The sequence below is a fragment of the Oncorhynchus masou genome, chromosome 23, assembly GCF_036934945.1.
Source record: "Oncorhynchus masou masou isolate Uvic2021 chromosome 23, UVic_Omas_1.1, whole genome shotgun sequence".
Lineage (NCBI taxonomy): Eukaryota > Metazoa > Chordata > Actinopteri > Salmoniformes > Salmonidae > Oncorhynchus > Oncorhynchus masou.
The window spans coordinates 4,467,171-4,539,259 of record NC_088234.1 but is presented as its reverse complement, the minus strand read 5'-3'; the positions used below and the strand labels follow the sequence as shown (position 1 = coordinate 4,539,259).

At 45.7% G+C, this 72,089-nt stretch overlaps 1 protein-coding gene and 1 long non-coding RNA gene across 3 annotated transcripts; one reads left to right on the top strand and one right to left on the bottom strand.

Annotated features, from left to right (window-relative positions):
• Positions 1-25,391: 25,391 nt before the first annotated feature.
• Positions 25,392-42,357, top strand: LOC135510195 (uncharacterized). 2 transcript variants are annotated; one of them, XR_010451087.1, is made up of 7 exons: positions 25,392-25,681; positions 26,305-26,715; positions 36,576-36,605; positions 38,210-38,289; positions 39,024-39,114; positions 40,116-41,540; positions 41,951-42,039. XR_010451087.1 is itself a non-coding variant. In XM_064930984.1 (7 exons), the coding sequence occupies exons 1-7, from the start codon at positions 25,648-25,650 to the stop codon at positions 42,100-42,102; spliced, it is 915 nt and encodes a 304-aa protein (XP_064787056.1). In that variant the 5' UTR covers positions 25,405-25,647; the 3' UTR covers positions 42,103-42,357. The 2 variants fall into 2 exon arrangements, 1 of the variants encoding a protein (XP_064787056.1); XM_064930984.1 differs by having other exon boundaries at positions 25,405-25,681; positions 40,116-40,232; positions 41,951-42,357.
• Positions 42,358-50,365: 8,008 nt separating this feature from the next.
• On the bottom strand, positions 50,366-63,718 carry LOC135510194 (uncharacterized). Its single transcript, XR_010451086.1, has 2 exons — positions 50,894-63,718; positions 50,366-50,731 (listed from the first exon to the last, which is right to left on the bottom strand). It is a non-coding gene; the product is annotated as an uncharacterized LOC135510194 (long non-coding RNA).
• Positions 63,719-72,089: the final 8,371 nt, after the last annotated feature.

Below are 72,089 nucleotides of genomic sequence, written 5' to 3'. Positions count from 1 at the left end.
CTATAGGTCTGCTATAGGTCTGCTATAGGTCTGCTTTTACTAGCTATAGGTCTGCTATAGGTCTGCTATAGGTCTGCTTTTACTAGCTATAGGTCTGCTATAGGTCTGCTTTTACTAGCTATAGGTCTGCTATAGGTCTACTATAGGTCTGCTTTTACTAGCTATAGGTCTGCTTCTACTAGCTATAGGTCTGCTATAGGTCTGCTATAGGTCTGCTATAGGTCTGCTATAGGTCTGCTTTTACTAGCTATAGGTCTGCTATAGGTCTGCTATAGGTCTGCTATAGGTCTGCTATAGGTCTGCTATAGGTCTGCTATAGGTCTGCTTTTACTAGCTATAGGTCTACTATAGGTCTGCTATAGGTCTGCTATAGGTCTGCTATAGGTCTGCTATAGGTCTGCTATAGGTCTGCTATAGGTCTGCTATAGGTCTGCTATAGGTCTACTATAGGTCTGCTATAGGTCTGCTATAGGACTGCTATAGGTCTGCTTTAGGTCTGCTATAGGTCTGCTTCTACTAGCTATAGGTCTGCTATAGGTCTGCTATAGGTCTGCTATAGGTCTGCTTTTACTAGCTATTGGTCTGCTATAGGTCTGCTATAGGTCTGCTATAGGTCTGCCATAGGTCTGCTTCTACTAGCTATAGGTCTGCTATAGGTCTGCTATAGGTCTGCTATAGGTCTGCTATAGGTCTGCTATAGGTCTGCTTGTACTAGCTATAGGTCTGCTATAGGTCTGCTATAGGTCTGCTATAGGTCTGCTATAGGTCTGCTTGTACTAGCTATAGGTCTGCTATAGGTCTGCTATAGGTCTGCCATAGGTCTGCTTCTTATAGCTATAGGTCTGCTATAGGTCTGCTATAGGTCTGCTATAGGTCTGCTATAGGTCTGCTATAGGTCTGCTTGTACTAGCTATAGGTCTGCTATAGGTCTGCTATAGGTCTGCTATAGGTCTGCTATAGGTCTGCTATAGGTCTGCTTTTACTAGCTATAGGTCTGCTATAGGTCTGCTATAGGTCTGCTTTTACTAGCTATAGGTCTGCTTTTACTAGCTATAGGTCTGCTATAGGTCTGCTGTAGGTCTGCTATAGGTCTGCCATAGGTCTGCTATAGGTCTGCTTTTACTAGCTATAGGTCTGCTTTTACTAGCTATAGGTCTGCTTTTACTAGCTATAGGTCTGCTATAGGTCTGCCATAGGTCTGCTATAGGTCTGCTTTTACTAGCTATAGGTCTGCTATAGTTCTGCTATAGGTCTGCTATAGGTCTGCTTTTACTAGCTATAGGTCTGCTTTTACTAGCTATAGGTCTGCTTTTACTAGCTATAGGTCTGCTATAGGTCTGCCATAGGTCTGCTATAGGTCTGCTTTTACTAGCTCTAGGTCTGCTATAGTTCTGCTATAGGTCTGCTATAGGTCTGCTTTTACTAGCTATAAGTCTGCTATAGGTCTGCCATAGGTCTGCTATAGGTCTGCCATAGGTCTGCTATAGGTCTGCTATAGGTCTGCTATAGGTCTGCTTTAGGTCTGCCATAGGTCTGCTATAGGTCTGCTTTAGGTCTGCCATAGGTCTGCTATAGGTCTGCTTTTACTAGCTATAGGTCTGCTATAGGTCTGCTATAGGTCTGCTATAGGTCTGCTTTTACTAGCTATAGGTCTGCTATAGGTCTGCTATAGGTCTGCTATAGGTCTGCTATAGGTCTGCTTTTACTAGCTATAGGTCTGCTATAGGTCTGCTATAGGTCTGCTATAGGTCTGCTATAGGTCTGCTTGTACTAGCTATTGGTCTGCTATAGGTCTGCTATAGGTCTGCTATAGGTCTGCTATAGGTCTGCTTCTACTAGCTATAGGTCTGCTATAGGTCTGCTATAGGTCTGCTATAGGTCTGCTATAGGTCTGCTTTTACTAGCTATAGGTCAGCTATAGGTCTGCTATAGGTCTGCTATAGGTCTGCTATAGGTCTGCTATAGGTCTGCTGTAGGTCTGCTGTAGGTCTGCTGTAGGTCTGCTATAGGTCTGCTATAGGTCTGCTATAGGTCTGCTATAGGTCTGCTATTACTAGCTATAGGTCAGCTATAGGTCTGCTATAGGTCTGCTATAGGTCTGCTTCTACTAGCTATAGGTCTGCTATAGGTCTGCCATAGGTCTGCTATAGGTCTGCTATAGGTCTGCTATAGGTCTGCTATAGGTCTGCTATAGGTCTGCTATAGGTCTGCTTTTACTAGCTATAGGTCTGCTATAGGTCTGCTATAGGTCTGCTATAGGTCTGCTATAGGTCTGCTATAGGTCTGCTTTTACTAGCTATAGGTCTGCTTTTACTAGCTATAGGTCTGCTATAGGTCTGCTTTTACTAGCTATAGGTCTGATTTTACTAGCTATAGGTCTGCTATAGGTCTGCTTTTACTAGCTATAGGTCTGCTATAGGTCTGCTTTTACTAGCTATAGGTCTGCTTTTACTAGCTATAGGTCTGCTATAGGTCTGCTGTAGGTCTGCTGTATGTCTGCTATAGGTCTGCCATAGGTCTGCTATAGGTCTACTATAGGTCTGCTATAGGTCTGCTATAAGTCTGCTTTTACTAGCTATAGGTCTGCTTTTACTAGCTATAGGTCTGCTTTTACTAGCTATAGGTCTGCTTCTACTAGCTATAGGTCTGCTGTAGGTCTGCCATAGGTCTGCTATAGGTCTGCTTTTACTAGCTATAGGTCTGCTTTTACTAGCTATAGGTCTGCTTTTACTAGCTATAGGTCTGCTATAGGTCTGCCATAGGTCTGCTATAGGTCTGCTTTTACTAGCTACAGGTCTGCTATAGTTCTGCTATAGGTCTGCTATAGGTCTGCTTTTACTAGCTATAGGTCTGCTTTTACTAGCTATAGGTCTGCCATAGGTCTGCCATAGGTCTGCTATAGGTCTGCTATAGGTCTGCTATAGGTCTGCTATAGGTCTGCTATAGGTCTGCTTTTACTAGCTATAGGTCTGCCATAGGTCTGCTATAGGTCTGCTATAGGTCTGCTATAGGTCTGCTATAGGTCTGCTATAGGTCTGCTATAGGTCTGCTATAGGTCTGCTACAGGTCTGCTATAGGTCTGCTATAGGTCTGCTATAGGTCTGCTATAGGTCTGCTATAGGTCTGCTATAGGTCTGCTATAGGTCTGCCATAGGTCTGCTATAGGTCTGCTATAGGTCTGCTATAGGTCTGCTATAGGTCTGCTTTTACTAGCTATAGGTCTGCTATAGGTCTGCTATTGGTCTGCTATAGGTCTGCTATAGGTCTGCTATAGGTCTGCTTTTACTAGCTATAGGTCTGCTATAGGTCTGCTATAGGTCTGCTATAGGTCTGCTTTTACTAGCTATAGGTCTGCTTTTACTAGCTATAGGTCTGCTATAGGTCTGCTATAGGTCTGCTATAGGTCTGCTATAGGTCTGCTGTAGGTCTGCTGTAGGTCTGCTATAGGTCTGCTATAGGTCTGCTATAGGTCTGCTATAGGTCTGCTATAGGTCTGCTATAGGTCTGCTTTTACTAGCTATAGGTCAGCTATAGGTCTGCTATAGGTCTGCTATAGGTCTGCTATAGGTCTGCTATAGGTCTACTATAGGTCTGCTTCTACTAGCTATAGGTCTGCTATAGGTCTGCCATAGGTCTGCTTTAGGTCTGCTATAGGTCTGCCATAGGTCTGCTATAGGTCTGCTATAGGTCTGCTATAGGTCTGCTATAGGTCTGCTTTTACTAGCTATAGGTCTGCTATAGGTCTGCTATAGGTCTGCTATAGGTCTGCTATAGGTCTGCTATAGGTCTGCTTTTACTAGCTATAGGTCTGCTATAGGTCTGCTTTTACTAGCTATAGGTCTGCTATAGGTCTGCTATAGGTCTGCTTTTACTAGCTATAGGTCTGCTTTTACTAGCTATAGGTCTGCTATAGGTCTGCTGTAGGTCTGCTGTAGGTCTGCTGTATGTCTGCTATAGGTCTGCTATAGGTCTGCCATAGGTCTACTATAGGTCTGCTATAGGTCTGCTGTAGGTCTGCTGTATGTCTGCTATAGGTCTGCTATAGGTCTGCTATAGGTCTGCCATAGGTCTACTATAGGTCTGCTATAGGTCTGCCATAGGTCTGCCATAGGTCTACTATAGGTCTGCTATAGGTCTGCTATAGGTCTGCTTTTACTAGCTATAGGTCTGCTTTTACTAGCTATAGGTCTGCTTTTACTAGCTATAGGTCTGCTTCTACTAGCTATAGGTCTGCTGTAGGTCTGCTATAGGTCTGCCATAGGTCTGCTATAGGTCTGCTTTTACTAGCTATAGGTCTGCTTTTACTAGCTATAGGTCTGCTTTTACTAGCTATAGGTCTGCTATAGGTCTGCCATAGGTCTGCTATAGGTCTGCTTTTACTAGCTACAGGTCTGCTATAGTTCTGCTATAGGTCTGCTATAGGTCTGCTTTTACTAGCTATAGGTCTGCTTTTACTAGCTATAGGTCTGCTTTTACTAGCTATAGGTCTGCCATAGGTCTGCCATAGGTCTGCTATAGGTCTGCTATAGGTCTGCTATAGGTCTGCTATAGGTCTGCTTTTACTAGCTATAGGTCTGCCATAGGTCTGCTATAGGTCTGCTATAGGTCTGCTTTTACTAGCTATAGGTCTGCTATAGGTCTGCTATAGGTCTGCTATAGGTCTGCTATAGGTCTGCTATAGGTCTGCTATAGGTCTGCTTTTACTAGCTATAGGTCTGCTATAGGTCTGCTATAGGTCTGCTATAGGTCTGCTATAGGTCTGCTATAGGTCTGCTTTTACTAGCTATAGGTCTGCTATAGGTCTGCTATAGGTCTGCTATAGGTCTGCTATAGGTCTGCTTTTACTAGCTATAGGTCTGCTATAGGTCTGCTATAGGTCTGCTATAGGTCTGCTATAGGTCTGCTATAGGTCAGCTATAGGTCAGCTATAGGTCTGCTATAGGTCTGCTATAGGTCTGCTTTGCTACTAGCTATAGGTCTGCTATAGGTCTGCTATAGGTCTGCTATAGGTCTGCTATAGGTCTGCTTTTACTAGCTATAGTCTGCTATAGGTCTGCTATAGTTCTGCTATAGGTCTGCTATAGGTCTGCTTTTACTAGCTATAGGTCTGCTATAGGTCTGCTATAGGTCTGCTATAGGTCTGCTTTTACTAGCTATAGGTCTGCTATAGGTCTGCTATAGGTCTGCTTTTACTAGCTATAGGTCTGCTTTTACTAGCTATAGGTCTGCTATAGGTCTGCTATAGGTCTGCTATAGGTCTGCTATAGGTCTGCTATAGGTCTGCTATAGGTCTGCTATAGGTCTGCTATAGGTCTGCTATAGGTCTGCTATAGGTCTGCTATAGGTCTGCTATAGGTCTGCTATAGGTCTGCTATAGGTCTGCTTTTACTAGCTATAGGTCTGCTATAGGTCTGTTATAGGTCTACTATAGGTCTGCTTTTACTAGCTATAGGTCTGCTATAGGTCTACTATAGGTCTGCTATAGGTCTGCTATAGGTCTGCTATAGGTCTGCTATAGGTCTGCTATAGGTCTGCTATAGGTCTGCTATAGGTCTGCTATAGGTCTGCTATAGGTCTGCTTTTACTAGCTATAGGTCTGCTTTTACTAGCTATAGGTCTGCTATAGGTCTGCTATAGGTCTGCTATAGGTCTGCTATAGGTCTGCTTTTACTAGCTATAGGTCTGCTATAGGTCTGCTATAGGTCTGCTATAGGTCTGCTATAGGTCTGCTTTTACTAGCTATAGGTCTGCTATAGGTCTGCTATAGGTCTGCTATAGGTCTGCTTTTACTAGCTATAGGTCTGCTATAGGTCTGCTATAGGTCTGCTTTTACTAGCTATAGGTCTGCTTTTACTAGCTATAGGTCTGCTATAGGTCTGCTATAGGTCTGCTACAGGTCTGCTACAGGTCTGCTACAGGTCTGCTACAGGTCTGCTATAGGTCTGCTATAGGTCTGCTATAGGTCTGCTATAGGTCTGCTATAGGTCTGCTATAGGTCTGCTATAGGTCTGCTTTTACTAGCTATAGGTCTGCTATAGGTCTGTTATAGGTCTACTATAGGTCTGCTTTTACTAGCTATAGGTCTGCTATAGGTCTACTATAGGTCTGCTATAGGTCTGCTATAGGTCTGCTATAGGTCTGCTATAGGTCTGCTATAGGTCTGCTATAGGTCTGCTATAGGTCTGCTGCTATAGGTCTGCTTTTACTAGCTATAGGTCTGCTATAGGTCTGTTATAGGTCTACTATAGGTCTGCTTTTACTAGCTATAGGTCTGCTATAGGTCTACTATAGGTCTGCTATAGGTCTGCTATAGGTCTGCTTTTACTAGCTATAGGTCTGCTATAGGTCTACTATAGGTCTGCTTTTACTAGCTATAGGTCTGCTATAGGTCTACTATAGGTCTGCTATAGGTCTGCCATAGGTCTGCTATAGGTCTGCTATAGGTCTGCTATAGGTCTGCTATAGGTCTGCTTTTACTAGCTATAGGTCTGCTTTTACTAGCTATAGGTCTGCTATAGGTCTGCTATAGGTCTGCTATAGGTCTGCTTTTACTAGCTATAGGTCTGCTATAGGTCTGCCATAGGTCTGCTATAGGTCTGCTTTTACTAGCTATAGGTCTGCTTTTACTAGCTATAGGTCTGCTATAGGTCTACTATAGGTCTGCTATAGGTCTGCTATAGGTCTGCTATAGGTCTGCTATAGGTCTGCTTTTACTAGCTATAGGTCTGCTATAGGTCTGCTATAGGTCTGCTATAGGTCTGCTTTTACTAGCTATAGGTCTGCTATAGGTCTGCCATAGGTCTGCTATAGGTCTGCTTTTACTAGCTATAGGTCTGCTTTTACTAGCTATAGGTCTGCTATAGGTCTACTATAGGTCTACTATAGGTCTGCTATAGGTCTGCTATAGGTCTGCTATAGGTCTGCTATAGGTCTGCTATAGGTCTGCTTTTACTAGCTATAGGTCTGCTATAGGTCTGCTATAGGTCTACTATAGGTCTGCTATAGGTCTGCTATAGGTCTGCTATAGGTCTGCTATAGGTCTGCTATAGGTCTGCTACAGGTCTGCTATAGGTCTGCTATAGGTCTGCTATTGGTCTGCTTCTACTAGCTATAGGTCTGCTATAGGTCTGCTATAGGTCTGCTATAGGTCTGCTTCTACTAGCTATAGGTCTGCTATAGGTCTGCTATAGGTCTGCTATAGGTCTGCTTTTACTAGCTATAGGTCTGCTATAGGTCTGCTATAGGTCTGCTATAGGTCTGCTTTTACTAGCTATAGGTCTGCTATAGGTCTGCTATAGGTCTGCTATAGGTCTGCTATAGGTCTGCTACAGGTCTGCTATAGGTCTGCTATAGGTCTGCTATAGGTCTGCTTGTACTAGCTACAGGTCTGCTACAGGTCTGCTATAGGTCTGCTATAGGTCTGCTATAGGTCTGCTATAGGTCTGCTATAGGTCAGCTATAGGTCTGCTATAGGTCTGCTATAGGTCTGCTATAGGTCTGCTATAGGTCTGCTATAGGTCTGCTATAGGTCTGCTATAGGTCTGCTATAGGTCTGCTATAGTTCTGCTATAGGTCTGCTATAGGTCTGCTTGTACTAGCTATAGGTCTACTATAGGTCTGCTATAGGTCTGCTATAGGTCTGCTATAGGTCTGCTTTTACTAGCTATAGGTCTGCTATAGGTCTGCTATAGGTCTGCTATAGGTCTGCTATAGGTCTGCTTGTACTAGCTATAGGTCTGCTATAGGTCTGCTTTTACTAGCTATAGGTCTGCTATAGGTCTGCTATAGGTCTGCTATAGGTCTGCTATAGGTCTGCTATAGGTCTGCCACTAGCTATAGGTCTGCTATAGGTCTGCTATAGGTCTGCTATAGGTCTGCTTCTACTAGCTATAGGTCTGCTATAGGTCTGCTATGGTCTGCTTTTACTAGCTATAGGTCTGCTATAGGTCTGCTATAGGTCTGCTAGCTATAGGTCTGCTTCTGCTATAGGTATAGGTCTGCTATAGGTCTGCTTTTACTAGGGTCTGCTATGGGTCTGCTATAGGTCTGCTATGGGTCTGCTATGGTCTGCTATAGGTCTGCTATAGGTTGCTATAGGTCTGCTATAGGTCTGCTATAGGTCTGCTATAGGTCTGCTATAGGTCTGCTTGTACTAGCTATAGGTCTGCTATAGGTCTGCTATAGGTCTGCTATAGGTCTGCTATAGGTCTGCTATAGGTCTGCCATAGGTCTGCTATAGGTCTGCTTTTACTAGCTATAGGTCTGCTTTTACTAGCTATAGGTCTGCTATAGGTCTGCTATAGGTCTGCTATAGGTCTGCTATAGGTCTGCTATAGGTCAGCTATAGGTCTGCTATAGGTCTGCTATAGGTCTGCTATAGGTCTGCTATAGGTCTGCTATAGGTCAGCTATAGGTCTGCTTGTACTAGCTATAGGTCTGCTATAGGTCTGCTTGTACTAGCTATAGGTCTGCTTTTACTAGCTATAGGTCTGCTTTTACTAGCTATAGGTCAGCTATAGGTCTGCTATAGGTCTGCTATAGGTCAGCTATAGGTCTGCTATAGGTCTGCTATAGGTCTGCTATAGGTCTGCTATAGGTCTGCTATAGGTCTGCTATAGGTCTGCTTTTACTAGCTATAGGTCTGCTTTTACTAGCTATAGGTCTGCTATAGGTCTGCTATAGGTCTGCTATAGGTCTGCTATAGGTCTGCTATAGGTCTGCTATAGGTCTGCTATAGGTCTGCTATCTGCTAGGTCTGCTATAGGTCTGCTTTTACTAGCTATAGGTCTGCTTTTACTAGCTATAGGTCTGCTATAGGTCTGCTATAGGTCTGCTATAGGTCTGCCATAGCTGGTCTGCTATAGGTCTGCTTTTACTAGCTTCTGCTATAGGTCTGCTATAGGTCTGCTTTTACTAGCTATAGGTCTGCTTTTACTAGCTATAGGTCTGCTATAGGTCTGCTATAGGTCTGCTATAGGTCTGCTATAGGTCTGCTATTACTCAGCTATAGGTCTGCTATAGGTCTGCTATAGGTCTGCTATAGGTCTGCTATAGGTCTGCTATAGGTCTGCTATAGGTCTGCTATAGGTCTACTATAGGTCTAGGTCTGCTATAGGTCTGCTATTACTAGCTATAGGTCTGCTATGGTCTGCTACTGCTATAGGTCTGCTATAGGTCTGCTTTTACTAGCTATAGGTCTGCTATAGGTCTGCTATAGGTCTGCTATAGGTCTGCTATAGGTCTGCTATAGGTCTGCTATAGGTCTGCTATAGGTCTGCTATAGGTCTGCTATAGGTCTGCTATAGGTCTGCTTTTACTAGCTATAGGTCTGCTATAGGTCTGCTATAGGTCTGCTATAGGTCTGCTATAGGTCTGCTATAGGTCTGCTATAGGTCTGCTATAGGTCTGCTATAGGTCTGCTTTTACTAGCTATAGGTCTGCTTTTACTAGCTATAGGTCTGCTATAGGTCTGCTATAGGTCTGCTATAGGTCTGCTATAGGTCTGCTATAGGTCTGCTATAGGTCTGCTATAGGTCTGCTATAGGTCTGCTTTTACTAGCTATAGGTCTGCTATCACTATAGGTCTGCTTTTACTATAGGTCTGCTATAGGTCTGCTTTTACTAGCTATAGGTCTGCTATAGGTCTGCTATAGGTCTGCTATAGGTCTGCTATAGGTCTGCTTTTACTAGCTATAGACATTTTTACTGCTATAGGTCTGCTATTTTACATTGCTAAGTCTGCTTTTAGCTGCTAGTCTGCTATAGGGTCTCTGCTACAAATAGGTCTGCTATAGTCTGCTATAGGTTCACCTTTTGACATCCCAGCTGCTTTAGGTCTGCCATGGGTCTGCTTTTACTAGCTATAGGTCTAAATAGGTCATTCTGCTATAGGTCTGGGTCTGCTTTTACTAGCTATAGGTCTGCTATAGAAGGTCTGCTTATCTGCTTTTACTATCTGCTAGCCTTGATAGGGTCTGCTATAGGTGCTACTAGCTATAGGTCTGCTATAGGTCTGCTATAGGTCTGATTCTGACTAGGTCTAGTGCTTTGTTCCACCATTGCTATAGGTCTGCCATACTGCTAGTTTTTTTTACTAGACTGGTTTGCTTTTACTAGCTATGGGTCTACTATAGGTCTACTAACTGTACTTCTGCTCAGGTCTAGGTCTGCTATAGCAGGTCTGCTATAGAGGTATGGTCTTGCTGCTATAGGTCTAGGTCTGCTGCTTTCAGAGCCTGGAGGAACTGCTATAGGTCCGTGCTATAGGTCTGGTCTTGTCTGCTATGGTCTGCTATAGGTCTGCTATAGGTCTGCTATGGATAGGTCTGCAGTGGAGATAGCTATAGGTCTGGAGGATAGGTCTATAGGTCGTGAGGTCTGCTATAGGTTGCTATAACCTGCTATAGGTCTGCTATGAGGTCTGGGTCTGCTATAGGTCTGCTATAGGTCTGCTTCTATAGGTCCGTCTGCTATAGGTTTATAGGTCTGGCACAGGTCTGCTAGGTCTGGCCCATAGCTGCAAGCTAGGTCTGCTATAGGTTGCTGCTATGCTATAGTTATAACATGGTCTAGCTATAGGTCTGCTATAACTGCTATAGGTCTGCTATAGGTCTGCTTTTACTGCTATAGGTCTGCTATAGGTCTGCTATAGGTCTGCTTTTACTATAGGTCTGCTATAGGTCTGCTATAGGTCTGCTTTACTGCTATAGTTATAACTGCTATACTGCTATAACTATAACATGTCTAGCTATAGGTCTGCTATAGGTCTATATAGGTCTGCTATGGTTATAATAGGTCTAGGTCTGCTATAGGTCTGCTTTTACTATAGGTCTGCTTCTACTGCTATAGGTCTGCTATGCTAGGTCTGCTATAGGTCTGCTATAGGTCTGCTATAGGTCTACTATAGGGTCTGCTAGGTCTGCTATAGGTCTGCCTATATCTGCTTTCTGCTATAGGTCTGCCAGGTCTGCTATAGGTCTGCTTTTACTAGCTATAGGTCTGCTATAGGTCACTCTATAGGTCTGCTAGCTAGCTATAGGTCTGCTATAGGTCTGCTATAGGTCTGGTCTGCTATAGGTCTATAGGTATAGTCTATAGGTCTGCTATAGGTCTGCTATAGGTCTGCTATAGGTCTGCCATAGGTCTGCTATAGGTCTGCTTTTTACTATAGGTCTGCTATAGGTCTGCTATAGGTCTGCTATAGGTCTGCTAGTTGCCATCTGCTATAGGTCTATAGGTCTGCTATAGGTCTGCTTTACTAGCTATAGGTCTGCTATAGGTCTGCTATAGGTCTGCTATAGGTCTGCTATAGGTCTGCTATAGGGTCTGCTATAGGTCTGCTATAGGTCTGCTATAGGTCTGCTATACTATAGGTCTGCTTTTACTAGCTATAGGTCTGCTATAGGTCTGCTTTTACTAGCTATAGGTCTGCTATAGGTCTGCTATAGGTCTATAGGTCTGCTATAGGTCTGCTTTTACTAGCTGCTATAGGTCTGCTATAGGTCTGCTATAGGTCTGCTATAGGTCTGCTATAGGTCTGCTTTTACTAGCTATAGGTCTGCTATAGGTCTGCTGCTTTTATAGGTCTGCTATAGGTCTGCTATAGGTCTGCTATAGGTCTGCTATAGGTCTGCTTTTACTAGCTATAGGTCTGCTATAGGTCTGCTATAGGTCTGCTTTTACTAGCTATAGGTCTGCTATAGGTCTGCTATAGGTCTGCTATAGGTCTGCTTTTACTAGCTATAGGTCTGCTATAGGTCTGCTATAGGTCTGCTATAGGTCTGCTTTTACTAGCTATAGGTCTGCTATAGGTCTGCTATAGGTCTGCTATAGGTCTGCTATAGGTCTGCTATAGGTCTGCTTTTACTAGCTATAGGTCTGCTATAGGTCTGCTATAGGTCTGCTTTTACTAGCTATAGTCTGCTATAGGTCTACTATAGGTCTGCTTTTACTAGCTATAGGTCTGCTATAGGTCTGCTTCTACTAGCTATAGGTCTGCTATAGGTCTGCTATAGGTCTGCTATAGGTCTGCTTTTACTAGCTATAGGTCTGCTATAGGTCTACTATAGGTCTGCTTTTACTAGCTATAGGTCTGCTATAGGTCTACTATAGGTCTGCTTCTACTAGCTATAGGTCTGCTATAGGTCTGCTATAGGTCTGCTATAGGTCTGCTATAGGTCTGCTATAGGTCTGCTATAGGTCTGCTATAGGTCTGCTATAGGTCTGCCATAGGTCTGCTATAGGTCTGCTATAGGTCTGCTATAGGTCTGCTATAGGTCTGCTATAGGTCTGCTATAGGTCTGCTATAGGTCTGCTATAGGTCTGCTATATAGGTCTGCTATGGGTCTGCTATAGGTCTGCTTTAGGTCTGCTAGCTATAGGTCTGCTATAGGTCTGCTTTTACTAGCTATAGGTCTGCTATAGGTCTCTCTGCTATAGGTCTGCTATATAGGTCTGCCATAGGTCTGCTATAGGTCTGCTTTTACTAGCTATAGGTCTGCTATAGGTCTGCTTGTACTAGCTATAGGTCTGCTATAGGTCTGCTATAGGTCTGCTTTTACTAGCTATAGGTCTGCTATAGGTCTGCTATAGGTCTGCTATAGGTCTGCTATAGGTCTATATGGTCTAGCTATAGGTCTGCTATAGGTCTGCTATAGGTCTGCTATGCTATAGGTCTGCTATAGGTCTGCTATAGGTCTGCTATAGGTCTGCTATAGGTCTGCTATAGGTCTGCTATAGGTCTGCTATAGGTCTGCTATAGGTCTGCTTTACTAGGTCTGCTATAGGTCTGCTATAGGTCTGCTATAGGTCTGCTATAGGTCTGCTATAGGTCTGCTTTTACTAGCTATAGGTCTGCTATAGGTCTGCTACTAGCTATAGGTCTGCTATTCTGCTAGGTCTGCTATAGGTCTGCTATAGGTCTGCTTTTACTAGCTATGGGTCTGCTATAGGTCTGCTATTCTGCTATAGGTCTGCTATAGCTATAGGTCTGCTATAGGTCTGCTATAGGTCTGCTATAGGTCTGCTACTAGCTATAGGTCTGCTATAGGTCTGCTATAGGTCTGCTATAGGTCTGCTATAGGTCTGCTATAGGTCTGCTACTAGGTCTGCTATAGGTCTGCTATAGGTCTGCTATAGGTCTGCTTTTACTAGCTATAGGTCTGCTATAGGTCTGCTTTTATAGCTATAGGTCTGCTATAGGTCTGCTATAGGTCTGCTATAGGTCTGCTATAGGTCTGCTATAGGTCTGCTTTTACTAGCTATAGGTCTGCTATAGGTCTGCTATAGGTCTGCTGCTATAGGTCTGCTATAGGTCTGCTATAGGTCTGCTTTTACTAGCTATAGGTCTGCTATAGGTCTGCTATAGGTCTGCTATAGGTCTGCTATAGGTCTGCTATTGCTTTTATAGGTCTGCTAGCTATAGGTCTGCTATAGGTCTGCTATAGGTCTGCTTTTACTAGCTATAGGTCTGCTATAGGTCTGCTATAGGTCTGCTATAGGTCTGCTATAGGTCTGCTCTGCTATAGGTCTGCTTTTACTAGCTATAGGTCTGCTATAGGTCTGCTATAGGTCTGCTATAGGTCTGCTATAGGTCTGCTTTTTTACTAGCTATAGCTGCTTTTACTGCTATAGGTCTATAGGTCTGCTATAGGTCTGCTATTCTGCTTTTACTAGCTATAGGTCTGCTATAGGTCTGCTATAGGGTCTGCTATAGGTCTGCTTTTACTAGCTATAGGTCTGCTATAGGTCTGCTATAGGTCTAGCTGGTCTATAGGTCTGCTATAGGTCTGCTTTTCTGCTATAGGTCTGCTATATAGGTCTGCTATAGGTCTGCTATAGGTCTGCTATAGGTCTGCTATAGGTCTGCTATAGGTCTGCTATAGGTCTGCTATAGGTCTGCTATAGGTCTGCTATAGGTCTGCTATAGGTCTGCTTTCTACTTTTATAGCTATAGTCTGCTATAGGTCTGCTATAGGTCTGCTATAGGTCTGCTATTCTGCTAGCTATAGGTCTGCTATAGGTCTGCTATAGGTCTGCTATAGGTCTGCTATAGGTCTGCTATAGGTCTGCTATAGGTCTGCTTAGTCTGCTATAGGTCTGCTATAGGTCTGCTATAGGTCTGCTATAGGTCTGCTTTTACTAGCTATGGTCTGCTATAGGTCTGCTATAGGTCTGCTATAGGTCTGCTTTTACTAGCTATAGGTCTGCTATAGGTCTGCTATAGGTCTGCTATAGGTCTGCTATAGGTCTACTATAGGTCTGCTAGGTCTGCTATAGGTCTGCTATAGGTCTGCTATAGGTCTGCTATTCTGCTAGGTCTATAGGTCTGCTATAGGTCTGCTATAGGTCTGCTATAGGTCTGCTATAGGTCTGCTATTTGCTACTAGCTATAGGTCTGCTATAGGTCTGCTATAGGTCTGCTTTTACTAGGGTCTGCTATAGGTCTGCTATAGGTCTGCTCTGCTATAGGTCTGCTATAGGGTCTGCTATAGGTCTGCTATAGGTCTGCTATAGGTCTGCTATAGGTCTGCTATAGGTCTGCTATAGGTCTGCTATAGGTCTGCTATAGGTCTGCTTTCTGCTATAGGTCTGCTATAGGTCTGCTTTTACTGCTATAGGTCTGCTATAGGCTATGGTCTGCTAGGTCTGCTATAGGTCTGCTATAGGGTCTGCTATAGGTCTGCTATAGGTCTGCTATAGGTCTGCTATAGGTCTGCTATAGGTCTGCTTTTAGGTCTGCTATAGGTCTGCTATAGGTCTAGGTCTGCTATAGGTCTGCTATAGGTCTGCTATAGGTCTGCTATAGGTCTGCTTATAGGTCTGCTATCTGCTATAGGTCTGCTATAGGTCTGCTATAGGTCTGCTATAGGTCTGCTATAGGTCTGCTATAGGTCTGCTATAGGTCTGCTATAGGTCTGCTATAGGTCTGCTATAGGTCTGCTTTTACTAGCTATAGGTCTGCTATAGGTCTGCTATAGGTCTGCTATAGGTCTGCTTTTATAGCTATAGGTCTGCTTTTACTAGGTCTGCTATAGGTCTGCTATAGGTCTGCTATAGGTCTGCTATAGGTCTGCTATAGGTCTGCTATAGGTCTGCTATAGGTCTGCTATCTGCTTTTACTAGCTATAGGTCTGCTATAGGTCTGCTATAGGTCTGCTATAGGTCTGCTATAGGTCTGCTTTTAGGTCTGCTATAGGTCTGCTATAGGTCTGCTATAGGTCTGCTATAGGTCTGCTATAGGTCTGCTATAGGTCTGCTATAGGTCTGCTATAGGTCTGCTATAGGTCTGCTAGGTCTGCTATAGTTCTGCTATAGGTCTGCTATAGGTCTATAGGTCTGCTATAGGTCTGCTATAGGTCTGCTATAGGTCTGCTTTTATAGGGTCTGCTATAGGTCTGCTATACTATAGGTCTGCTATAGGTCTGCTATAGGTCTGCTATAGGTCTGCTATTCTGCTAGGTCTGCTATAGGTCTGCTATAGGTCTGCTATAGGTCTGCTATAGGTCTGCTATAGGTCTGCTATAGGTCTGCTATAGGTCTGCTTTTACTAGGTCTGCTATTCTGCTAGGTCTGCTATAGGTCTGCTATAGGTCTGCTATAGGTCTGCTATAGGTCTGCTATTATAGGTCTGCTATAGGTCTGCTATAGGTCTGCTATAGGTCTGCTATAGGTCTGCTATAGGTCTGCTTTCTGCTATACTGCTATAGGTCTGCTATAGTTCTGCTATAGGTCTGCTTTTACTAGCTATAGGTCTGCTATAGGTCTGCTATAGGTCTGCTATAGTTCTGCTATAGGTCTGCTATAGGTCTGCTTTTACTAGCTATAGGTCTGCTTTTACTAGCTATAGGTCTGCTATAGGTCTGCTTTTACTAGCTATAGGTCTGCTATAGGTCTGCTATAGGTCTGCTTTTACTAGCTATAGGTCTGCTATAGGTCTGCTTTTACTAGCTATAGGTCTGCTATAGGTCTTTTACTAGCTATAGGTCTGCTATAGGTCTGCTATAGGTCTGCTATAGGTCTGCTATAGGTCTGCTATAGGTCTGCTATAGGTCTGCTATTCTGCTATAGCTGCTATAGGTCTGCTATAGGTCTGCTTTTACTAGCTATAGGTCTGCTATAGGTACTGCTTACTGCTAGCTATAGGTCTGCTATAGGTCTGCTATAGGTCTGCTTTTACTAGCTATAGGTCTGCTATAGGTCTGCTATAGGTCTGCTTTTACTAGCTATAGGTCTGCTATAGGTCTGCTTTTACTAGCTATAGGTCTGCTATAGGTCTGCTATAGGTCTGCTTTTACTAGCTATAGGTCTGCTTTTACTAGCTATAGGTCTGCTATAGGTCTGCTGTAGGTCTGCTATAGGTCTGCCATAGGTCTGCTATAGGTCTGCTTTTACTAGCTATAGGTCTGCTTTTACTAGCTATAGGTCTGCTTTTACTAGCTATAGGTCTGCTATAGGTCTGCCATAGGTCTGCTATAGGTCTGCTTTTACTAGCTATAGGTCTGCTATAGTTCTGCTATAGGTCTGCTATAGGTCTGCTATAGGTCTGCTTTTACTAGCTATAGGTCTGCTTTTACTAGCTATAGGTCTGCTATAGGTCTGCTATAGGTCTGCTATAGGTCTGCTATAGGTCTGCTATAGGTCTGCTATAGGTCTGCTATAGGTCTGCTATAGGTCTGCTATAGGTCTGCTATAGGTCTGCTATAGGTCTGCTGTAGGTCTTCAATAGTTCTGCTATAGGTCTGCCATAGGTCTGCTATAGGTCTGCTATAGGTCTGCTATAGGTCTGCTATAGGTCTGCTTTTACTAGCTATAGGTCTGCTATAGGTCTACTATAGGTCTGCTATAGGTCTGCTATAGGTCTGCTATAGGTCTGCTATAGGTCTGCTATAGGTCTGCTATAGGTCTGCTATAGGTCTGCTATAGGTCTGCTATAGGTCTGCTATAGGTCTGCTATAGGTCTGCTATAGGTCTGCTATAGGTCTGCTATAGGTCTGCTATAGGTCTGCTATAGGTCTGCTATAGGTCTGCTATAGGTCTGCTATAGGTCTGCTTTTACTAGCTATAGGTCTGCTATAGGTCTGCTTTTACTAGCTATAGTTCTGCTATAGGTCTGCTATAGGTCTGCTATAGGTCAGCTATAGATCTGCTTTTACTAGCTATCGGTCTGCTTTTACTAGCTATAGGTCCAAGCCTAATCCAGTGTTATACCGCAGTTTAACCAGCAGGAGGCACTGTCCCCCCTCTGAAGGGAGAATCTGGTACTACAGGATATGAGGTTGGATGGATGCAAGGGGTGGGTGAGGTACATTTTCCATTTGATATACCAGTCAAAAGTTTTAGAACACCTACTCACTCAAGGGTTTTTCTTTATTTTGTACTATTTTATACATTGTAGAATTATACGCCGCAGCCCGTCTGGTGTTCAACCTTCCCAAGTTCTCTCACGTCACCCCGCTCCTCCGCTCTCTCCACTGGCTTCCAGTTGAAGCTCGCATCCGCTACAAGACCATGGTGCTTGCCTACGGAGCTGTGAGGGGAACGGCACCGCAGTACCTCCAGGCTCTGATCAGGCCCTACACCCAAACAAGGGCACTGCGTTCATCCACCTCTGGCCTGCTCGCCTCCCTACCACTGAGGAAGTACAGTTCCCGCTCAGCCCAGTCAAAACTGTTCGCTGCTCTGGCCCCCCAATGGTGGAACAAACTCCCTCACGACGCCAGGACAGCGGAGTCAATCACCACCTTCCGGAGACACCTGAAACCCCACCTCTTCAAGGAATACCTAGGATAGGATAAAGCAATCCTTCTCACCCCCCCCCCCCCCCCCTTAATGATTTAGATACACTATTGTAAAGTGGCTGTTCCACTGATGTCAGAAGGTGAATTCACCAATTTGTAAGTCGCTCTGGATAAGAGCGTCTGCTAAACGACTTAAATGTAATGTAAATGTATAGTGAAAACACTATGAGTAGGGAAACATATGGAATCATGTCGTAACCAAAAAAGTGTTTAATAAATCAAAATATATTTTAGATACTTCAAAGTAGCCACCCTTTGCCTTGATGACAACTTTTCACACTTGGCATTCTCTCAACCAGCTTCACCTGGAATGCTTTTCCAACAGTATTGAAGGAGTTCCCACATATGCTGAACATTTGTTGGCTTTTTTCTGTGGTCTGACTCATCCCAAACCATCTCAAATGGGTTGAGGTCGGGTGATTGTGGAGGCCAGGTCATCTGATGCAGCACTCCATCACTCTCCTTCTTGGTCAAATAGCACTTACGCAGCCTGGAGGTGTGTTGGGTCATTGTCCTGTTGAAAAACAAATTATAGTCCCACTAAGCCCAAACCAGATGGGATGGCGTATCGCTGCAGAATGCTGTGGTAGCCATGCTGGTTAAGTGTGCCTTGAATTCTACATAAATCAGACAGTGTTACCAGCAAAGCACCCTCACACCACCACCTCCTCCATGCTTCACGGTGGAACCACACATGCAGAGATCATTCGTTCACCTTCTCTGCATCTCACAAAGACACCGTGGTTGGAACCAAACATCTAAAATTTAGACTCATCAGACCAAAGAACAGATTTCCACCGGTCTAATGTCCATTGCTCGTGTTTCTTGGCCCAAGCAAGTCTCTTCTTCTTATTGGTGTCCTTTAGTAATGGTTTCTTTGCAGCAATTTGACCATGAAGGCCATATTCACCCAGTCTCCTCTGAACAGTTGATGTTGAGATGTGTCTGTTACTTGAACTCTGTGAAGCATTTATTTGGGCTGCAATCTGAGGCTGGTAACTCTAATGAACTTATCCTCTGCAGCAGAGGTAACTCTGGGTCTTCCTTTCCTGTGGCGGTCCTCATGAGAGCCAGTTTCATCACAGCGCTTGATGGTTTTTGTGACTGCACGTGAAGAAACTTTCAAAGTTCTTGACATTTTCCAGATTGACTGACCCTCATGTCTTAACGTAATGATGGACTGTAGTTTCTCTTTGCATTTTGACTGGTACTGTATATACATTTTATGACCTCACAACTGGGAATTAAGAGATTCCAGGGAGCATTTGAAGGCAGCACGCTGGTACTGTATATACATTTATGACATTTAATAGATTCCAGGGAGCATTTGAAGGCAGCACGCTGGTACTGTATATACATTTATAACCTCACAACTGGGAAATAAGAGATTCCAGGGAGCATTTGAAGGCAGCACGCTGGTACTGTATATACATTTATGACATTTAATAGATTCCAGGGAGCATTTGAAGGCAGGCACGCTGGTACTGTATATACATTTATAACCTCACAACTGGGAAATAAGAGATTCCAGGGAGCATTTGAAGGCAGCACGCTGGTACTGTATATACATTTATAACCTCACAACTGGGAAATAAGAGATTCCAGGGAGCATTTGAAGGCAGCACGCTGGTACTGTATATACATTTATAACCTCACAACTGGGAAATAAGAGATTCCAGGGAGCATTTGAAGGCAGCACGCTGGTACTGTATATACATTTATAACCTCACAACTGGGAAATAAGAGATTCCAGGGAGCATTTGAAGGCAGCACGCTGGTACTGTATATACATTTATAACCTCACAACTGGGAAATAAGAGATTCCAGGGAGCATTTGAAGGCAGCACGCTGGTACTTCCCCTTTGAGTTGTCAGTGGCCTGTAAAGGAGACGAGGTTGAATTCTGCCTGGAAACAACCTGCACACAACGGCCTTGTTAAGTCTACTTCCTGACAAGAGCGAGAGCCCGAGAGAAGCACACTCTATGTACTGACACAGTGAGCGTAGCCTTGCTTTTGAGAAAGACTGCCATAGGTAGACTTGGCACACTTCCCACAAAATGAGGTGGAAACTGAGCTGCACTTCCAGGCCTCCTGACACAGATTTCCCTCAGATTACACAGACCTACAAAGAATGCAGAAGCAAATCCAAATGTTGATAATTCCACAGTGTGCCGTCACAGCAGCACGATTTGTGGACCTGTTGCCACAAGAAAAGGGCAACCAGTGAAGAAAACAAACACCATTGTAAATACAACCCATGTTTATTTATTTTTGTACTTGAACTATTTGCACATCGTTACAACACTGTATATACACACAATATGACATTTGTAATGTCTATCATTTTTGAACTGTTGTGAGTGTAATGTTTACTGTTCATTTTTTGTTTAACTTTTGTTTATTATCTAGTTCACTTGCTTTGGTAAACATATGTTTCCCCATGCCAATAACGCCCTTTGAATTCAAATTCAAATTGAGAGAGAACCACAGGGAGACAGAGAGCATCATGTCAGAGGGGAGGACCAGAGAGAGAGTGAGCATCCAGTCAGAGGGGAGGACCAGAGAGAGAGTGAGCATCCAGTCAGAGGGGAGGACCAGAGAGAGAGTGAGCATCCAGTCAGAGGGGAGGACCAGAGAGAGAGTGAGCATCCTATCAGAGGGGAGGACCAGAGAGAGAGTGAGCATCATGTCAGAGGTGAGGACCAGAGAGAGAGTGAGCATCCTATCAGAGGGGAGGAACGGAGAGAGAGTGAGCATCATGTCAGAGGGGAGGACCAGAGAGAGAGTGAGCATCCTGTCAGAGGGGAGGACCAGAGAGAGAGTGAGCATCATGTCAGAGGGGAGGACCAGAGAGAGAGTGAGCATCCTATCAGAGGGGAGGACCAGAGAGAGAGTGAGCATCCTGTCAGAGGGGAGGACCAGAGAGAGAGTGAGCATCCTATCAGAGGGGAGGACCAGAGAGAGAGTGAGCATCCTATCAGAGGGGAGGACCAGAGAGAGAGTGAGCATCCTATCAGAGGGGAGGACCAGAGAGAGAGTGAGCATCCTATCAGAGGGGAGGACCAGAGAGAGAGTGAGCATCATGTCAGAGGGGAGGACCAGAGAGAGAGTGAGCATCATGTCAGAGGGGAGGACCAGAGAGAGAGTGAGCATCCTGTCAGAGTGGAGGACCAGAGAGAGAGTGAGCATCCTATCAGAGGGGAGGACCAGAGAGAGAGTGAGCATCCTATCAGAGGGGAGGACCAGAGAGAGAGTGAGCATCATGTCAGAGGGGAGGACCAGAGAGAGAGTGAGCATCCTATCAGAGGGGAGGACCAGAGAGAGAGTGAGCATCCTGTCAGAGGGGAGGACCAGAGAGAGAGTGAGCATCCTATCAGAGGGGAGGACCAGAGAGAGAGTGAGCATCCTATCAGAGGGGAGGACCAGAGAGAGAGTGAGCATCATGTCAGAGGGGAGGACCAGAGAGAGAGTGAGCATCATGTCAGAGGGGAGGACCAGAGAGAGAGTGAGCATCCTATCAGAGGGGAGGACCAGAGAGAGAGTGAGCATCATGTCAGAGGGGAGGACCAGAGAGAGAGTGAGCATCATGTCAGAGGGGAGGACCAGAGAGAGAGTGAGCATCCTATCAGAGGGGAGGACCAGAGAGAGAGTGAGCATCCAGTCAGAGGGGAGGACCAGGGAGAGAGTGAGCATCCAGTCAGAGGGGAGGACCAGGGAGAGAGTGAGCATCCTATCAGAGGGGAGGACCAGAGAGAGAGTGAGCATCCAGTCAGAGGGGAGGACCAGAGAGAGAGTGAGCATCCTATCAGAGGGGAGGACCAGAGAGAGAGTGAGCATCCTGTCAGAGGGGAGGACCAGAGAGAGAGTGAGCATCCTATCAGAGGGGAGGACCAGAGAGAGAGTGAGCATCATGTCAGAGGGGAGGACCAGAGAGACAGTGAGCATCATGTCAGAGGGGAGGACCAGAGAGAGAGTGAGCATCCTATCAGAGGGGAGGACCAGAGAGAGAGTGAGCATCCTATCAGAGGGGAGGACCAGAGAGAGAGTGAGCATCCTATCAGAGGGGAGGACCAGAGAGAGAGTGAGCATCATGTCAGAGGGGAGGACCAGAGAGAGAGTGAGCATCCTATCAGAGGGGAGGACCAGAGAGAGAGTGAGCATCCTATCAGAGGGGAGGACCAGAGAGAGAGTGAGCATCCTGTCAGAGGGGAGGACCAGAGAGAGAGTGAGCATCCTATCAGAGGGGAGGACCAGAGAGAGAGTGAGCATCCTATCAGAGGGGAGGACCAGAGAGAGAGTGAGCATCCTGTCAGAGGGGAGGACCAGAGAGAGAGTGAGCATCCTATCAGAGGGGAGGACCAGAGAGAGAGTGAGCATCCTATCAGAGGGGAGGACCAGAGAGAGAGTGAGCATCCTATCAGAGGGGAGGACCAGAGAGAGAGTGAGCATCCTGTCAGAGGGGAGGACCAGAGAGAGAGTGAGCATCCTGTCAGAGGGGAGGACCGGGGTTGTGTTTCAATAGTCTTAAGCAGCTTCCTCTCCCTCGTCTGTCTCCGCTTCATCAACCAACTGTGCAAGTGAAAACAGAACTTTGCCAGCACCCATCCACTACAGCTCTCAAACTCAACTCTAACCAGGTGGGTGATTCCCCTCTAATCAGGGACTGATTTAGACCTGGGACACCAGGTGGGTGATTCCCCTCTAATCAGGGACTGATTTAGACCTGGGACACCAGGTGGGTGATTCCCCTCTAATCAGGGACTGATTCAGACCTGGGACACCAGGTGGGTGATTCCCCCTCTAATCAGGGCCTGATTTAGACCTGGGACACCAGGTGGGTGATTCCCCTCTAATCAGGGACTGATTTAGACCTGGGACACCAGGTGGGTGATTCCCCTCTAATCAGGGACTGGTTTAGACCTGGGACACCAGGTGGGTGATTCCCCTCTAATCAGGGACTGATTTAGACCTGGGACACCAGGTGGGTGATTCCCCTCTAATCAGGGACTGGTTTAGACCTGGGACACCAGGTGGGTGATTCCCCTCTAATCAGGGACTGATTTAGACCTGGGACACCAGGTGGGTGATTCCCCTCTAATCAGGGACTGATTTAGACCTGGGACACCAGGTGGGTGATTCCCCTTTAATCAGGGCCTGATTTAGACCTGGGACACCAGGTGGGTGATTCCCCTTTAATCAGGGACTGAATTAGACCTGGGACACCAGGTGGGTGATTCCCCTCTAATCAGGGCCTGATTTAGACCTGGGACACCAGGTGGGTGATTCCCCTCTAATCAGGGACTGATTTAGACCTGGGACACCAGGTGGGTGATTCCCCTCTAATCGGGGACTGATTTAGACCTGGGACACCAGGTGGGTGATTCCCCTCTAATCGGGGACTGATTTAGACCTGGGACAACAGGTGGGTGATTCCCCTCTAATCAGGGACTGATTTAGACCTGGGACACCAGGTGGGTGATTCCCCTCTACTCAGGGCCTGATTTAGACCTGGGACACCAGGTGGGTGATTCCCCTCTAATCAGGGCCTGATTTAGACCTGGGACACCAGGTGGGTGATTCCCCTCTAATCAGGGCCTGATTTAGACCTGGGACACCAGGTGGGTGATTCCCCTCTAATCAGGGCCTGATTTAGACCTGGGACACCAGGTGGGTGATTCCCCTCTAATCAGGGCCTGATTTAGACCTGGGACACCAGGTGGGTGATTCACCTTTAATCAGGGACTGATTTAGACCTGGGACACCAGGTGGGTGATTCCCCTCTAATCAGGGACTGATTTAGACCTGGGACACCAGGTGGGTGATTCCCCTCTAATCGGGGACTGATTTAGACCTGGGACAACAGGTGGGTGATTCCCCTCTAATCAGGGACTGATTTAGACCTGGGACACCAGGTGGGTGATTCCCCTCTAATCAGGGCCTGATTTAGACCTGGGACACCAGGTGGGTGATTCCCCTCTAATCAGGCCCTGATTTAGACCTGGGACACCAGGTGGGTGATTCCCCTCTAATCAGGGCCTGATTTAGACCTGGGACACCAGGTGGGTGATTCCCCTCTAATCAGGGCCTGATTTAGACCTGGGACACCAGGTGGGTGATTCCCCTCTAATCAGGGCCTGGTTTAGACCTGGGACACCAGGTGGGTGATTCCCCCTCTAATCAGGGCCTGATTCAGACATGGGACACCAGGTGGGTGATTCCCCTCTAATCAGGGCCTGATTTAGACCTGGGACACCAGGTGGGTGATTCCCCTCTAATCAGAGCCTGATTTAGACCTGGGACACCAGGTGGGTGATTCCCCTTTAATCAGGGACTGATTTAGACCTGGGACACCAGGTGGGTGATTCCCCTCTACTCAGGGACTGATTTAGACCTGGGACACCAGGTGGGTGATTCCCCTCTAATCAGGGACTGATTTAGACCTGGGACACCAGGTGGGTGATTCCCCTCTAATCAGGGACTGATTTAGACCTGGGACACCAGGTGGGTGATTCCCCTCTAATCAGGGCCTGATTTAGACCTGGGACACCAGGTGGGTGATTCCCCTCTAATCAGGGACTGGTTTAGACCTGGGACACCAGGTGGGTGATTCCCCTTTAATCAGGGACTGATTTAGACCAGGGACACCAGGTGGGTGATTCCCCTCTACTCAGGGACTGATTTAGACCTGGGACACCAGGTGGGTGATTCCCCTCTAATCAGGGACTGATTTAGACCTGGGACACCAGGTGGGTGATTCCCCTCTAATCAGGGCCTGATTTAGACCTGGGACACCAGGTGGGTGATTCCCCTCTAATCAGGGACTGATTTAGACCTGGGACACCAGATGGGTGATTCCCCTCTAATCAGGGACTGATTTAGACCTGGGACACCAGGTGGGTGATTCCCCTCTAATCAGGGCCTGATTTAGACCTGGGACACCAGGTGGGTGATTCCCCTTTAATCAGGGACTGATTTAGACCTGGGACACCAGGTGGGTGATTCCCCTCTAATCAGGGCCTGGTTTAGACCTGGGACACCAGGTGGGTGATTCCCCTCTAATCAGGGCCTGATTAGGGGGCGGCAGGGTAGCCTAGTGGTTAGAGCGTTGGACGAGTAACCGGAAGGTTGCGAGTTCAAACCCCCGAGCTGACAAGGTACAAATCTGTCGTTCTGCCCCTGAACAGGCAGTTAACCCACTGTTCCCAGGCCGTCATTGAAAATAAGAATTTGTTCTTAACTGACTTGCCTGGTTAAATAAAGGTTAAAAAACTGAATTAGACCTGGGACACCAGGTGGGTAATTCCCCTCTAATCAGGGCCTGATTTAGACCTGGGACACCAGGTGGGTGATTCCCCCTCTAATCAGGGACTGAATTAGACCTGGGACACCAGATGGGTGATTCTCCTCTAATCAGGGACTGATTTAGACCTGGGACACCAGGTGGGTGATTCCCCCTCTAATCAGGGCCTGATTTAGACCTGGGACACCAGGTGGGTGATTCCCCTCTAATCAGGGACTGATTTAGACCTGGGACACCAGGTGGGTGATTCCCCTCTACTCAGGGCCTGATTTAGACCTGCGTTATATTAGTAATCAGGTAGAAGTGAAAACTGCAGAGTTCGTAGGGTCAGAGTTGAATACCTACAGTATGTTGGTTTCATCTAACATGAGGATACAGAGGAGACGAGGAGAAGTGGCTATAGTCTACTAAGAGACAGCCCAGCTAGCGGTTTGTGGTCTGTGACTCAATTCCTGTCAGAGAGAGACGCTGAGGAGAAAAACACTTTACTTTCGTCTCTACACGTGTGACAGGAACTGTCCAAACCCTTCAGGTGATACATCATCAATATGCCATCGATCTGCATTCAGCTCTATGTCCTGGGTGAGTTTATCAATTGTTTATTGTTCTACAACACGTATTGTTATCTCTGTGTTATTTCTCTCTCTCGGTTATCTCTCCCTCTCTGTTATCTCTCTCTGTTCTCTCTCTCAATTATCTCTCTGTTATCTCTGTGCTATTTCTCTCTCTCTGTTATCTGTTATTTCTCTCTCTCTGTTATCTCTCTCTGTTATCTCTCCCTCTCTGTTCTCTCTCTCTGTTATCTCTCTCAATTATATCTCTGTTATCTCTGTGCTATTTCTCTCTCTCTGTTATCTCTGTTATTTCTCTCTGTTATCTCTCTTTGTTTTCTCTGTTCTCTCTCTTTGTTCTCTCTGTTATCTCTCCCTCTCTGTTATCTCTCTCTGTTCTCTCTCTCTCTCTGAGTTATCTATTTCTGATCTCTGTGTTATCTCTCCCTCTCTGTTCTCTCTCAAGTATCTCTTTCTCTCAATTATCTCTCTCTGTTCTCTCTCTCTGTTATCTGTGTTATCTCTCCCTCTCTGTTATCTCTCTCTTCTTTCCATTCATTCCCTCCCTATCACAGTGTGTTACCTGATGTGTTTAGTCAGCGTGTGTCGGATGAGTCTGAATGAGCTGTTCTCTCTCTTTCTCCTGTCCTCCAGGCCTCCTGGTGCTGATGGGGTCAAGAGCAGAGGACGTTTCTGTTGAAGGCAGCATATCCATCAAGACCACCTCCACTTCTACTGATACCCCCTCTACAGCCAGCCCGAGCCCCTCTACAGCCAGCCTGAGCCCCTCTACATTCAACCTGACCCCCTCTACATTCAACCTGACCCCCTCTATAGCCAGCCAGACCCCCTCTACATTCAACCTGAGCCCCTCTATAGCCAGCCAGACCCCCTCTACATTCAACCTGACCCCCTCTACATTCAACCTGAGCCCCTCTACATTCAACCTGAGCCCCTCTACAGCCAACCAGACCGCCCAGACTACATCGTCAGGGTTGACAGCCCTCAGCCAATCACAGGGCAGGGAGACCACTGCAACCACGGAAACCACAACATCATTACCAAGTAACGGACAACTTGTGTGTGTGTGTCTGTCTTCAGTGCCTGCTCTCTCTCTCTCTCTCTCTCTCTCTGTCTGTCTTCAGTCCCTGCTCTCTCTCTCTCTCTCTCTCTCTCTCTGTCTGTCTTCAGTCCCTGCTCTCTCTCTCTCTCTCTGTCTGTCTTCAGTCCCTGCTCTCTCTCTCTGTCTGTCTTCAGTCCCTGCTCTCTCTCTCTCTCTCTGTCTGTCTTCAGTCCCTGCTCTCTCTCTCTCTGTCTGTCTTCAGTCCCTGCTCTCTCTCTCTGTCTGTCTTCAGTCCCTGCTCTCTCTCTCTCTGTCTGTCTTCAGTCCCTGCTCTCTCTCTCCCTGTCTGTCTTCAGTCCCTGCTCTCTCTCTCTCTGTCTGTCTTCAGTCCCTGCTCTCTCTCTCTCTCTCTCTGTCTGTCTTCAGTCCCTGCTCTCTCTCTCTCTGTCTGTCTTCAGTCCCTGCTCTCTCTCTCTGTCTGTCTTCAGTCCCTGCTCTCTCTCTCTCTGTCTGTCTTCAGTCCCTGCTCTCTCTCTCCCTGTCTGTCTTCAGTCCCTGCTCTCTCTCTCTCTGTCTGTCTTCAGTCCCTGCTCTCTCTCTCTCTCTGTCTGTCTTCAGTCCCTGCTCTCTCTCTCTCTCTGTCTGTCTTCAGTCCCTACTCTCTCTCTCTGTCTGTCTTCAGTCCCTACTCTCTCTCTCTGTCTGTCTTCAGTCCCTACTCTCTCTCTCTGTCTGTCTTCAGTCCCTACTCTCTCTCTCTGTCTGTCTTCAGTCCCTACTCTCTCTCTCTGTCTGTCTTCAGTCCCTACTCTCTCTCTCTGTCTGTCTTCAGTCCCTGCTCTCTCTAGGTATATGGTAGCCCAGCCATGTCGCTTGTATTCTACCAGTGGAGGTCGGTGCCGTTCAAGATGAGGGAGGACGGTTATTCTTTTATGAGCATAGCCTTATTTCTATTACAGCATACTGGATGATTCATATTCACCCAGTTCAATGTAACAGTGACGGGTTTAGGTTACTGTCATTCATATTCACCCAGTTCAATGTAACAGTGACAGGTTTAGGTTACTGTCATTCATATTCACCCAGTTCAATGTAACAGTGATGGGTTTAGGTTACTGTCATTCATATTCACCCAGTTCAATGTAACAGTGATGGGTTTAGGTTACTGTCATTCATATTCACCCAGTTCAATGTACCAGTGACAGGTTTAGGTTACTGTCATTCATATTCACCCAGGTCAATGTAACAGTGACAGGTTTAGGTTACTGTCATTCATATTCACCCAGTTCAATGTAACAGTGATGGGTTTAGGTTACTGTCATTCATATTCACCCAGGTCAATGTAACAGTGATGGGTTTAGGTTACTGTCATTCATATTCACCCAGTTCAATGTAACAGTGACAGGTTTAGGTTACTGTCATTCATATTCACCCAGTTCAATGTAACAGTGATGGGTTTAGGTTACTGTCATTCACCCAGTTCAATGTAACAGTGACAGGTTTAGGTTACTGTCATTCATATTCACCCAGTTCAATGTAACAATGATGGGTTTAGGTTACTGTCATTCACCCAGTTCAATGTAACAGCGACAGGTTTAGGTTACTGTCATTCATATTCACCCAGTTCAATGTAACAATGATAGGTTTAGGTTACTGTCATTCACCCAGTTCACTGTCATTGCAGCGACATACGAACAGCATGATCACTGTCGTAGCAGCCACATACAAACAGCATGATCACTGTCATAGCAGCCACATACAAACAGCATGATCACTGTCATAGCAGCCACATACAAACAGCATGATCACTGTCATAGCAGCCATCATACAAACAGCATGATCACTGTCATAGCAGCCACATACAAACAGCATGATCACTGTCATTGCAGCGACATACAAACAGCATGATCACTGTCATAGCAGCCACATACAAATAGCATGATCACTATCATAGCAGCCATCATACAAACAGCATGATCACTGTCATAGCAGCCATCATACAAACAGCATGATCACTGTCATAGCAGCCACATACAAACAGCATGATCACTGTCATAGCAGCCATCATACAAACAGCATGATCACTGTCATAGCAGCCACATACAAACAGCATGATCACTGTCATAGCATGCCACATTACAAACAGCATGATCACTGTCATTGCAGCCATCATACAAACAGCATGATCACTGTCATAGCAGCCACATACAAACAGCATGATGCCTAGTGGTAGCCTAGTGGTTAGAGCAGGTAGCCATGTGTTTAGAGCAGGTAGCCTAGTATTTAGAGCAGGTAGCCTAGTTGTTCGAGCAGGTAGCCTAGTGGTTAGAGCCTAGTGGTTAGAGCAGCAAGCCTATTGGTTAGAGCAGGTAGCCTAGTGGTTAGAGCCTAGTGGTTAGAGCAGGTAGCCTAGTGGTTAGAGCAGGTAGTCTAGTGGTTAGAGCAGGTATCCTAGTGGTTAGAGCAGGTATCCTAGTGGTTAGAGCAGGTATCCTAGTGGTTAGAGCAGGTAGCCTAGTATTTAGAGCAGGTAGCCTAGTGGTTAGAGCAGGTAGCCTAGTGGTTAGAGCCTAGTGGTTAGAGCAGCTAGCCTATTGGTTAGAGCAGGTGGCCTAGTGGTTAGAGCCTAGTGGTTAGAGCAGGTAGCCTAGTGGTTAGAGCCTAGTGGTTAGAGCAGGTAGCCTAGTGGTTAGAGCCTAGTGGTTAGAGCAGGTATCCTAGTGGTTAGAGCCTCGTGGTGAGAGCAGGTAGCCTAGTGGTTAGAGCATTGGACTAGTAACCGAAAGGTTGCAAGATCGAATCCCCCGAGCTGACAAGGTAAAAAATCTGTCCTTCTGCCCCTGAACTGTTCCCCGGTAGGCCGCCATTGTAAATAATATTTTTTCTTAACTGACTTTCCTAGTTAAATTAAAGATACAATTAAATGTAAAAAAACGCTACACACAGCCTACATTGTTGTCACGTCATGGTCAACATAGCTACTAGAACTAACGCGCTAGTAAACCCGCTACAATCGTTCAGTACAGTCAGCAAGTGGTTTACCATTTACACCAGCGGGCCCCGGTGGCAATACATTTGTAAAATCAAAAGCTAACCTTGACTTGAAAGAGTTCCAGTGTTGTGTTGGATAGTAATAGCCAGCTAGCTGACATAGCATCCCTCTGTTATAGCCAGCTAGCTAACATAACATCCCTCTGTTATAGCCAGCTAGCTAACATAACATCCCTCTGTTATAGTCAGCTAGCTAACATAGCATCCCTCTGTTATAGCCAGCTAGATAACATAGCATCCCTCTGTTATAGCCAGCTAGCTAACATAGTATCCCTCTGTTATAGCCAGCTAGCTAACATAGCAACCCTCTGTTATAGCCAGCTAGCTAACATAGCAACCCTCTGTTATAGCCAGCTAGCTAACATAGCATCCCTCTGTTATAGCCAGCTAGATAACATAGCATCCCTCTGTTATAGCCAGCTAGCTAACATAGCATCCCTCTGTTATAGCCAGCTAGCTAACATAGCATCCCTCTGTTATAGACAGCTAGCTAACATAGCATCCCTCGGTTATAGCCAGCTAGCTAACATAGCATTCCTCTGTTATAGCCAGCTGTTATAGCCAGCTAGCTAACATAGCATCCCTCTGTTATTGCCAGCTAGCTAACATAGCATCCCTCTGTTATAGCCAGCTAGATAACATAGCATCCCTCTGTTATAGCCAGCTAGCTAACATAGCATCCCTCTGTTATAGCCAGCTAGCTAACATAGCATCCCTCTGTTATAGACAGCTAGCTAACATAGCATCCCTCGGTTATAGCCAGCTAGCTAACATAGCATTCCTCTGTTATAGCCAGCTGTTATAGCCAGCTAGCTAACATAGCATCCCTCTGTTATTGCCAGCTAGCTAACATAGCATCCCTCTGTTATAGCCAGCTAGCTAACATAGCATCCCTCTGTTATAGCCAGCTAGCTAACATAGCATCCCTCGGTTATAGCCAGCTAGCTAACATAGCATTCCTCTGTTATAGCCAGCTGTTATAGACAGCTAGCTAACATAGCATCCCTCGGTTATAGCCAGCTAGCTAACATAGCATTCCTCTGTTATAGCCAGCTGTTATAGCCAGCTAGCTAACATAGCATCCCTCTGTTATAGCCAGCTAGATAACATAGCATCCCTCTGTTATAGCCAGCTAGCTAACATAACATCCCTCTGTTATAGCCAGCTAGCTAACATAACATCCCTCTGTTATAGCCAGCTAGCTAACATAGCATCCCTCTGTTATAGCCAGCTAGATAACATAGCATCCCTCTGTTATAGCCAGCTAGCTAACATAGCATCCCTCTGTTATAGCCAGCTAGCTAACATAACATCCCTCTGTTATAGCCAGCTAGCTAACATAGCATCCCTCTGTTATAGCCAGCTAGCTAACATAACATCCCTCTGTTATAGCCAGCTAGCTAACATAGCATCCCTCTGTTATAGCCAGCTAGCTAACATAGCATCCCTCTGTTATAGTCAGCTAGCTAACATAGCATCCCTCTGTTATTGCCAGCTAGCTAACATAGCATCCCTCTGTTATAGCCAGCTAGCTAACATAACATCCCTCTGTTATAGCCAGCTAGCTAACATAGCATCCCTCTGTTATAGCCAGCTAGCTAACATAGCATCCCTCTGTTATAGTCAGCTAGCTAACATAGCATCCCTCTGTTATTGCCAGCTAGCTAACATAGCATCCCTCTGTTATAGCCAGCTAGCTAACATAGCATCCCTCTGTTATAGTCAGCTAGCTAACATAGCATCCCTCTGTTATTGCCAGCTAGCTAACATAGCATCCCTCTGTTATAGCCAGCTAGCTAACATGGCATCCCTCTGTTATTGCCAGCTAGCTAACATAGCATCCCTCTGTTATAGCCAGCTAGCTAACATAGCATCCCTCTGTTATAGCCAGCTAGCTAACATGGCATCCCTCTGTTATAGCCAGCTAGCTAACATAACATCCCTCTGTTATAGCCAGCTAGCTAACATAGCATCCCTCTGTTATAGCCAGCTAGCTAACATGGCATCCCTCTGTTATAGCCAGCTAGCTAACATAGCATCCCTCTGTTATAGCCAGCTAGCTAACATAACATCCCTCTGTTATAGCCAGCTAGCTAACATAGCATCCCTCTGTTATAGCCAGCTAGATAACATAGCATCCCTCTGTTATAGCCAGCTAGCTAACATAGCATCCCTCTGTTATAGCCAGCTAGCTAACATGGCATTCCTCTGTTATAGCCAGCTGTTATTGCCAGCTAGCTAACATAGCATCCCTCTGTTATTGCCAGCTAGCTAACATAGCATCCCTCTGTTATAGCCAGCTAGCTAACATAGCATCCCTCTGTTATAGCCAGCTAGCTAACATGGCATCCCTCTGTTTGAGCCAGGTGTTTGAGTAGGCTAAACCAGCTAGCTGCACTTGCTAGATAAGTGAAACTGGAAGAAAATAAATGACTTTCTCTCTTTGTTTGAGCCGGGTGTTTTCAGTAACTAAACTAGCTGCGTTCACTTTCACAGCGAAAGTTTACAAATAAATAAAGCCAAATATAGCTATCTCTCTTTCTCTCTTGCTTCTGCTTAATTTTGGAGGAAATTAATTTGTTCAAAACTGTTCGACAATTGTCTTTCTCTTTCTTTGAGTCAACTACTCACCACATTTTAGACACTGCAGTGCTAGCTAGCTGTAGCCTGTTCTTTCAGTACGAGATTCATTCTCTGATCCTTTGATTGGGTGGACAACATGTCAGTTCATGCTGCAAGAGCTCTGATAGGTTGGAGGACGTCCTCCGGAAGTTGTCCTAATTACAGTGTAAGTCTATTGAAGGGGGTGAGAACCATGAGCCTCGTATGTTTTGTATTGAAGTCAATGTACCCAGAGGAGGATGGAAGCAAGGTGTCCATCTGGCTACACCATGGTGCTACCCTACAGAGTGCTGTTGAGGCTACTGTAGACCTTCAATGGAACACTTATTTACCTACTTAACTTACTTAACACTTACTTCCGGCGCCGACAGAGATGGCCGCCTCGCTTCGCGTTCCTAGGAAACTATGCAGTTTTTCGTTTTTTTACGTGTTATTTCTTACATTAGTACCCCAGGTCATCTTAGGTTTCATTACATACAGTCGAGAAGAACTACTGTATATAAGATCAGCGTCAACTCACTATCAGTACCACCAAGAATATGTTTTTCGCGACGCGAATCCTGTGTTCTGCCTTACAAACAGGACAACGGAATGGATCGCATGCAGCGACCCAAAAACGACTCCGAAAAAGAGGGAAACGAGGCGGTCTTCTGGTCAGACTACGGAGACGGGCACATCGTGCCCCACTTCCTAGCATTCTTCTTGCCAATGTCCAGTCTCTTGACAACAAGGTTGATGAAATCCGAGCAAGGGTAGCATTCCAGAGGGACATCAGAGACTGTAACGTTCTGTGCTTCACGGAAACATGGCTCACTGGAGAGACGCTATCCGAAGCGGTGCAGCCAACGGGTTTCTCCACGCATCGCGCCGACAGAAACAAACACCTTTCTGGTAAGAAGAGGGGTGGGGGTGTATGCCTTATGGCTAACGAGGCATGGTGCGATGAAAGAAACATACAGGAACTCAAATCCTTCTGTTCACCTGATTTAGAATTCCTCACAATCAAATGTAGACACATTATCTACCAAGAGAATTCTCTTCGATTATAATCACAGCCGTATATATCCCCCCCCAAGCAGACACATCGATGGCTCTGAACGAACTTTATTTGACTCTTTGCAAACTGGAAACCATTTATCCGGAGGCTGCATTCATTGATGCTGGGGATTTTAACAAGGCTAATCTGAAAACAAGACTCCCTAAATTTTATCAGCATATCGATTGCGCAACTAGGGGTGGAAAAACCTTGGATCACTGTTACTCTAACTTCCGCGACGCATATAAGGCCCTGCCCCGACCCCCTTTTGGAAAAGCTGACCACGACTCCATTTTGCTGATACCTGCCTACAGACAAAAACTAAAAAAAGAAGCTCCCACGCTGAGGTCTGTCCAACGCTGGTCCGACCAAGCTGACTCCACACTCCAAGACTGCTTCCATCACGTGGACTGGGACATGTTTCGTATTGCGTCAGATAACAACATTGACGAATACGCTGATTCGGTGTGCGAGTTCATTAGAACGTGCGTTGAAGATGTCGTTCCCATAGCAACGATTAAAACATTCCCTAACCAGAAACCGTGGATTGATGGCAGCATTCGCGTGAAACTGAAAGCGCGAACCACTGCTTTCAATCAGGGCAAGGTGTCTGGTAACATGACTGAATACAAACAGTGCAGCTATTCCCTCCGTAAGGCTATCAAACAAGCTAAGCTTCAGTACAGAGACAAAGTAGAATCTCAATTCAACGGCTCAGACACAAGAGGCATGTGGCAGGGTCTACAGTCAATCACGGACTACAGGAAGAAATCCAGCCCAGTCACGGACCAGGATGTCTTGCTCCCAGGCAGACTAAATAACTTTTTTGCCCGCTTTGAGGACAATACAGTGCCACTGACACGGCCTGCAACGGAAACATGCGGTCTCTCCTTCACTGCAGCCGAGGTGAGTAAAAACATTTAAACGTGTTAACCCTCGCAAGGCTGCAGGCCCAGACGGCATCCCCAGCCGCGCCCTCAGAGCATGCGCAGACCAGCTGGCTGGTGTGTTTACGGACATATTCAATCAATCCCTATACCAGTCTGCTGTTCCCACATGCTTCAAGAGGGCCACCATTGTTCCTGTTCCCAAGAAAGCTAAGGTAACTGAGCTAAACGACTACCGCCCCGTAGCACTCACTTCCGTCATCATGAAGTGCTTTGAGAGACTAGTCAAGGACCATATCACCTCCAACCTACCTGACACCCTAGACCCACTCCAATTTGCTTACCGCCCAAATAGGTCCACAGACGATGCAATCTCAACCACACTGCACACTGCCCTAACCCATCTGGACAAGAGGAATACCTATGTGAGAATGCTGTTCATCGACTACAGCTCGGCATTCAACACCATAGTACCCTCCAAGTTCGTCATCAAGCTCGAGACCCTGGGTCTCGACCCCGCCCTGTGCAACTGGGTACTGGACTTCCTGACGGGCCGCCCCAGGTGGTGAGGGTAGGTAACAACATCTCCTCCCCGCTGATCCTCAACACTGGGGCCCCACAAGGGTGCGTTCTGAGCCCTCTCCTGTACTCCCTGTTCACCCACGACTGCGTGGCCACGCATGCCTCCAACTCAATCATCAAGTTTGCGGACGGCACAACAGTGGTAGGCTTGATTACCAACAACGACGAGACGGCCTACAGGGAGGAGGTGAGGGCCCTCGGAGTGTGGTGTCAGGAAAATAACCTCACACTCAACGTCAACAAAACTAAGGAGATGATTGTGGACCTCAGGAAACAGCAGAGGGAACACACCCCTATCCACATCGATGGAACAGTAGTGGAGAGAGTAGCAAGTTTTAAGTTCCTCGGCGTACACATCACAGACAAACTGAATTGGTCCACTCACACAGACAGCATCGTGAAGAAGGCGCAGCAGCGCCTCTTCAACCTCAGGAGGCTGAAGAAATTCGGCTTGTCACCAAAAGCACTCACAAACTTCTACAGATGCACAATCGAGAGTATCCTGGCGGGCTGTATCACCGCCTGGTACGGCAACTGCTCCGCCCACAACCGTAAGGCTCTCCAGAGGGTAGTGAGGTCTGCACAACGCATCACCGGGGGCAAACTACCTGCCCTCCAGGACACCTACACCACCCGATGTTACAGGAAGGCCATAAAGATCATCAAGGACATCAACCACCCGAGCCACTGCCTGTTCACCCCGCTATCATCCAGAAGGCGAGGTCAGTACAGGTGCATCAAAGCTGGGACCGAGAGACTGAAAAACAGCTTCTATCTCAAGGCCATCAGACTGTTAAACAGCCACCACTAACATTGAGTGGCTGCTGCCAACACACTGACACTGACTCAAATCCAGCCACTTTAATAATGGGAATTGATGGGAAATGATGTAAATATATCACTAGCCACTTTAAACAATGCTACCTTATATAATGTTATATAATGTATAATGTTACTTACCCTACATTATTCATCTCATATGCATACGTATATACTGTATTCTATATCATCGACTGCATCCTTATGTAATACATGTATCACTAGCCACTTTAACTATGCCACTTTGTTCACATACTCATCATACTCACTTTGTTTACATACATATGTATATACTGTACTCGATACCATCTACTGTATCTTGCCTATGCTGCTCTGTACCATCACTCATTCATATATCCTTATGTGCATATTCTTTATCCCCTTACACTGTGTATAAGGTAGTAGTTTTGGAATTGTTAGCTAGATTACTTGTTGGTTATTACTGCATTGTCGGAACTAGAAGCACAAGCATTTCGCTACACTCGCATTAACATCTGCTAACCATGTGTATGTGACAAATAAAATTTGATTTGATTTGATTTCAATGTGTTTGGTGATGTGAATATATTTAGTATAGTTTTATCTATTAAAAAAAGGTTAACTTTTTAAAACTATCCTGAGGAGTGTTCTGTGAGTAGAACAAAGCATTGTGCGGAAGCTGCAGGCCTGAAGCTGCTTTCTGTCTTCCTGTCTCTCTAACCACAGCTATCACGCCATCATGTGCTGCTCAGCGAGCTACCACCACACACACACACACACCAGTCTGTGCTTTTGAAATGATACCTTGCAGTTGTCTCTCTGGTCTGTGTGTTTAACACTGTATATAAATAATATATTGATGACATTGTTTCTGTGTTTGTTTTAGTTTCAGCTACAAGAGGAAGTGACATTGCAGGTATATGACCAATAGGAATTTTGAGTCATTTTTTAAAACTTTTTTGTTTTACAAATGTTTATGAATGAACTGCCCTATTCACAACATTCTCTCTCTCTACCCTCCCTCTCTCTACCCCCTCTCTCTCTACCCCCTCTCTCTCTACCCTCCCTCTCTCTACCCCCCTCTCTCTACCCCCCTCTCTCTCTATCCACCCTCTCTCTTTATCCACCCTCTCTCTCTACCCCCTCTCTCCATCCCCCTCTCTCTCTACCCCCTCTTTCTACCCCCTCCTCTCTCTCTACCCCCCCCCTCTCTCTACCCTCCCCTCTCTCTACCCCCTCTCTCTATCCCCTCTCTCTCTACCCCCCCTCCTCTCTCTCTACCCTCCTCCTCTCTCTCTCTCTACCCCTCTCTCTACCCCTCTCTCTCTACCCCCTCTCTCTCTACCCCCTCTCTCTACCCCTCCTCTCTCTCCATCCACCCTCTCTCTACCCACCCTCTCTCTCATCCACCCTCTCTCTCTACCCACCCTCTCTCTACCCCCCTCCCTCTCTCTACCCTCCTCTCTCTCTCTATCCCCGCTCTCTACTCCCCTCTCTCTACCCCCCTCTCCCATCCACCCTCTCTCTCTACCCACCCTCTCTCTCATCCACCCTCTCTCTCTACCCACCCTCTCTCTACCCCCTCCTCTCTCTACCCTCCTCTCTCTCTCTCTATCCCCGCTCTCTCTACCCCCCTCTCTCCATCCACCCTCTCTCTCTACCCACCCTCTCTCTCTCATCCACCCTCTCTCTCTACCCACCCTCTCTCTACCCCCTCCTCTCTCTACCCTCCTCTCTCTCTCTATCCCCGCTCTCTCTACTCCCCTCTCTCTACCCCCCCTCTCTCTACCCCCCTCTCTCCATCCCCCTCTCTCTCTACCCCCTCTCTCTACCCCCTCTTCTCTCTCTACCCCCCCTCTCTCTATCCCCCTCTCTCTACCCCCTCCTCTCTATCTTCCCCCTCTCTCTACCCCCTCTCTCCATCCCCCTGTCTCTCTACCCCCTCTCTCTACCCCCCCTCTTCTCTCTCTACCCCCCTCTCTCTACCCCCCTCTCTCTACCCCCTCTCTCTATCCCCCTCTCTCTACCCCCTCCTCTCTATCTTCCCCCTCTCTCTATCCCCCTCCTCTCTATCTTCCCCCTCTCTCTATCCCCCTCTCTCTACCCCCCCCCTCTCTACCCCCCTCTCTCTACCCACCCTCTCTCTCTACCCACCCTCTCTCTATCCCCCTCTCTCTCTACCCCCCCTCCTCTCTCTCTACCCTCCTCTCTCTCTCTCTACCCCCTCTCTCTCTACCCCCCTCTCTCTACCCCCTCTCTCTACCCCTCCTCTCTCTCTCCATCCACCCTCTCTCTCTACCCACCCTCTCTCTACCCCCTTCTCTCTCTATCCCCCCCTCTCTCTCCATCCACCATTTTCACTCTACCCCCTCTCTCTCTATTCTCTCTACCCCCTCTCCCTCTCTCTACCCCCTCTCTTTCTACCCCCCTCTCTATTCTCTCCCTCTCCCTCTCTCTCTACCCCCCCCCTCCTCTCTCTCTACCCTCCTCTCGCCCTCTACCCCCCTCTCTCTCCTGTAGGCTATGTAATCCTGTTTCTCATATTGTTGGCTGTTGTGTGTCTGGTGGTGATTCTCTATATCCTGAGGAAGAAGTCCAGGGTGAGACTCAGGGCTTTAAAACACAACCCTGTTACTGTATTACATAGTGAAGGAAGACTCAGGGCTTTAAAACACAACCCTGTTACTGTATTACATAGTGAAGGGAGACTCAGGGCTTTAAAACACAACCCTGTTACTGTATTACATAGTGAAGGAAGACTCAGGGCTTTAAAACACAACCCTGTTACTGTATTACATAGTGAAGGGAGACTCAGGGCTTTAAAACACAACCCTGTTACTGTATTACATAGTGAAGGGAGACTCAGGGCTTTAAAACACAACCCTGTTACTGTATTACATAGTGAAGGGAGACTCAGGGCTTTAAAACACAACCCTGTTACTGTATTACATAGTGAAGGGAGACTCAGGGCTTTAAAACACAACCCTGTTACTGTATTACATAGTGAAGGGAGACTCAGGGCTTTAAAACACAACCCTGTTACTGTATTACATAGTGAAGGGAGACTCAGGACTTTACTTGTTGTGAAGGATATGTTTTGCAGTCTGTTCCTCCAAGGCTTTGGTAAAAGAAAGGGGGAAAAACGATATTGTTTACTTGGGGTGGTATGAGGAAATATGAATTCTGAGGCTCGAGGTCACAGTCATCGAGTCACATTCCATACAAGTCTTCAGATCAGTCTGATAATGTACAATGGTCATGTTGTCTGATAACCATTCAATATTACTGGTGTTTTGGTCGCTGTTAAGATGTTGATGTGATCTTTTCTCCACAGAGGTACTCGTTTGATCTGCAGTATCCAGGTTATGACCACGACACCCCCCTCACCTGCATGGAACAACCCGGAACCTTCGAACCCAACAACGGTATTACTATTTGGTAACCATGGTGGCGTTACTATTTGGAAACCATGGTGGCGTTACTATTTGGTAACCATGGTGGTGTTACTATTTGGTAACCATGGTGACATTACTATTTGGTAACCATGGTGGCATTACTATTTGGTAACCATGGTGGCATTACTATTTGGTAACCATGGTGGCATTACTATTTGGTAACCATGGTGGCATTACTATTTGGTAACCGGTAACTTTTTTCCCCTCATCAATCGAAACACAATACCCTATAATGACAAAGAACAAACAGATTTTTAGAAATGTACACAAATGTATAGAAAAGTGTAGACACTTTGCTATGAGACTCGACATGGAGCTCAGGTGCATCCGGTTTCCATTGATCATCCTTGAGATGTTTCTACAACCTGGAATCCACCTGTGGTAAATTCAATTGATTGGACATGATTTGGAAAGGCACACACCTGTCTATATAAGGTCCCACAGTTGGCAGTGCATGTCAGAGCAAAAACTCTCCCCATCCAACCTAACAGAGCTTGAGAGGATCTGCAGAGAAGAATGGGAGAAAATCCCCAAATACAGGTGTGACAAGCTTCATACCCAAGAAGACTGAAGGCAGTAATCTCTGCCAAAGGTACTTCAACAAAGTACTGAGTAAAGGGTCTGAATACTTATGTAAATGTTATATTTCCATATTAAAAAAAAAAAAATGTTTTGCTAAAATGTCTAAACCTGTTTTTGTTTCGTCATTATAGGGTATTGTGATGTCATTATGGGGTATTGTGATGTCATTATAGGGTATTGTGATGTCATTATAGGGTATTGTGATGTCGCTATGGGGTATTGTGATGTCATTACGGGGTATTGCGATGTCATTACGGGGTATTGTGATGTCATTATGGGGTAGTGTGACGTCATTATGGGGTATTGTGTGTAGATTGATGCGGGGGGGGGGAGTCAAGGGGTCTGAATACTTTCTGAATGCTCTGTAATATCCATATGTTGTATTTTAGATCAGGAGATCTGGGAGTCTGAGAGAGAGGGTGGTGATGAGGATCGCCATGCTATGAGCCCTGTAGCTAACGGCTCAGCTATGGGGGCTGGAGAGACTGGTTCTACAGGGGAGAACGGTAAGGAGAGACTGGTTCTACAGGGGAGAACGGTAAGGAGAGACTGGTTCTACAGGGGAGAACGGTAAGGAGAGACTGGTTCTACAGGGGAGAACGGTAAGGAGAGACTGGTTCTACAGGGGAGAACGGTAAGGAGAGACTGGTTCTACAGGGAGAACGGTAAGGAGAGACTGGTTCTACAGGGGAGAACGGTAAGGAGAGACTGGTTCTACAGGGGAGAACGGTAAGGAGAGACTGGTTCTACAGGGGAGAACGGTAAGGAGAGACTGGTTCTACAGGGGAGAACGGTAAGGAGAGACTGGTTCTACAGGGGAGAACGGTAAGGAGAGACTGGTTCTACAGGGGAGAACGGTAAGGAGAGACTGGTTCTACAGGGGAGAACGGTAAGGAGAGACTGGTTCTACAGGGGAGAACGGTAAGGAGAGACTGGTTCTACAGGGGAGAACGGTAAGGAGAGACTGGTTCTACAGGGGAGAACGGTAAGGAGAGACTGGTTCTACAGGGGAGAACGGTAAGGAGAGACTGGTTCTACAGGGGAGAACGGTAAGGAGAGACTGGTTCTACAGGGGAGAACGGTAAGGAGAGACTGGTTCTACAGGGGAGAACGGTAAGGAGAGACTGGTTCTACAGGGGAGAACGGTAAGGAGAGACTGGTTCTACAGGGAGAACGGTAAGGAGAGACTGGTTCTACAGGGGAGAACGGTAAGGAGAGACTGGTTCTACAGGGAGAACGGTAAGGAGAGACTGGTTCTACAGGGGAGAACGGTAAGGAGAGACTGGTTCTACAGGGGAGAACGGTAAGGAGAGACTGGTTCTACAGGGGAGAACGGTAAGGAGAGACTGGTTCTACAGGGGAGAACGGTAAGGAGAGACTGGTTCTACAGGGGAGAACGGTAAGGAGAGACTGGTTCTACAGGGGAGAACGGTAAGGAGAGACTGGTTCTACAGGGGAGAACGGTAAGGAGAGACTGGTTCTACAGGGGAGAACGGTAAAGGAGAGACTGGTTCTACAGGGGAGAACGGTAAGGAGAGACTGGTTCTACAGGGGAGAACGGTAAGGAGAGACTGGTTCTACAGGGGAGAACGGTAAGGAGAGACTGGTTCTACAGGGGAGAACGGTAAGGAGAGACTGGTTCTACAGGGGAGAACGGTAAGGAGAGACTGGTTCTACAGGGGAGAACGGTAAGGAGAGACTGGTTCTACAGGGGAGAACGGTAAGGAGAGACTGGTTCTACAGGGAGAACGGTAAGGAGAGACTGGTTCTACAGGGAGAACGGTAAGGAGAGACTGGTTCTACAGGGGAGAACGGTAAGGAGAGACTCAGTCTCTCTGTCTCTTTCTGTTTCTCTCTGTCTCTGTCTCTCTTTCTGTTTCTCTGTCTCTTGTCTCTTTCTCTCTGCCTCTTTCTTTCTCTCTCTTTCTGTCTCTCTCTCTCTCTGCCTCTCTCTCTCTGCCTCTCTCTCTCTCTCTTCTGTCTCTCTCTGTCTCTCTCTCTCCCTGTCTCTCTCTCTCTTTCTGTTTCTCTCTGCCTCTCTCTCTCTCTCTGTCTGTCTGTCTGTCTGTCTGTCTGTCTGTCTGTCTGTCTGTCTGTCTGTCTGTCTGTCTCTCTCTCTCTCTCTCTCTCTCTGTCTGTCTGTCTGTCTGTCTGTCTGTCTGTCTGTCTGTCTGTCTGTCTGTCTGTCTGTCTCTGTCTCTGTCTCTGTCTCTGTCTCTAACAGAAGGAGAGAAGCAGGCTCATGGTGATAGTGATGGAGACAGCTTCAACAACTTCTGTGCCAGTGATGTCACTCCGCCCATAAAAAGGGTTGGCTTTAGCCTGGACCTCGACCTGAGTGACAAGGTGTTACTCGGCTCCGGCCCCGACCTTTGACCCTTGAGTGACAGGGTGTTACTTGGCTCCGGCCCTGACCTTTGACCCTGTATGTCCAGATAACGTCTTGACCGAGATCAAGATGTATATAGCACCTTTATATGATCTATAAAAATGTAAACGGCTCCAAATAATTTTTTACATTCCTATTTCTGATACTGTAATTCATTTTAATAATGTTTTGAGCGTGACAATACCAAGAGAATGATGCCATGTCACGTGGTTTTAGAATAAATAAAAGTGTACTTCACAGAGGACTTGACGTGGTATCTTGATGTAATAATGTGTGTGTGTGTTTGGGTTGACGCGTGGAACTTAAAATCACTGTCGCTCCGTAGCACTGACTTCTGTCATCATGAAGTGCTTCGAGAGACTAGTCAAGGATCATATCACCTCCACCTTACCTGACACCCTTAGACCCACTTCAGTTTGCATACTGCTCCGCCTCAATAGGTCCACAGACGATGCAATCGCCTGTACACTGCCCCGTCCCATCTGGACAAGAGGAATACCTATGTGAGAATGCTGTTCATTGACTACAGCTCAGCCTTCATCACCATAGTAACCCTCCAGACTCGTCGTCAAGCTCAGGGTCCTGAGTGTGAAACCCCGCCCACTGCCACTGGGTCCTGGACTTCCTGACGGGCTGCCCCCTGGTGGTGAAGGTAGGAAACAACACATCCAGGCAGTACCTCCAGGCTCTGATCAGGCCCTACACCCAAACAAGGGCACTGCGTTCATCCACCTCTGGCCTGCTCGCCTCCCTACCACTGAGGAAGTACAGTTCCCGCTCAGCCCAGTCAAAACTGTTCGCTGCTCTGGCCCCCCAATGGTGGAACAAACTCCCTCACGACGCCAGGACAGCGGAGTCAATCACCACCTTCCGGAGACACCTGAAACCCCACCTCTTCAAGGAATACCTAGGATAGGATAAGTAATCCTTCTCCCCCCCCTTAAATGATTTAGATGCACTATTGTAAAGTGGCTGTTCCACTGATGTCAGAAGGTGAATTCACCAATTTGTAAGTCGCTCTGGATAAGAGCGTCTGCTAAATGACTTAAATGTAAATGTAAATGAAACAACACCTCCACCGTGCTGATCCTCAGCCCTCTCCTGTACTCCCTGTTCACTTATGACTGCGTGGCCATGCACGCCTCCAACACAACAGTAGTAGGCCTGATTACCAACAGCGACGAGACGGCCTGCAGGGAGGAGGTGAGAGAAGAGAGAGCAGAGAGGTGTCAGGACAATAACCTCTCCCTCAACGTCAACAAAAAGAAAGGAGCTGATGGTGAACTTCAGGGAGACAGCAGAGGGAGCACGGCCCGAGCCACATGTACACATACTGCATTCTATTCTACTGCATTCAATTATACTGCATTCTATTCTACTGTATTCTATTCTACTGCATTCTATTCTACTGCATTCTATTCTACTGTATTCTATTCTACTGCATTCTATTCTACTGTATTATATTGTACTGCATTCTATTCTACTGCATTCTATTCTACTGTATTCTATTCTACTGTATTCTATTCTACTGCATTCTATTCTACTGCATTCTATTCTACTGCATTCAATTATACTGCATTCTATTCTACTGTATTCTATTCTACTGCATTATATTCTACTGCATTCAATTATACTGCATTCTATTCTACTGTATTCTATTCTACTGCATTCTATTCTACTGTATTCTATTCTACTGCATTCTATTCTACTGCATTCTATTCTACTGTATTCTACTGCATTCTATTCTACTGTATTATATTCTACTGCATTCTATTCTACTGTATTCTATTCTACTGCATTCTATTGTACTGCATTCTATTCTACTGTATTCTATTCTACTGTATTCAATTCTACTGCATTCTATTCTACTGTATTATATTCTACTGCATTCAATTCTACTGTATTCTATTCTACTGTATTATATTCTACTGCATTCAAATCTACTGTATTCTATTCTACTGTATTATATTCTACTGCATTCAATTCTACTGCATTCAATTCTACTGTATTCTATTCTACTGCATTCTATTCTACTGCATTCTATTCTACTGCATTCTATTCTACTGCATTCTATTCTACTGCATTCTATTCTACTGCATTCAATTATACTGCATTCTATTCTACTGTATTCTATTCTACTGCATTCTATTCTACTGTATTATATTCTACTGTATTCTATTCTACTGCATTCTATTGTACTGCATTCTATTCAACTGTATTCTATTCTACTGCATTCTAATCTACTGTATTATATTCTATTGCATTCAATTCTACTGTATTCTATTCTACTGTATTATATTCTACTGCATTCAATTCTACTGTATTCTATTCTACTGTATTATATTCTACTGCATTCAATTCTACTGCATTCTATTCTACTGCATTCTATTCTACTGCATTCTATTCTGCTGTATTATATTCTATTGCATTCAATTCTACTGTATTCTATTCTACTGTATTATATTCTACTGCATTCAATTCTACTGTATTCTATTCTACTGTATTATATTCTACTGCATTCAATTCTACTGTATTCTATTCTACTGTATTATATTCTACTGCATTCAAATCTACTGCATTCAATTCTACTGCATTCTATTCTACTGTATTTCAGTCAATGCCACTTCGACGCTGCTCGTCCCAATATTTATATCCTCCCTTAAATGCATTATTTTATACTTTATATGTGTGTATTGTCAGATAATATTACACTGTTGGAGCTGGGAACACAAGCATTTCATTAAACCCGCAATAACATCTACTTAATATGTGTATGTGACCAATAATATTTTATTTGGAGAGGTAATGTATGAGTTTGGGTAATGTGTGGAGAGGTAATGTATGCGTTTGGGTAATGTCTTGAGAGGTAATGTGCAGAGAGGTAATATATGTGTTTGGGCAATGTGTGGAGAGGTAATGTATGTGTCCGGGTAATGTGTGGAGAGGTAATGTATGTGTTTGGGCAATGTGTGGAGAGGTAATATATGTGTTTGGGTAATGTGTGGAGAGGTAATGTTTGGGTAATGTGTGGAGAGGAAATGTATGGCGAAGTAATGTATGTGTCCGGGTAATGTGTTGAGAGGTAATGTATGTGTTTGGCGTGGAGAGGTAATGCATGCATTTGGGTAATGTGTGGAGATGTCATGTTTGTGTGGGGAGGTAATGTATGTGTTTGGGTAATGTGTGGATAGGTCATGTGTGTGTTTGGGTAATGGGTGGATAAGCAATGTGTGGAGAGGTAATGTGTGTGTTTGGGTAATGTGTGGAGAGGTAATGTATGTGTTTGGCAATGTGTGGAGAGGTAATGTGTTTGTTTGGGACTGCAAGGAAATGGTCTGGAAAGAGAGAGGGAGGATTGCAATGAAATGGTCTGGAAAGAGAGAGGGAGGATTGCAAGGAAATGGTTTGGAAAGAGAGAGGGAGGATTGCAAGGAAATGGTTTGGAAAGAGAGAGAGAGGATTGCAAGGAAATGGTTTGGAAAGAGAGAGAGAGGATTGCAAGGAAATGGTTTGGAAAGAGAGAGGGAGGATTGCAAGAAAATGGTTTAGAGAGAGAGGGAGAGGACTGCAAGGAAATGGTTTAGAGAGAGAGAGAGGACTGCAAGGAAATGGTTTAGAGAGAGAGAGGGAGGATTGCAAGAAAATGGTTTAGAGAGAGAGGGAGAGGACTGCAAGGAAATGGTTTAGAGAGAGAGAGAGGACTGCAAGGAAATGGTTTAGAGAGAGAGAGGACTGCAAGGAAATGGTTTAGAGAGAGAGAGGGAGGACTGCAAGGAAATGGTTTGGAAAGAGAGAGGGAGGACTGCAAGGAAATGGTTTGGAAAGAGAGAGGGAGGACTGCAAGGAAATGGTTTAGAGAGAGAGAGGGAGGACTGCAAGGAAATGGTTTAGAGAGACGGAGGACTGCAAGGAAATGGTTTAGAGAGAGAGAGAGAGGATTGCAAGGAAATGGTTTAGGAAAGAGAGAGGGAGGATTGCAAGGAAATGGTTTGGAAAGAGAGAGGGAGGACTGCAAGGAAATGGTTTGGAAAGAGAGAGGGAGGACTGCAAGGAAATGGTTTGGAAAGAGAGAGGGATGATTGCAAGGAAATGGTTTGGAAAGAGAGAGGGAGGATTGCAAGGAAATGGTTTGGAAAGAGAGAGGGAGGACTGCAAGGAAATGGTTTGGAAAGAGAGAGGGAGGACTGCAAGGAAATGGTTTGGAAAGAGAGAGGGAGGACTGCAAGGAAATGGTTTAGAGAGAGAGGGAGAGGACTGCAAGGAAATGGTTTAGAGAGAGAGGGAGAGGACTGCAAGGAAATGGTTTAGAGAGAGAGAGAGGACTGCAAGGAAATGGTTTAGAGAGAGAGAGGGAGGACTGCAGGGAAATGGTTTAGAGAGAGAGGACTGCAAGGAAATGGTTTGGAAAGAGAGAGGGAGGATTGCAAGGAAATGGTTTGGAAAGAGAGAGGGAGGACTGCAAGGAAATGGTTTAGAGAGAGAGGGAGAGGACTGCAAGGAAATTGTTTAGAGAGAGAGGGAGAGGACTGCAAGGAAATGGTTTAGAGAGAGAGAGGACTGCAATGAAATGGTTTAGAGAGAGAGGGAGGACTGCAAGGAAATGGTTTGGAAAGAGAGAGGGAGGATTGCAAGGAAATGGTTTGGAAAGAGAGAGGAAGGATTGCAAGGAAATGGTTTGGAAAGAGAGAGGGAGGACTGCAAGGAAATGGTTTAGAGAGAGAGGGAGGACTGCAAGGAAATGGTTTGGAAAGAGAGAGGGAGGACTGCAAGGAAATGGTTTAGAGAGAGAGGGAGAGGACTGCAAGGAAATGGTTTAGAGAGAGAGAGGACTGCAAGGAAATGGTTTGGAAAGAGAGAGGGAGGACTGCAAGGAAATGGTTTGGAAAGAGAGAGGGAGGACTGCAAGGAAATGGTTTAGAGAGAGAGGGAGGACTGCAAGGAAATGGTTTGGAAAGAGAGAGGGAGGACTGCAAGGAAATGGTTTAGAGAGAGAGGGAGGACTGCAAGGAAATGGTTTGGAAAGAGAGAGGGAGAGGACTGCAAGGAAATGGTTTAGAGAGAGAGAGGGAGGATTGCAAGGAAATGGTTTAGAGAGAGAGAGAGGGAGGACTGCAGGGAAATGGTTTAGAGAGAGAGGACTGCAAGGAAATGGTTTGGAAAGAGAGAGGGAGGATTGCAAGGAAATGGTTTAGAGAGAGGGAGGATTGCAAGAAAATGGTTTAGAGAGAGAGGGAGAGGACTGCAGGGAAATGGTTTAGAGAGAGAGGACTGCAAGGAAATGGTTTGGAAAGAGAGAGGGAGGATTGCAAGGAAATGGTTTAGAGAGAGAGGGAGGACTGCAATGAAATGGTTTAGAGAGAGAGGGAGGATTGCAAGGAAATGGTTTGGAAAGAGAGAGGGAGGATTGCAAGGAAATGGTTTGGAAAGAGAGAGGGAGGACTGCAAGGAAATGGTTTAGAGAGAGAGGGAGAGGACTGCAAGGAAATGGTTTAGAGAGAGAGAGAGGACTGCAAGGAAATGGTTTAGAAAGAGGGGTGGAAGGAAATGGTTTAGAGAGAGGGGTGGAAGGGCTGTCTGAATTGAGAATGGAATGTGAGGAGTGTGTTTGGAAAAGAGGAATTGAGAAAGAGAGTGATTGATGGGTGTAAAAAGATGTCATGCATACTTTGTATATAGTATCTAAAGGTCTCATATGTACTCAGTATTTATGTATGTATATACAGTACCAGTCAAACATTTGGACACACCTACTAATTCAAGGCTTTTTTTAAATTTTTACTATTTTCTATGTTGTAGATTAATAGTGAAGACATTAAAACTATGAAATAGCACATATGGAATCATTTAGTACCAGAAACGTGTATAACAAATCAAAATATATTTTATATTTGAGATTATTTAACGTCGCCACCCTTCGCCTTGATGACAGCTCTGCACACTCTTGGCATTCTCTCAACCAGCTTCACCTGGAATGCTTTTCCAACAGTCTTGAAAGAGTTCCCACATATACTGAGCACTTGTTGGCTGCTTTTCCTTCTCTCTGTGGTCCAATTTATCCCAAACCATCTCAAATGGTTTGAGGTCGGGTGATTGTGGAGGCCAGGTCATCTGATGCAGCACTCCATCACTCTCCTTCTTGGTCATACACAGCCTGGAGGTGTGTTGAGTAATTGTCCGGTTGAAAAACAAATTATAGTCCCACTAAGCGTAAACCAGATTGAATGGTGTATCGCTGCAGAATGCTTAAGTGTGCCTTAAAGTCTAAATAAATCACTGACAGTGTCACCAGCAAAGCACCATCACACCTCCCCCTCCATGCTTCACGGTGGGAACGACACATGCAGAGATCACCCGTTCACCTACTCTGCGTCTCACAAAGACACTGTGATTGAAACTAAAAATCTCAAATTGGACTCATCAGACCAAAGGACAGATTTCCACTGGTCTAATGTCCACTGCTCGTGTTTCTTGGCCCAATCAAGTCTCTTCTTCTTATTGGTGTCCTTTAGTAGTGGTTTCTTTGCAGCAAGTTCTTGAAATTTTCCGGATTGTCTGACCATCTCATAAAATAATAATGGACTGTCATTTCTCTTTGCTTATTTGAGCTGTTCTTGCCATAATATGGACTTGGTCTTTTACCAAATACGGATATCTTCTGTATACCACCCCTACCTTGTCACAACACAACTGATTGGCTCAAACGCATTAAGAAGGAGAGCAATTCCACAAATTAACTTTTAACAAGGCACAACTGTTAATTGAAATGCATTCCAGATGACTACCTCATGAAGCTGGTTGAGAGAATGTCAAGAGTGTGAAAAACTGGCATCAAGGCGAAGGGTGGCCACTTTGAAGAATCTAAAATATATATTTTATTTGTTTAACACTTTTGTGGTTACTACATGATTCCATGTGTGTTATTTCATAGTTTTGATGTCTTCACTATTATTCTACAATGTAGAAAATAGTAAAAAAAATAAAGTAAAACCCTTAAATGAGTAGGTGTGTCCAAACTTTTCACTGGTACTGTATATAAACTGAACAGGACCCAAAATTGAACCTTGTGGGACGCCACATGTGATTTCTGTCACCAGAGGATTTTAGACTGTATTAGTGATTTAAATAATTGAATGGCTCACAACTTCCTCCTCCTGCTTAATCAAGACAAGACCGAAGGGGAGGAGACGGGTTAATAAGGATCGGACCATGTTTTTCCCTCCAATTTCAGCCTAAATTGACATTCCCAAATCTAACTGCCTGTAGCTCAGGTCCTGAAGCAAGGATATGCATATTCCTGATACCATTTGAAAGGAAACACTTTGAGGTTTGTGGAAATGTGAAAATAATTTAGGAGAATATAACACATTAGATCTGATGAAAGATAATACAAACAAATAAAACATGCGCTTTCAATTATAATTTATTTTGCACCATCTTTGAAATGCAAGAGAAAGGCCAGGCAGTGATGTAGGATTCTAGATGTCATTTAGATGTTGCCCACAAGATGGCAGCAGTGCGCGTGCAATGCTTCAGACCGATCCAGTGAAGAATTACATCACTACAGAATATTTTGTATCAAGTCTGACAGGAGTTTGCCCAAATGTGCTGAATTGATCAATTTATACATTTTCAAGTACATAACTATAGAGAACATACAAAAATGCTATGGTAATAAAAAATGTAAGTTTACACACTCCCAGGAATGTCATACATGATGGATCATCAGCTACAGAAATACATTCACCTCTACAGGATCGGTGTCCCTAAACCGGGACAGTTGTTGCTCAGTATGCGATAATGTGACTGTAAACAACCACCAACTTTCCCGGGACATAGACATGTCTTATATGGGCAGAAAGCTTAAATTATTGTTAATCTAACTGCAGTGTCAAATTTACAGTAGCTGTTACAGTGAAACAATACCATGCTATTGTTTGAGGAGAGTGCACAACATAGCAAATGTCTTTTATCAAGGCAACTGGTTTGATACATTCACCAATGAAGGTAAATAATGTACTTAAAATCAGTAATCTTGCTTGCTTGATTTTGTCATTCTGATGGTCCCAGAGATAAAACATAGTGTAGTTTTGTTTGGAAAAATATATATATAGTTTATATTCAAATGTAGGAAACTGGGTTCTACAGATTGACCCCACTGCTGTCTCTGGCTCCACACCCGGCCACATAGATGTGTGCACGTTAATGTTTTGTAATCTGAAAATAGGCCATTAAACAGAGAGACACCAGATGAACAATACAAATCTTTTTTAATTCACTGACAACTTTGGTTTCCTACATGTAACATCATGTAAGTAACTGTCGTAGTATGTAACATCACATTATGCCTGTAACTGTAGTAGTATGTAACATCACAACATGTATGTAACTGTAGAATTATGTAACATCACATCATGTATGTAACTGTAGTAGTATGTAACATCACAACATGTATGTAACATCACATCATGTATGTAACATCACATCATGTATGTAACATCACAACATGTATGTTACTGTAGTAGTATGTAACATCACAACATGTATGTAACATCACATCATGTATGTAACATCACAACATGTATGTAACTGTAGTAGTATGTAACATCATGTATGTAACTGTAGTAGTATGTAACATGTAAGCAACTGTAGTAGTATGTAACATGTATGCAACTTTAGTATGTAACATCATGTATGTAACTGTAGTAGTATGTAACATGTATGCAACTTTAGTAGTATGTAACATCACACCATGTATGTAACTGTAGTAGTATGTAACACCATGTATGTAACTGTAGTAGTATGTAACATCATGCATGTAACATGTATGTAACTGTAGTAGTATGTAACGTCATGTGTGTAACTGTAGTAGTATGTAACATCACAACATGTATGTAACTGTAGTAGTATGTAACATATATGTAACTGTAGTAGTATGTAACATCACAACATGTATGTAACGGTAGTAGTATGTAACATCATGTATGTAACATGTATGTAACTGTAGTAGTATGTAACGTCATGTATGTAACTGTAGTAGTATGTAACATCACAACATGTATGTAACTGTAGTAGTATGTAACATGTATGTAACTGTAGTAGTATGTAACATCACACCACGTATGTAACATCACGTATGTAACTGTAGTAGTATGTAAGATCACATCATGTATGTAACATCACAACATGTATGTAACATCACGTATGCAACTGTAGTAGTATGGAACATCACAACATGTATGTAACTGTAGTAGTATGTAACATAATGTATGTAACTGTAGTAGTATGTAACTGTAGTCATATGTAACATGTATGTAACTGTAGTAGTATGTAACATCATGTATGTAACTGTAGTAGTATGTAACATGTATGTAACTTTAGTAGTATGTAACGTCACAACATGTAAGTAACATCACGTATGTAACTGTAGTAGTATGTAACATCACATCATGTATGTAACATCACAACATGTATGTAACATCATGTATGTAACATGTATGTAACTGTAGTAGTATGTAACATCACGTATGTAACTGTAGTAGTATGTAACATCACATAATGTATGTAACATCACGTATGTAACTGTAGGAGTATGTAACATCACATCATGTATGTAACATCACATATGTAACTGTAGTAGTATGTAACATCACAACATGTATGTAACATCACGTATGCAACTGTAGTAGTATGTAACATCACATCATGTATGTAACATCATGTATGTAACCGTAGTAGTATGTAACATCACATCATGTATGTAACTGTAGTAGTATGGAACATCACAACATGTATGTAACTGTAGTAGTATGTAACATAATGTATGTAACTGTAGTAGTATGTAACTGTAGTCGTATGTAACATGTATGTAACTGTAGTAGTATGTAACATCATGTATGTAACTGTAGTAGTATGTAACATGTATGTAACTTTAGTAGTATGTAACATCACAACATGTATGTAACATCACGTATGTAACTGTAGTAGTATGTAACATCACATCATGTATGTAACATCACAACATGTATGTAACATCATGTATGTAACATGTATGTAACTGTAGTAGTATGTAACATCACGTATGTAACTGTAGTAGTATATAACATCACATAATGTATGTAACATCACGTATGTAACTGTAGGAGTATGTAACATCACATCATGTATGTAACATCACATATGTAACTGTAGTAGTATGTAACATCACAACATGTATGTAACATCACGTATGCAACTGTAGTAGTATGTAACATCACATCATGTATGTAACATCATGTATGTAACCGTAGTAGTATGTAACATCACAATGTATGGAACTAGTAGTATGCAACATCATGTATGTAACTGTAGTAGTATGTAACATGTATGTTACTGTAGTAGTATGTAACATCATGTATGTAACATCATGTATGTAACATGTAACTGTAGTAGTATGTCACATCATGTATGTAACATCATGTATGTAACATGTAACTGTAGCAGTATGTAACATCATGTATGTAACATGTTACTGTAGTTGTATGTAACATCATGTATGTAACATCATGTATGTAACATGTAACTGTAGCAGTATGTAACATCATGTATGTAACATGTTACTGTAGTAGTATGTAACATCATGTATGTAACATCATGTATGTAACATGTAACTGTAGCAGTATGTAACATCATGTATGTAACATGTTACTGTAGTAGTATGTAACATCATGTATGTAACATCATGTATGTAACATGTAACTGTAGCAGTATGTAACATCATGTATGTAACATGTACAGCTGAAGATAGAAGTTTACATACACCTTAGCCAAATACATTAAATCTAGTAAACATTCCCCGTCTCAGGTCAGTTAGGATGAACACTTTATTATAAGAATGTGAAATGTCAGAATAATAGTAGAGAGAATGAATTATTTCAGCTTTTACTTCTTTCATCACATTCCCAGTGGGTCAGAAGTTCACATACACTCAATTACTATTTGGTAGCATTGCCTTTACATTGTTTAACTTGGGTCAAACGTTTCGTGTAGCCTTCTACAAGCTTCACACAATAAGTTGGGTGAATGTTGGCCCATTCCCCCTGACAGAACTGGTGTAACTGAGTCAGGTTTGTAGGCCTCCTTGCTCGCACACCGTTTTTCAGTTCTGCCCACAAATTTTCTACGGGATTGAGGGCAGGGCTTTGTGATGGCCACTACAATACCTTGACTTTGTTGTGCATAAGCCATTTTGACACAACTTTGGAAATATGCTTGGTGTCATTGTTCATTTGGAAGACCCATTTGCTATCAAGCGTTAACTTCCTGACTGATGTCTTGAGATGTTGCTTCCATGTATCCACATAATTTTCCTGCCTCATGGTGCCATCTATTTTGTGAAGTGAACCTGTCCCTCCAGCAGCAAAGAACCCCCACAACATGATGCTGCCACCCCCGTGCTTCACGGTTCGGATGGTGTTCTTCGGCTTGCAAGCCTCCCCCCTTTTCCTCCAAACATAACGATGGTCATTATGGCCAAACAGAAAAGCACCCAGCAGCAAACTGCAGCAAACAGTTCTATTTTTGTTTCATCAGACCAGAGGATATTTCTCCAAAGAGTACGATCTTTGTCCCCATGTACAGTTTCTAACCGTAGCCTGGCTTTTTATGGCGGTTTTGGAGCAGTGGCTTCTTCCTTGCTGAGCGGCCTTTCAGGTAATGTCGATATAGGACTTATTTTACTGTGGATGTAGATACTTTTGTACCCGTTTCCTCCAGCATCTTCACAAGGTCCTTTGCTGTTGTCCTGGGATTGATTTGCACTTTTCACACCAAAATATGTTAATCTTTAGGAGACAGAACGCGTCTCCTTCCTGAGCGGTATGACGGCTGCGTGGTTCCATGGTGTTTATACTTGAACGTATAAACACGACGTGGTACCTTCAGGCATTTGGAAATTGTTCTCAAGAATGAACCAGACTTGTGGAGGTCTACAATGTTTTTTCTGAGGTCTTGGCTGATTTCTTTTTGATTTTCCCATGATGTCAAGCAAAGACGCACTGAGTTTGAAGGTAGACCTTGAAATACATCCACAGGTACACCTCCAATTGACTTGAATGATGTCAATTAGCCTATCAGAAGCTTCTAAAGCCATGACATAATTTTCTGGAATTTTCCAATTTGTTTAAAGGCACAGTCAACTTAGTGTATGTAAACTTCTGACCCACTGGAATTGTGATACGGTGAATTAAAAGTGAAATAATCTGTCTGTACTTGTGTCAGGCACAAACTAGATGTCCTAACCAACTTTCCAAAACTATAGTTTGTTAACAAGAAATTTGTGGAGTGGTTGAAAAACGAGTTTTAATGACTCCAATCTAAGTGTTTGTAATCTTCCGACTTCAACTGTAGCTGTAGTAGTATTCAGTAGTATGTAACATCATGTATGTAACTGTGGTAGTATGCAACATGTATGTAACTGTGGTAGTATGTAACTGTGGTAGAATGTAACATTACACCATGTATATAAATGCATTAGTATGTAACATCATGTATGTAACTGTAGTAGTATGTAACATCATGTATGTAACTGTGGTAGTATGTAACATCATATATGTAACTATAGTAGTATGCAACATGTATGTAACTGTGGTAGAATGTAACATTATGTATGTAACTGTGGTAGTATGTAACATCATGTATGTAACATCACATCAACTATGAAAATGCAGTAGTATGTAACATCATGTATGTTACATCACAACATGTATGTAACTGTAGTAGTATGTAACATCACATCAGGTATGTAACTGTAGTAGTATGTAACATGTATGTAACTGTAGAATTAAGTAACATCACATCATGTATGTAACTGTAGTAGTATGTAACATCACAACATGTATGTAACTGTGGTAGTATGTAACATCACATTATGTATGTAACTAAGTTAGTATGTAACACCATGCATGTAACTGTGGTAGTATGTAACATCACATTATGTATGTAACTGTAGTAGTATGTAACATCATGTATGTAACTGTAGTAGTATGTAACATCATGTATGTAACTGTGGTAGTATGTAACATCATGTATTTAACTGTAGTAGTATGTAACATCACATCATGTATGTAACTGTAGTAGTATGTAACATGTATGTAACTGTGGTAGTATGTAACATCACATTATGTATGTAACTGTAGTAGTATGTAACTGTAGTAGTATGTAACATCACATCATGTATGTAACTGTGGTAGTATGTAACATCATGTATGTAACTGTAGTAGTATGTAACATCACATTATGTATGTAACTGTAGTAGTATGTAACATGTATGTAACTGTGGTAGTATGTAACATCACATTATGTATGTAACTGTAGTATTCTGTATTATGTAGTAGTATGTAACATCATGTATGTAACTGTGGTAGTATGTAACATCACAACATGTATGTAACTGTAGTAGTATGTAACATCACAACATGTATGTAACTGTGGTAGTATGTAACATCACAACATGTATGTAATTGAGCGTCTCTGTGATGCAGTCTACTACAGTGAGAAACAGTATACAGTCTACTACAGTGAGATACAGTCTACTAGAGCAGACCACTGACTCCAACACATTGAGGACCACCACACTCCAATACATTGAGGACCACTGACTCCAACACATTGAGGACCACCACACTCCAACACATTGAGGACCACTGACTCCAACACATTGAGGACCACCACACTCCAATACATTGAGGACCACTGACTCCAACACATTGAGGACCACTGACTCCAACACATTGAGGACCACCACACCCTAGCACATTGAGGACCACTGACTCCAACACATTGAGGACCACTGACTCCAACACATTGAGGACCACTGACACCAACACATTGAGGACCACTGACTCCAACACATTGAGGACCACTGACTCCAACACATTGAGGACCATCCCTGACTCCAACACATTGAGGACCACTGACTCCAACACATTGAGGACCATCCCTGACTCCAACACATTGAGGACCACCACACACCAACACATTGAGGACCACTGACTCCAACACATTGATATCCACTGACTCCAACACATTGAGGACCACCACACTCCAACACATTGAGGACCACTGACTCCAACACATTGAGGACCACCACACTCCAACACATTGAGGACCACTGACTCCAACACATTGAGGACCACTGACTCCAACACATTGAGGACCACCACACTCCAACACATTGAGGACCACCACACTCCAACACATTGAGGACCACTGACTCCAACACATTGAGATCCACTGACTCCAACACATTGAGGACCACCACACCCCAACACATTGAGATCCATTGACTCCAACACATTGAGGACCACTAACTCCAACACATTGAGGACCACCACACTCCAACACATTGAGGACCACTGACTCCAACACATTGAGGACCACTGACTCCAACACATTGAGGACCACCACACTCCAACACATTGAGGACCACTGACTCTAACACATTGAGGACCACCACACTCCAACACATTGAGGACCACTGACTCCAACACATTGAGGACCACCACACTCCAACACATTGAGGACCACTGACTCCAACACATTGAGGACCACTGACTCCAACACATTGAGGACCACTGACTCCAACACATTGAGGACCACTGACTCCAACACATTGAGGACCATCCCTGACTCAAACACATTGAGGACCACCACACACCAACACATTGAGGACCACTGACTCCAACACATTGATATCCACTGACTCCAACACATTGAGGACCACCACACTCCAACACATTGAGGACCACTGACTCCAACACATTGAGGACCACCACACTCCAACACATTGAGGACCACTGACTCCAACACATTGAGGACCACTGACTCCAACACATTGAGATCCACTGACTCCAACACATTGAGGACCACCACACCCCAACACATTGAGATCCATTGACTCCAACACATTGAGGACCACCACACTCCAACACATTGAGGACCACTGACTCCAACACATTGAGGACCACTGACTCCAACACATTGAGGACCACCACACTCCAACACATTGAGGACCACTGACTCTAACACATTGAGGACCACCACACTCCAACACATTGAGGACCACTGACTCCAACACATTGAGGACCACCACACTCCAACACATTGAGGACCACTGACTCCAACACATTGAGGACCACTGACTCCAACACATTGAGGACCACTGACTCCAACACATTGAGGACCACTGACTCCAACACATTGAGGACCATCACACTCCAACACATTGAGGACCATCACACTCCAACACATTGAGGACCACCACACTCCAACACATTGAGGACCACTGACTCCAACACATTGAGGACCACTGACTCCAACACATTGAGGACCACCACACTCAAACACATTGAGGACCACTGACTCCAACACATTGAGGACCACTGACTCCAACACATTGAGGACCACCACACTCCAACACATTGAGGACCACTGACTCCAACACATTGAGGCTGACCACACTCCAGCACATTGAGGACCACCACACTCCAACACATTGAGGACCACCACACTCCAAAACATTGAGGACCACTGACTCAAACACATTGAGGACCATCCCTGACTCCAACACATTGAGGACCACCACACTCAAACACATTGAGGACCACTGACTCCAACACATTGAGGACCATCACTGATTCCAACACATTGAGGACCACCACACTCCAACACATTGAGGACCACTGACTCCAACACATTGAGGACCACCACACTTCAACACATATAATGGCCACTGACTCCAACACATTGAGGACGACCACACTCCAGCACATTGAGGACGACCACACTCCAGCACATTGAGGACCACTGACTCCAACACATAGAGGACCACTGACTCCAACACATTGAGGACCACAGACTCCCACACATTGAGGACCACCACACACCAACACATTGAGGACCACTGACTCCAACACATTGAGATCCATTGACTCCAACACATTGAGGACCACCACACTCCAACACATTGAGGACCACTGACTCCAACACATTGAGGACCACTGACTCCAACACATTGAGGACCACTGACTCTAACACATTGAGGACCACCACACTCCAACACATTGAGGACCACTGACTCCAACACATTGAGGACCACCACACTCCAACACATTGAGGACCACTGACTCCAACACATTGAGGACCATCACACTCCAACACATTGAGGACCATCACACTCCAACACATTGAGGACCACCACACTCCAACACATTGAGGACCACTGACTCCAACACAATGAGGACCACTGACTCCAACACATTGAGGACCACCACACTCAAACACATTGAGGACCACTGACTCCAACACATTGAGGACCACCACACTCCAACACATTGAGGACCACTGACTCCAACACATTGAGGCTGACCACACTCCAGCACATTGAGGACCACCACACTCCAACACATTGAGGACCACCACACTCCAACACATTGAGGACCACTGACTCCAACACATTGAGGACCATCCCTGACTCCAACACATTGAGGACCACCACACTCCAACACATTGAGGACCACTGACTCCAACACATTGAGGACCATCACTGATTCCAACACATTGAGGACCACCACACTCCAACACATTGAGGACCACTGACTCCAACACATTGAGGACCACCACACTTCAACATATATAATGGCCACTGACTCCAACACATTGAGGACGACCACACTCCAGCACATTGAGGACGACCACACTCCAGCACATTGAGGACCACTGACTCCAACACATAGAGGACCACTGACTCCAACACATTGAGGACCACAGACTCCCACACATTGAGGACCACCACACACCAACACATTGAGGACCACTGACTCCAACACATTGTGATCCACTGACTCCAACACATTGAGGACCACCACACTCCAACACACTGAGGACCACTAACTCTAACACATTGAGGACCACCACACTCCAACACATTGAGGACCACCACACTCCAACACATTGAGGACCACTGACTCCAACACATTGCGGACCACTGACTCCAACACATTGAGGACCACCACACTCCAACACATTGAGGACCACTGACTCTAACACATTGAGGACCACCACACTCCAACACATTGAGGACCACTGACTCCAACACATTGAGGACCACCACACTCCAACACATTGAGGACCACTGACTCCAACACATTGAGGACCACTGACTCCAACACATTGAGGACCACCACACTCCAACACATTGAGGACCACTGACTCCAACACATTGAGGACCACAGACTCCCACACATTGAGGACCACCACACACCAACACATTGAGGACCACTGACTCCAACACATTGAGATCCACTGACTCCAACACATTGAGGACCACCACACTCCAACACATTGAGGACCACTGACTCCAACACATTGAGGACCACCACACTCCAACACATTGAGGACCACTGACTCCAACACATTGAGGACCACTGACTCCAACACATTGAAGACCACTAACTCCAACACATTGAGGACCACCACACTCCAACACATTGAGGACCACCACACTCCAACACATTGAGGACCACTGACTCCAACACATTGAGATCCACTGACTCCAACACATTGAGGACCACCACACCCCAACAAATTGAGATCCACTGACTTCAACACATTGAGGACCACTGACTCCAACACATTGAGGACCACTGACTCCAACACATTGAGGACCACTGACTCCAACACATTGAGGACCACCACACTCCAACACATTGAGGACCACTGACTCCAACACATTGAGGACCACCACACTCCAACACATTGAGGACCACTGACTCCAACACATTGAGGACCATCACACTCCAACACATTGAGGACCATCACACTCCAACACATTGAGGACCACCACACTCCAACACATTGAGGACCACTGACTCCAACACATTGAGGACCACTGACTCCAACACATTGAGGACCACCACACTCAAACACATTGAGGACCACTGACTCCAACACATTGAGGACCACCACACTCCAACACATTGAGGACCACTGACTCCAACACATTGAGGCTGACCACACTCCAGCACATTGAGGACCACCACACTCCAACACATTGAGGACCACCACACTCCAACACATTGAGGACCACTGACTCCAACACATTGAGGACCATCCCTGACTCCAACACATTGAGGACCACCACACTCCAACACATTGAGGACCACTGACTCTAACACATTGAGGACCACCACACTCCAACACATTGAGGACCACTGACTCCAACACATTGAGGACCACCACACTCCAACACATTGAGGACCACTGACTCCAACACATTGAGGACCACCACACTCCAACACATTGAGGACCACCACACTCCAACACATTGAGGACCACTGACTCCAACACATTGAGGACCACTGACTCCAACACATTGAGGACCACCACACTCCAACACATTGAGGACCACTGACTCCAACACATTGAGGACCACAGACTCCCACACATTGAGGACCACCACACACCAACACATTGAGGACCACTGACTCCAACACATTGAGATCCACTGACTCCAACACATTGAGGACCACCACACTCCAACACATTGAGGACCACTGACTCCAACACATTGAGGACCACCACACTCCAACACATTGAGGACCACTGACTCCAACACATTGAGGACCACTGACTCCAACACATTGAAGACCACTAACTCCAACACATTGAGGACCACCACACTCCAACACATTGAGGACCACCACACTCCAACACATTGAGGACCACTGACTCCAACACATTGAGATCCACTGACTCCAACACATTGAGGACCACCACACCCCAACAAATTGAGATCCACTGACTTCAACACATTGAGGACCACTGACTCCAACACATTGAGGACCACTGACTCCAACACATTGAGGACCACTGACTCCAACACATTGAGGACCACCACACTCCAACACATTGAGGACCACTGACTCTAACACATTGAGGACCACCACACTCCAACACATTGAGGACCACTGACTCCAACACATTGAGGACCACCACACTCCAACACATTGAGGACCACTGACTCCAACACATTTAGGACCACTGACTCCAACACATTGAGGACCACTGACTCCAACACATTGAGGATCACTGACTCCAACACATTGAGGACCATCACACTCCAACACATTGAGGACCACCACACTCCAACACATTGAGGACCACTGACTCCAACACATTGAGGACCACCACACTCCAACACATTGAGGACCACTGACTCCAACACATTGAGGACCACTGACTCCAACACATTGAGGACCACCACACTCCAACACATTGAGGACCACTGACTCCAACACATTGAGGCTGACCACACTCCAGCACATTGAGGACCATCACACTCCAACACATTGAGGACCACCACACTCCAACACATTGAGGGACCACTGACTCAAACACATTGAGGACCATCCCTGACTCCAACACATTGAGGACCACCACACTCAAACACATTGAGGACCACTGACTCCAACACATTGAGGACCATCACTGATTCCAACACATTGAGGACCACCACACTCCAACACATTGAGGACCACTGACTCCAACACATTGAGGACCACCACACTTCAACACATATAATGGCCACTGACTCCAACACATTGAGGACGACCACACTCCAGCACATTGAGGACGACCACACTCCAGCACATTGAGGACCACTGACTCCAACACATAGAGGACCACTGACTCCAACACATTGAGGACCACAGACTCCCACACATTGAGGACCACCACACACCAACACATTGAGGACCACTGACTCCAACACATTGAGATCCATTGACTCCCACACATTGAGGACCACCACACACCAACACATTGAGGACCACTGACTCCAACACATTGAGATCCACTGACTCCAACACATTGAGGACCACCACACTCCAACACATTGAGGACCACTGACTCCAACACATTGAGGACCACCACACTCCAACACATTGAGGACCACTGACTCCAACACATTGAGGACCACTGACTCCAACACATTGAAGACCACTAACTCCAACACATTGAGGACCACCACACTCCAACACATTGAGGACCACCACACTCCAACACATTGAGGACCACTGACTCCAACACATTGAGATCCACTGACTCCAACACATTGAGGACCACCACACCCCAACAAATTGAGATCCACTGACTTCAACACATTGAGGACCACTGACTCCAACACATTGAGGACCACTGACTCCAACACATTGAGGACCACTGACTCCAACACATTGAGGACCACCACACTCCAACACATTGAGGACCACTGACTCTAACACATTGAGGACCACCACACTCCAACACATTGAGGACCACTGACTCCAACACATTGAGGACCACCACACTCCAACACTTTGAGGACCACTGACTCCAACACATTTAGGACCACTGACTCCAACACATTGAGGACCACTGACTCCAACACAATGAGGATCACTGACTCCAACACATTGAGGACCATCACACTCCAACACATTGAGGACCACCACACTCCAACACATTGAGGACCACTGACTCCAACACATTGAGGACCACCACACTCCAACACATTGAGGACCACTGACTCCAACACATTGAGGACCACTGACTCCAACACATTGAGGACCACCACACTCCAACACATTGAGGACCACTGACTCCAACACATTGAGGCTGACCACACTCCAGCACATTGAGGACCATCACACTCCAACACATTGAGGACCACCACACTCCAACACATTGAGGGACCACTGACTCAAACACATTGAGGACCATCCCTGACTCCAACACATTGAGGACCACCACACTCAAACACATTGAGGACCACTGACTCCAACACATTGAGGACCATCACTGATTCCAACACATTGAGGACCACCACACTCCAACACATTGAGGACCACTGACTCCAACACATTGAGGACCACCACACTTCAACACATATAATGGCCACTGACTCCAACACATTGAGGACGACCACACTCCAGCACATTGAGGACGACCACACTCCAGCACATTGAGGACCACTGACTCCAACACATAGAGGACCACTGACTCCAACACATTGAGGACCACAGACTCCCACACATTGAGGACCACCACACACCAACACATTGAGGACCACTGACTCCAACACATTGAGATCCATTGACTCCAACACATTGAGGACCACCACACTCCAACACATTGAGGACCACTGACTCCAACACATTGAGGACCACTGACTCCAACACATTGAGGACCACTGACTCTAACACATTGAGGACCACCACACTCCAACACATTGAGGACCACTGACTCCAACACATTGAGGACCACCACACTCCAACACATTGAGGACCACTGACTCAAACACATTGAGGACCATCCCTGACTCCAACACATTGAGGACCACCACACTCAAACACATTGAGGACCACTGACTCCAACACATTGAGGACCATCACTGATTCCAACACATTGAGGACCACCACACTCCAACACATTGAGGACCACTGACTCCAACACATTGAGGACCACCACACTTCAACACATATAATGGCCACTGACTCCAACACATTGAGGACGACCACACTCCAGCACATTGAGGACCCACACTCCAGCACATTGAGGACCACTGACTCCAACACATAGAGGACCACTGACTCCAACACATTGAGGACCACAGACTCCCACACATTGAGGACCACCACACACCAACACATTGAGGACCACTGACTCCAACACATTGAGATCCATTGACTCCAACACATTGAGGACCACCACACTCCAACACATTGAGGACCACTGACTCCAACACATTGAGGACCACTGACTCCAACACATTGAGGACCACTGACTCTAACACATTGAGGACCACCACACTCCAACACATTGAGGACCACTGACTCCAACACATTGAGGACCACCACTCTCCAACACATTGAGGACCACTGACTCCAACACATTGAGGACCATCACACTCCAACACATTGAGGACCATCACACTCCAACACATTGAGGACCACCACACTCCAACACATTGAGGACCACTGACTCCAACACATTGAGGACCACTGACTCCAACACATTGAGGACCACCACACTCAAACACATTGAGGACCACTGACTCCAACACATTGAGGACCACCACACTCCAACACATTGAGGACCACTGACTCCAACACATTGAGGACGACCACACTCCAGCACATTGAGGACCACTGACTCCAACACATAGAGGACCACTGACTCCAACACATTGAGGACCACAGACTCCCACACATTGAGGACCACCACACACCAACACATTGAGGACCACTGACTCCAACACATTGAGATCCATTGACTCCAACACATTGAGGACCACCACACTCCAACACATTGAGGACCACTGACTCCAACACATTGAGGACCACTGACTCCAACACATTGAGGACCACTGACTCTAACACATTGAGGACCACCACACTCCAACACATTGAGGACCACTGACTCCAACACATTGAGGACCACCACACTCCAACACATTGAGGACCACTGACTCCAACACATTGAGGACCATCACACTCCAACACATTGAGGACCATCACACTCCAACACATTGAGGACCACCACACTCCAACACATTGAGGACCACTGACTCCAACACATTGAGGACCACTGACTCCAACACATTGAGGACCACCACACTCAAACACATTGAGGACCACTGACTCCAACACATTGAGGACCACCACACTCCAACACATTGAGGACCACTGACTCCAACACATTGAGGCTGACCACACTCCAGCACATTGAGGACCACCACACTCCAACACATTGAGGACCACCACACTCCAACACATTGAGGACCACTGACTCCAACACATTGAGGACCATCCCTGACTCCAACACATTGAGGACCACCACACTCCAACACATTGAGGACCACTGACTCCAACACATTGAGGACCATCACTGATTCCAACACATTGAGGACCACCACACTCCAACACATTGAGGACCACTGACTCCAACACATTGAGGACCACCACACTTCAACATATATAATGGCCACTGACTCCAACACATTGAGGACGACCACACTCCAGCACATTGAGGACGACCACACTCCAGCACATTGAGGACCACTGACTCCAACACATAGAGGACCACTGACTCCAACACATTGAGGACCACAGACTCCCACACATTGAGGACCACCACACACCAACACATTGAGGACCACTGACTCCAACACATTGTGATCCACTGACTCCAACACATTGAGGACCACCACACTCCAACACACTGAGGACCACTAACTCTAACACATTGAGGACCACCACACTCCAACACATTGAGGACCACCACACTCCAACACATTGAGGACCACTGACTCCAACACATTGAGGACCACTGACTCCAACACATTGAGGACCACCACACTCCAACACATTGAGGACCACTGACTCTAACACATTGAGGACCACCACACTCCAACACATTGAGGACCACTGACTCCAACACATTGAGGACCACCACACTCCAACACATTGAGGACCACTGACTCCAACACATTGAGGACCACCACACTCCAACACATTGAGGACCACCACACTCCAACACATTGAGGACCACTGACTCCAACACATTGAGGACCACTGACTCCAACACATTGAGGACCACCACACTCCAACACATTGAGGACCACTGACTCCAACACATTGAGGACCACAGACTCCCACACATTGAGGACCACCACACACCAACACATTGAGGACCACTGACTCCAACACATTGAGATCCACTGACTCCAACACATTGAGGACCACCACACTCCAACACATTGAGGACCACTGACTCCAACACATTGAGGACCACCACACTCCAACACATTGAGGACCACTGACTCCAACACATTGAGGACCACTGACTCCAACACATTGAAGACCACTAACTCCAACACATTGAGGACCACCACACTCCAACACATTGAGGACCACCACACTCCAACACATTGAGGACCACTGACTCCAACACATTGAGATCCACTGACTCCAACACATTGAGGACCACCACACCCCAACAAATTGAGATCCACTGACTTCAACACATTGAGGACCACTGACTCCAACACATTGAGGACCACTGACTCCAACACATTGAGGACCACTGACTCCAACACATTGAGGACCACCACACTCCAACACATTGAGGACCACTGACTCTAACACATTGAGGACCACCACACTCCAACACATTGAGGACCACTGACTCCAACACATTGAGGACCACCACACTCCAACACATTGAGGACCACTGACTCCAACACATTTAGGACCACTGACTCCAACACATTGAGGACCACTGACTCCAACACATTGAGGATCACTGACTCCAACACATTGAGGACCATCACACTCCAACACATTGAGGACCACCACACTCCAACACATTGAGGACCACTGACTCCAACACATTGAGGACCACTGACTCTAACACATTGAGGACCACCACACTCCAACACATTGAGGACCACTGACTCCAACACATTGAGGACCACCACACTCCAACACATTGAGGACCACTGAGTCCAACACATTGAGGACCACCACACTCCAACACATTGAGGACCACCACACTCCAACACATTGAGGACCACCACACTCCAACACATTGAGGACCACCACACTCCAACACATTGAGGACCACCACACTCCAACACATTGAGGACCACTGACTCCAACACATAGAGGACCACTGACTCCAACACATTGAGGACCACAGACTCCCACACATTGAGGACCACCACACACCAACACATTGAGGACCACTGACTCCAACACATTGAGATCCATTGACTCCAACACATTGAGGACCACCACACTCCAACACATTGAGGACCACTGACTCCAACACATTGAGGACCACTGACTCCAACACATTGAGGACCACTGACTCTAACACATTGAGGACCACCACACTCCAACACATTGAGGACCATCACACTCCAACACATTGAGGACCACTGACTCCAACACATTGAGGACCACTGACTCTAACACATTGAGGACCACCACACTCCAACACATTGAGGACCACTGACTCCAACACATTGAGATCCATTGACTCCAACACATTGAGGACCACCACACTCCAACACATTGAGGACCACTGACTCCAACACATTGAGGACCACTGACTCCAACACATTGAGGACCACTGACTCCAACACATTGAGGACCACCACACTCCAACACATTGAGGACCACTGACTCTAACACATTGAGGACCACCACACTCCAACACATTGAGGACCACTGACTCCAACACATTGAGGACCACCACACTCCAACACATTGAGGACCACTGACTCCAACACATTTAGGACCACTGACTCCAACACATTGAGGACCACTGACTCCAACACATTGAGGATCACTGACTCCAACACATTGAGGACCATCACACTCCAACACATTGAGGACCACCACACTCCAACACATTGAGGACCACTGACTCCAACACATTGAGGACCACCACACTCCAACACATTGAGGACCACTGACTCCAACACATTGAGGACCACTGACTCCAACACATTGAGGACCACCACACTCCAACACATTGAGGACCACTGACTCCAACACATTGAGGCTGACCACACTCCAGCACATTGAGGACCATCACACTCCAACACATTGAGGACCACCACACTCCAACACATTGAGGGACCACTGACTCAAACACATTGAGGACCATCCCTGACTCCAACACATTGAGGACCACCACACTCAAACACATTGAGGACCACTGACTCCAACACATTGAGGACCATCACTGATTCCAACACATTGAGGACCACCACACTCCAACACATTGAGGACCACTGACTCCAACACATTGAGGACCACCACACTTCAACACATATAATGGCCACTGACTCCAACACATTGAGGACGACCACACTCCAGCACATTGAGGACGACCACACTCCAGCACATTGAGGACCACTGACTCCAACACATAGAGGACCACTGACTCCAACACATTGAGGACCACAGACTCCCACACATTGAGGACCACCACACACCAACACATTGAGGACCACTGACTCCAACACATTGAGATCCATTGACTCCCACACATTGAGGACCACCACACACCAACACATTGAGGACCACTGACTCCAACACATTGAGATCCACTGACTCCAACACATTGAGGACCACCACACTCCAACACATTGAGGACCACTGACTCCAACACATTGAGGACCACCACACTCCAACACATTGAGGACCACTGACTCCAACACATTGAGGACCACTGACTCCAACACATTGAAGACCACTAACTCCAACACATTGAGGACCACCACACTCCAACACATTGAGGACCACCACACTCCAACACATTGAGGACCACTGACTCCAACACATTGAGATCCACTGACTCCAACACATTGAGGACCACCACACCCCAACAAATTGAGATCCACTGACTTCAACACATTGAGGACCACTGACTCCAACACATTGAGGACCACTGACTCCAACACATTGAGGACCACTGACTCCAACACATTGAGGACCACCACACTCCAACACATTGAGGACCACTGACTCTAACACATTGAGGACCACCACACTCCAACACATTGAGGACCACTGACTCCAACACATTGAGGACCACCACACTCCAACACTTTGAGGACCACTGACTCCAACACATTTAGGACCACTGACTCCAACACATTGAGGACCACTGACTCCAACACAATGAGGATCACTGACTCCAACACATTGAGGACCATCACACTCCAACACATTGAGGACCACCACACTCCAACACATTGAGGACCACTGACTCCAACACATTGAGGACCACCACACTCCAACACATTGAGGACCACTGACTCCAACACATTGAGGACCACTGACTCCAACACATTGAGGACCACCACACTCCAACACATTGAGGACCACTGACTCCAACACATTGAGGCTGACCACACTCCAGCACATTGAGGACCATCACACTCCAACACATTGAGGACCACCACACTCCAACACATTGAGGGACCACTGACTCAAACACATTGAGGACCATCCCTGACTCCAACACATTGAGGACCACCACACTCAAACACATTGAGGACCACTGACTCCAACACATTGAGGACCATCACTGATTCCAACACATTGAGGACCACCACACTCCAACACATTGAGGACCACTGACTCCAACACATTGAGGACCACCACACTTCAACACATATAATGGCCACTGACTCCAACACATTGAGGACGACCACACTCCAGCACATTGAGGACGACCACACTCCAGCACATTGAGGACCACTGACTCCAACACATAGAGGACCACTGACTCCAACACATTGAGGACCACAGACTCCCACACATTGAGGACCACCACACACCAACACATTGAGGACCACTGACTCCAACACATTGAGATCCATTGACTCCAACACATTGAGGACCACCACACTCCAACACATTGAGGACCACTGACTCCAACACATTGAGGACCACTGACTCCAACACATTGAGGACCACTGACTCTAACACATTGAGGACCACCACACTCCAACACATTGAGGACCACTGACTCCAACACATTGAGGACCACCACACTCCAACACATTGAGGACCACTGACTCAAACACATTGAGGACCATCCCTGACTCCAACACATTGAGGACCACCACACTCAAACACATTGAGGACCACTGACTCCAACACATTGAGGACCATCACTGATTCCAACACATTGAGGACCACCACACTCCAACACATTGAGGACCACTGACTCCAACACATTGAGGACCACCACACTTCAACACATATAATGGCCACTGACTCCAACACATTGAGGACGACCACACTCCAGCACATTGAGGACGACCACACTCCAGCACATTGAGGACCACTGACTCCAACACATAGAGGACCACTGACTCCAACACATTGAGGACCACAGACTCCCACACATTGAGGACCACCACACACCAACACATTGAGGACCACTGACTCCAACACATTGAGATCCATTGACTCCAACACATTGAGGACCACCACACTCCAACACATTGAGGACCACTGACTCCAACACATTGAGGACCACTGACTCCAACACATTGAGGACCACTGACTCTAACACATTGAGGACCACCACACTCCAACACATTGAGGACCACTGACTCCAACACATTGAGGACCACCACTCTCCAACACATTGAGGACCACTGACTCCAACACATTGAGGACCATCACACTCCAACACATTGAGGACCATCACACTCCAACACATTGAGGACCACCACACTCCAACACATTGAGGACCACTGACTCCAACACATTGAGGACCACTGACTCCAACACATTGAGGACCACCACACTCAAACACATTGAGGACCACTGACTCCAACACATTGAGGACCACCACACTCCAACACATTGAGGACCACTGACTCCAACACATTGAGGACGACCACACTCCAGCACATTGAGGACCACTGACTCCAACACATAGAGGACCACTGACTCCAACACATTGAGGACCACAGACTCCCACACATTGAGGACCACCACACACCAACACATTGAGGACCACTGACTCCAACACATTGAGATCCATTGACTCCAACACATTGAGGACCACCACACTCCAACACATTGAGGACCACTGACTCCAACACATTGAGGACCACTGACTCCAACACATTGAGGACCACTGACTCTAACACATTGAGGACCACCACACTCCAACACATTGAGGACCACTGACTCCAACACATTGAGGACCACCACACTCCAACACATTGAGGACCACTGACTCCAACACATTGAGGACCATCACACTCCAACACATTGAGGACCATCACACTCCAACACATTGAGGACCACCACACTCCAACACATTGAGGACCACTGACTCCAACACATTGAGGACCACTGACTCCAACACATTGAGGACCACCACACTCAAACACATTGAGGACCACTGACTCCAACACATTGAGGACCACCACACTCCAACACATTGAGGACCACTGACTCCAACACATTGAGGCTGACCACACTCCAGCACATTGAGGACCACCACACTCCAACACATTGAGGACCACCACACTCCAACACATTGAGGACCACTGACTCCAACACATTGAGGACCATCCCTGACTCCAACACATTGAGGACCACCACACTCCAACACATTGAGGACCACTGACTCCAACACATTGAGGACCATCACTGATTCCAACACATTGAGGACCACCACACTCCAACACATTGAGGACCACTGACTCCAACACATTGAGGACCACCACACTTCAACATATATAATGGCCACTGACTCCAACACATTGAGGACGACCACACTCCAGCACATTGAGGACGACCACACTCCAGCACATTGAGGACCACTGACTCCAACACATAGAGGACCACTGACTCCAACACATTGAGGACCACAGACTCCCACACATTGAGGACCACCACACACCAACACATTGAGGACCACTGACTCCAACACATTGTGATCCACTGACTCCAACACATTGAGGACCACCACACTCCAACACACTGAGGACCACTAACTCTAACACATTGAGGACCACCACACTCCAACACATTGAGGACCACCACACTCCAACACATTGAGGACCACTGACTCCAACACATTGAGGACCACTGACTCCAACACATTGAGGACCACCACACTCCAACACATTGAGGACCACTGACTCTAACACATTGAGGACCACCACACTCCAACACATTGAGGACCACTGACTCCAACACATTGAGGACCACCACACTCCAACACATTGAGGACCACTGACTCCAACACATTGAGGACCACCACACTCCAACACATTGAGGACCACCACACTCCAACACATTGAGGACCACTGACTCCAACACATTGAGGACCACTGACTCCAACACATTGAGGACCA

Excerpts from the sequence above, each read along its gene's own strand:
- LOC135510195 (XM_064930984.1), top strand. The coding sequence starts at position 25,648 with ATGCCATCGATCTGCATTCAGCTCTATGTCCTGG. Across the intron at positions 25,682-26,304 it reads CATTCAGCTCTATGTCCTGG|GCCTCCTGGTGCTGATGGGG; the intron begins GTGAGTTTATCA and ends CCTGTCCTCCAG. Across the intron at positions 38,290-39,023 it reads TCCTGAGGAAGAAGTCCAGG|AGGTACTCGTTTGATCTGCA; the intron begins GTGAGACTCAGG and ends TTTTCTCCACAG.